At 41.6% G+C, this 72,089-nt stretch overlaps 1 protein-coding gene and 1 pseudogene across 1 annotated transcript; one reads left to right on the forward strand and one right to left on the reverse strand.

Annotated features, from left to right (window-relative positions):
- The first annotated feature begins 11,262 nt into the window (after positions 1-11,262).
- Positions 11,263-37,639, forward strand: GNL3L (G protein nucleolar 3 like). The gene is made up of 16 exons (XM_034989322.1): positions 11,263-11,358; positions 13,626-13,691; positions 19,431-19,471; positions 20,387-20,494; positions 21,264-21,380; positions 22,137-22,220; positions 22,387-22,522; positions 23,435-23,538; positions 25,257-25,401; positions 28,375-28,462; positions 28,994-29,168; positions 29,255-29,397; positions 29,717-29,853; positions 31,871-31,998; positions 35,275-35,494; positions 37,279-37,639. Exons 2-16 carry the CDS (start codon positions 13,673-13,675, stop codon positions 37,359-37,361), a joined length of 1,728 nt encoding a protein of 575 aa, XP_034845213.1. The 5' UTR covers positions 11,263-11,358; positions 13,626-13,672; the 3' UTR covers positions 37,362-37,639.
- Positions 37,640-62,057: 24,418 nt separating this feature from the next.
- Positions 62,058-63,298, reverse strand: LOC118027112 (annotated as a pseudogene).
- Between the last annotated feature and the right edge of the window lie 8,791 nt (positions 63,299-72,089).

Here is a 72,089-nt window from a genome sequence, read left to right on the forward strand (position 1 = left end):
AAACAAAAAACCCAGTAAGAATATAAAAAAACTAAATAACAAAATCAATATTAGGCCAAGAAGAAAATCTCAACAAATTCCAAAAATTAGAACTAATACAATGTTAATTGATCACACTGAATAAAACTGGAAATCACTGTAAAATGGATCTTCCATCTGAATATGTAATATCTCTCTGTCAAACAACTCTTGGGTCAGAAGGGAAACTCAAATCAAAACTGCTGAATTTCTAGACAATGATAATGAAAATACTAAAGTCAGAATCCATGGATACAGATAAAGCAAAGTTCATAGCCTTAAAATACTTGTTTTAAAAACAAGGGAAAAATTAAATGAATAAGCATCCAACTCAAAAAGTTAGAGGAAGAAAAAATAATAAAATTAAGAACAGAAGGGGAAAAATAACAGTAAAGTTCAAATAAAGAAGTTAGAAAACAGATAACAATAGAACTAATAGATAGATGAGCTGATTCTGTTAAATAGAAATATGTAAGCCATTAAACAGCACAATCAAGAAAAGGAGAAAGCTGGGGCCCCTGGGTGGCTCAGTTGGTTAAGCATCTGACTCTTGGTTTTGGCTCAGGTCATGATCTCCGGGTCATGAGATTGAGCCCTGCATTGGGCTCTGTGCTGGGCATGGATCCTGCTTAAGATTCTCTCTCTCCCTCTGCCCTTCTCCCTCTCCTCTAAAAAAAAAAAAAAAAAAAAGAAAGAAAAAGAATAAAAGGAGAAAGCACAAATATACAAGTTAGGAAATGGAAAGTTGGACATAACCATAGTAAGAGGACATTTTAAACATAAAAGACTTTCTTGTCCAACTCTATGCAAATTGTTTAAGTACCTGGAAGACATGGAAAACATCCTAGGAAAATATAATTTACTTTAATTTGACTCTAAAAGAGAAAAACCCATATAGGCCAATTTCCATGGAAGAAATAGAGAAAGGTATAAAGAGGTACTTTTCCCCAAAGGTACCAGACTATGATGCTTTCACAGGGGAAGTCTATTAACACTAAAAAGCAGGTAATTTGAATGCTATTTTTATTTTCCTGAGTCTAGATGAAGGAGGAACACATTCAAATTCTTTTTATAAAGTGAGTATAATATTGATACCAAGATCTGACAAAGATTCTACAAAAAAAAAGAAAAGAAAATGATATAGACCAATATTCACTTATAAATAGCAATGCAAAATTCTAAATAAAATATTAGCAAACAGAATCCATGGCTGTGTGGAGTTTATCCCAGGAAAGCAAGAATCATTCAATATTACAAAATCCATTAATATAATCTAACATATTATTAAATCTAAGGAGAAAAATCATATCATCATTTTCAGAGATGCCAGAGAGTCATTTGGCAAAATTCAATACCCATTCTTTATTTAAAAAAAACATTCAACAAGAGGAATATAAGGTTTCTTCCTTGATATGATTTAATTATGTGTGTGTGTTTGTGTGTGTGTATCTCCCCAAATACAGCAGTCCCGTATTTCACTTAACCAGGAAACACTAGCAGCATTTATATGCTAAAATCAGAAACCAGGCAAGGATGTCTACTCTCTCCACTATAATTTAACATTGTATTGGAGGTAGCAAGCATTGTAATTAAAAAAGAAAAAGAAATTAGAAGCATAAAATTGGAATTGAGGAGGTAAAGCTATCATTATTTATAGATAAGATTATACAGCCAGAAAATCAATATAAAAGCTACTATAAACAAGATAAGGTAGGAGGATATAAAATTAATATATAGAAATCATTTAGTTAGAAGATATATAGAAGAGGGGCATCTGACTGGCTCAGTTGGTAGAGCATGCAACTCTTGATCTCAGGGTTGTGAGTTTGGGCCCCATATTGGATGCAGAAATAAATAAAATCTTTTTTAAAAAAGAAGATATATGGAAGAGAAGGCTCCATTTATTATAGCAACAGAAAATGTGAAATACTGTCTTAGTCCATTGTGGCTGCTATAACAGAATACCATAGACTGGGTGGCTACAAACAACAGAAATGTATTTCTCACAGTTCTAGAGGCTGAAAAGCCCAAGATCAAGGCAGACAGATTCAATCTCTGTTGAGAGCTGCTTCCTGGTTCATAGACAGCCATCTTCTAGCTGTGTCCACTGGGGCGCTAATTTCACTCATGAGGGCTCCAACCTCAGGACTTAATCACTTTCCAAAAGCCCTACCTCCAAATACCATCACAGTGGGGATTAGGTTTCAACATCTGAATTTTGGAGGCACACAAACATTTAGTCTATAGCAAATACCTAGAAACAAACTTAATGAGAAATGTCCAAAACCTTTATGACAAAACATTTATAACACTCTGAAGGAACAAATGGAAAGGCATTCCATGTTATTAAATAAGAAGATTCCGAATTATAAAGATGTCAAATTAATTTATAAATTTAGTATAAACTCATTTAAAATACCATTTTTTCTCTTTTTCTGAAACTAGACAAGCTGAATTAAAGTTCAAATGGAGGGGTGCCTGGATGGCTCAGCCGGTTTAGCATCAGACTCTTGGTTTCAGCTCAGGTCACGATCTCAGCGTTGTTAGATCCAGCCCTGCTTCAAGCTCGGTGCTCAGCAGGAGTCTGCTTGAGATTCTCTCCCCGCCCCGCCCCCCCCCCCCCCCCCCCGCCCCTCCCGTGGCTCATGTGTGCAAACGCACATGCACACTCTCTCTTTCTCTCAAAAAAAAAAAATAAAAATAAAAATAAAAATAAATAAATAAAAATCTTGAAAAAAAGTTCAAATGGAAAAATAACGAGCAAGCTTAGCCAGGATATCTCCAAAAAGGAAGAGCACTGATATGGGACTATTGCCATAATAATGCTCTGTAAAAAGACAAAATGAATATTTATGTACCAAAACCTAGAGTCTGGGTCATTTGGGAGGGTCTACAATCTGGATCAGGCTCTGTTGATCTCAACTGGGCTAGCTCATGTGTTTGCACTAAGTTAATGGCTTCACTAGAGATTGGCCACTATAGGATGTCTTAACTGGGAGGACTAGGCTCATTTCTACATGTCTCTCACATCCTTCCAAGGTTAGCTTCGGTATGTTCTTGTGGCAGTGGCAGGGGTCCAAGAGAGGAAACAGAATGTGCAAGAGCTTTTTCAAGTCTCTTCTTTTTTTTTTTTTTTTTAAAGATTTATTTATTTATTTGAGAGAGCGAGAATGAGAGAGAGTACATGAGAGGGGGGAGGGTTAGAGGGAGAAGCAGGCTCCTCGCCGAGCAGGGAGCCCGATGCAGGACTCAATCCAGGGACTCCAGGATCATGACCTGAGCTGAAGGCAGTCGCTCAACCAATTGAGCCACTCAGGCGCCCTCAAGTCTCTTCTTAATATCAAGTTTGCAACTATCCTGTTGGTTAAAGCAAGTTATATGGCCACACTCAGAGTCAATAAAGCAGGGCACTATGAAAGGGTGTGGATACATAGACACATGAGAAATTGGGGTCATTAATGCAATCTATCACCACCAACAACTCAAAATCTAGAATCCATAAAAGAAAACATAGATACATTTGTTTACATAAAATAAAATAAAACTTGCCTGGAAAAAATCCATTAGCAAAGTCAAAAGGATAACAAACTGAGGAAAAACACTGACAAATCATGATTCACAAAGGTCTAATCTCTCTAATATATAACAACATTCTAGAAATCAAGGAAAGGCCAGTAATCCAACAGAAAAATACAGGATATATATAGACAATTCACAGAAAAAGACGTAAAATTGACCCTTAAACATATGAAAAGATGCTCAGCCTCACTCAAAATAAGAGAAATGTAAATTAAAACTACCATGAGATACTATTTCTTACCTATCACATTGTAAAAAATCTAAGTCTTTAACAATACACTTTGTTGGTGAGGCTGTAATAAAACAGATAAACTCATACATGGGTGGTAAGTGCGAAATGGTATACCTATGGAGGGAAATTTTGGCAATATCTACAAATATAATTATTGGAACGTATCTTACATAATTACAAATATAATTATTGGAATTTATCCTACATAATTATCTGCATATGTATGAAGTGTCTATTCATTATGGCACCATTTGTAATACCAAAGGACTAAAAACATCCCAAGCATCCACAATAGGGGACTGCAGTCATTAAAAAAAACCCTATTATATATCCACATAATGTAACACTTTGAATAAGTACTCTATATGCTTCCATACAGTGACTTTCTAGGTACAGGAAACTCTAATGCTCTGATATGGAAAGACCTCCAGGATGTATTATTAAGAGAAATAAGCAACATGTATAACAGAATATACACGCATAAGAAAGGGGGAGATGGAATAAGATACATTTATGTTTGTTTGTATCTGCATAAAGAAACACTGGAAGAATAAAAAATAAACTAATAAAACTGGTAACTTTGAATCAAAACAGTATGGTACTATCATAAAAAAAAAAACCAAACAGGCACATAGATCAGTGGAACAGAATAGAGAGTCCAGAAATAAACCCATGATTATATGGTCAATTAATCTATGACAAAGAAGGCAAGAATATATAATGGGTAAACACAGTCTCTTCAACAAATGGTGCTGGGAAAATTGGACGGCTATATACAAAAGAATAAAATTGGACCACTTTCTTAACACCATACAAAAAAATAAATTCAAAATGAATTAAAGACCTAAAATGTGAGACCTGAAACCATAAAACTCCTAGAAGAAAACATAGGCAGTAATTTCTTGGACACCAGCTGTAGAAACATTTTTCTAGATAAGGAAAACAAAAGTAAAAGTAAACTATTGGGACTATGCTGAAATAAAAAGCTTTTGCATGGCAAAGGAAACCATCAATAAAGTGAAAAGGCAACCTACTGAATGGTAGATGATATTTGCAAATATCATTTGCAAATGATATATCTGATAAGGGTCGATATCCAAAATATATAAAGAACTTATACAACTCAACACCAAGGAAAAAAACCAATACAATTAAAAAATGGGCAGAGGGCCTGAATAAGACATTTTTCCAAAGAAGACATACAGGTGGCCAACAGACCTATGAAAAGATGCTCAACATCACTAATCATCAGGAAATGCAAATCAAAACCACAGTGATGGGATGCCTGGGTAGCTCAGTCAGTTAAGTGTCTGCCTTTGGCTCAGGTCATGATCCCAAGGTCCTGGGATTGAGTCCCGCATCAGGCTCCTTGCTCAGCAGGGAGCCTGCTTCTCCCTCTGCCTGCCGCTCCCCCTGCTTGCTCAGTCTCTCTGACAAATAAATAAAATCTTAAAAAAAAAAACCCACAGTGAGATATCACCTCACACATGTCTGAATGGCTATTATCAAAAAGACAGGAAATAACAAGTGTTGGAGAGGATGTGGACAAAAAGGAATCCTCGAAAACTATTGGTGGGAATGCAAATTGGTGCAGCCACTGTGGAAAACAATATAGAGATTCCTCCAAAAACTAAAAATAGAATTATATGATCCAGTAATTCCACTACTGGGTATTTACCCAAGGAAAATGAAAACACTAATTTGAAAAGATACCTGTACCCCTATGTTTATTGCAGTATTATTTATAATAGCCAAATATGGAAGCAACCCAAGCATCCATCAATAGATGAATGGATGAAGAAGATGTGGTCTAGATCTATGTCTATATATCTTTATGAAATAATAGTACTGATATATATATATACATATATCAAACTTCTTATCAAATAGATCACTGGCTTTTGAACATAGGGATGTTTCAGTGATGTGATACTTTTTTTTTTTTAAAGATTTTTTTTTTTTTTTATTTGAGAGAGAGAGAATGAGAGACAGAGAACATGAGAGGCAGGAGGGTCAGAGGGAGAAGCAGACTCCCTGCTGAGCAGGGAGCCCGATGCGGGACTCGATCCCGGGACTCCAGGATCATGACCTGAGCTGAAGGCAGTCGCTTAACCAACTGAGCCACCCAGGCGCCCTGATGTGATACTTTTCAGTAGAATCTGGTTAACAGAACATTCTGAAGAGGGAGATTGACTGTAATGTACCTACATATCTCCATCATGTCTTTGTTAATTTTGTCTTTCCTTATTCTAGGGAAGTTGGCGTGTTCAGTTACTGGGTTTTCTATTTAATGCATTAAAGAAACAATATACAAAAATCAAAATTAAGGAGGCATTCTCTACTTCCTTCCTTTGTTCCCTCTACTTCCTTCCTTCCTTACAGTCTTTTCTGTCCCTTTTTTGATACAATTCTTATTTCATAATGTTCTTTGTTGAACTTAAAAGAAAGCAATTCTTAAGGTGAAAAGAAGCTTGAAGTCAGTATCTGTGTACCAAAATGACTGTACAAAGATACCAGATAGAGATCAGTGTGTATGTTTTGTTTTTTGTTTTTTATTTTTTTTATTTGACAGAAAGAGAGAGACAGCTAGAGAGGGAACACAAGCAGGGGGAGTGGGAGAGGGAGAAGCAGGCTCCCGGCTGAGCAAGGAGCCCAATGCGGGGCTCGATCCCAGGACCCCAGGATCACAACCTGAGCCAAAGGCAGACGCTTAACGACTGAGCCACCCAGGCGCCCCAGAATGTCTTGTTTTTTAAAAAGCATGTTAAAATATAGGGTTTTTTGAACCTCTTGTCATTCATAGAGTCTGTCTTGATTGTTGAAAGTAAACTTAAATACAAGAAAAAAATATTAAATATAAAATATTCTGTATATAACGGAATACTATGCAGCCATAAAAATAATGAGATCTTGCCATTTGCAACAACATGGATGGACCTAGATGGTATAATGTTAAGTGAAATAAGTCAGAGAAAGACAATACCATATGATTTCATTCACATGTGGAATTTAAGAAACAAAACAAATGAGCAAAGGAAAAAAAGAGACCCCCCCCCAAAAAAAACCAACAACATACCAGATTCTTAAATACAGAGACTGAATTGGAGGTTGCCAGAGGGGAGGTGGCCGGGGGGAAGGGTGAAATAGAGGGGATTAGGAGTACACTTATCTTGATGAACACTCAGTAATGTATAGAATTGTTGAATCATTAGACCTGAAACTAATATAACACCACATGTTAATTATAAATAAGAAATTAAAAAAAAAGTGGTAACTGCTGGGGGTGTGTATAGTGGCAATTGGGTAAAATGGACAAGAGTGACACTTTTCAAAGTATAATTTTTATTTTGTTTTGATATTCAAAATGTATGTGTATTATCTATTCAAAAAGAAATAACTATAAAATATTCACAATAGTAACAAATACTACAAAGCAACTAGGAATTAAATTAGTAAAAACACACAATTCCAAAGAGAAAAATCGACTCTTAATAAAGGACATAGATAGAAGGTGAATTCAACAAATGAGGAGATAGTCCATGTTCTTGGATGAGTTATTATTTTGATGATGTCAACTCTCTCAAATTAATCTGTAAATTTAGTGTGATCCTAATAAGAATTCCAGTCGGATTTCTGAAGAGCTTGATAAACTCTTTTTAAAATTTATGTGGAGATATAGCTAAGACAATACTAAAAGAAGACTAAAGCAGAGGTACTTGCCCTATCAAATCTTATATTACAAAATATCAAAAGCAAGGCAGTATTAATGCAAGAACTGAAACAGACTTGTGCATGTGTGTTTTATAATATGTGACAAAGGTGGCACAGCAAATCAATGAAAAAGTAAGGATTGTTTGGTATTTGATGGTGGGAAATGTGGCTCACTGTGTATAAAAAAATAAAATTGCATCCCTACCTATCACTACATATGAGAGTGGATTCTAGATGGATTAAAACCTAAAGGTGAAAGATAAAACTATAAAGTTAATAGAAAAAAATAAGAGAATATCTTTGTGACCTGGGAGGAGATAACTAGTTCCTAAATAAAACTCCCAAACCAGAAACCATAGAGCAAAAATTTGATGGATTTGATTGCATTAAAAACAACAATTTCTATTCAAAAAAGGCTAACATGGACAAAGTTAAAATAGGGACAGAATATTTGCAATGTCTGAAACTGACAGGGGACTAGTAGCTAGACTACATAAGGAACTCTAGCAAATCAATAGGAAAGATAGGAAACTCACTGGAAAAATGGGCCAACTATATAAGCAGGCAATTTACAAAAGAGGCATTTAACACACATATGAAGTGATGCTGAAAAATTCATTAGTAATCAGAGAAATGCAATATTAAGGGTATATGGGCTTTCACTGTACTATTCTTTCAAATTTTCTGAATTTTGAAAAAGTGAAAAATAAAAATTTTGAGGAAATAAATGCACCTAAAACAATAATACATATTTTGCAAGAACACATATAAGCAAAAAGATCTGCATAAAATACCATAGAATGGATGCCTATGAGGGAAATAAGAGTTTGAAGTAAAGATTAAGGTGAATTTAAAACAAACAACAAAAACCTCTCTGTAAAGTAATTCATATTCATTGACTATGTGGAAAACACGGAAAAGCACAATGAAGACAACAAAATTCACTGAGAATCTCATATTCTTTGCCAGTAGGTCTCAAAATATGGTACCTGGACTAGCAGCAGCCCCAGATGATTCTTCTCCCCCTCCCCCTTCTTCTCCATCATCATCATCATCATCATCATCATCATCATCATCATCATCGCTTGGAAACTTGTTAGAAATTCAAATTCTTGGGACGCCTGGGTGGCTCAGTCGGTTGAGCGTCTGCGTTCGGCTCAGGTCATGATCCCAGGGTCCTGGGATCGAGTCCTGCATCGGGCTCCCTGCTCCGCGGGGAGCCTGCTTCTCGCTCTGCCTCTGTCTCTCTCTGTCTCTCATGAATAAATAAATAAAATCTTTAAAAAAAAAAAAAAAAGAAATTCAAATTCTTGGGCCCTACCAGACTTACTGAAACACAACTCTGGGCATAGGGCCCAGCAATCAGTCTTCTGACAAGCCCTCCCACTGACTCTGATGCTGGCCAAAGTTTGAGAACCACTGATCTACATTTAACCATCATTAGTTTTTTTTATAGATCCTTGTAGTCTTTCTAAAAAAAAGTATGAAATATTTGCGGCATACAAATAAGTATAGAGAATAATATAACTCACATCCATGTACCTACTACCCAGATAAAGTATTAGACAAACAGTTGAAGTCCCCTGTGTATCTCTCATTCTGTTCCTTTGTTTTCTTCCCCAGAACTAATTACCATTCTGCATTTTCTATTTAATTCCCTGTTTTAAAAATACTGTTTATTTATTTATATAACCTGTAAGTAATTTAGTGCATTATTTTCTAGATTTAAAAAGTCTATATAGGGGCGCCTAGCTGGCAAAGCCAGTAGAGCACCTGACTCTTGATCTCGGGGTCATATGAGTTCAAGCCCTATCTTGGGTGTAGAGATTACTTAAAAATTTTTTAAAAATCTACCTAAATGTCTCATATTTCATATACCCTTCTATAACTTATATTTTATCTCAGCACTGTGTTTTTGAAATTTATCTGGGTTGATATATGCAACTCAATTTCATTTCTTCCGCTGCTGTATAGTATTCTGTTGTATGGCTGTACTGCTATTTATTCATTCTCCTGTTGGTGAACTTTTAGATTGTTCAGATTTTTTCTCTATTATAAACAGTCATGCAATGTTATATTCTTGCACATGCCTCCTTATGCATATATATAAGAATTTCTCTAGGACTTAAAAGTCTGGAGGTTATATACATCTTTACCAGTAGAACTGCGGGGTCCCAGGGCCCACCTTCAACTATTCTGGATAACTTCCTAATTGTTTTCCAAAGTAGAAACACCAATTTTCTTTCTTATCAAAGATTTCATTGCGTTTTTCCCTTATAGTTTGCGCATTTGGGCCTTTGTTGAAAAAATCTTTCCGCAGTTGTAGGTGACAAAGATACTCTCCACCATCTTATATGTAAATAAGTAGGGATCCAGTTTTATTTCTCTCCTTATGGTGAGCCAAATTTCCCAATGCTATCTACTAAATTGTCCATTTCCCATTGGAGTGAGTTTATAGGCCTGCACCACTGCATTGTGGTGCAGGCCTATAAACTCACACATTTCACATATATTGGCTGAAGCCTGATTTGTACCAGTCTTGTGCTGGGTCTTGTTGAGGTCTTCAAGATATATGGTCCCTAGTCTCAGGAGGTGAGACTGCATCTCCATTTATGTGGAGAGGCATCCACATAAATGATTACAGCATTAAGGGATAAGTGCAGAAAGGTGTTCTGAGTTTCTAACTCAGCTGGGAAAGTTCATAGAAGTGACAAAAGTTAGGTCTTAAAGAAACAGGAAGAATTTGCTAATGCAGGGGTAAGGGGGAAGGTGGTTAGGGCTGGTTTGGAGTCCCCAGGAGTTTTGTTTATCTCCAGGGTGAGAGGTTAGACCCCTTTCATCAATGTAGGGGCAGTGAGTAGTGTGTATGTAAGGGGTAGAAGTAGGCAGAGATTTCCGCTTGGATATTCTGGAAGTGGAGGAACATACCCTAGGGGTAGAGGGGCTGGGCCCTACCCCGAAGTTTAGGTTTGAAGAAGAGAAGGGGCTGGAATTAAATTATCATAAAGAAGACATTTTCAGACTAATATTTACTGTTTTTAAGGGGAGACCTCATTCTCCAACCATGTCAGGAGCTCCTCAAGATGGTTTCTAAAGAAATCCTTATTTGTTCCCACTTCAGAGGTATATATTCATTCCCTTCATTTGCCGCTCTGGAGCCAAAGAGAAGGAGGGAGGAGGAGGGGAAGAGGACAAAAGGGTGGGAGAGACTTCCAGTTGTTCAGCTCCTGGGCCTGACCATGGATTTGAACTTCTGCATAAAGAGCTGGGAGTACCTGCTTCAGGGTTTGTCTGGGGCCTTACAAGCCAGGAAGGTTGTTGGGAACAGCTAACCAAGTCACTTTTAGGTGGGGAGCACTCGGCAAGACATGTGACCCAGGCGGCCATTTTCCCACACCCTGCCCGTCGCCATCTTCCTTTGTAGACAAAGGGACTGAACCCCACCTGCGATCATGGTGATTGCTTGGTCACTATGATTCGGGAACACGCATATTCGGGTCCAGGTAGAGGCCGGCAGGCAAAATCTTGGCTTACAAGTAGGTATATGGCGACCCGCCGCTACCAACCTACCCCCTCTCGGCTTCTTCCTCACCTCACAGGGCAGCGGGGGAGGCGGGACCACTGCGCCTGCGGAGTAGGGATGGCGGGCGCGAGCCGTCAATCCGAGGCCCCGCCCCTCGGGGGGGGGACGTAAGGCGGGCCAACCAGGGCCGCAAGGCTGGGATCCGGAAGTCGGAGCCTAGCGGCGCGAGCGCAGTTTGCAGACCAACCCTATCGTAGTGCCATTCTCTTCTGTCTGATCCCCGCCGGAAGTGGAGGTAAGAGACGACTCTCCTCTTTTCTCGTTGTGAGCGCTCACCCAGCCAGCCGCGCGGTAAGGATCGTGTATTTGAGTTGGAAACTAGAGGTGTCCTCCACCCTGGAATGGAGAGAGAGAGAGAACCGGCTGTCATCCACGGTAGAAGGGCCCAGATGAGGAACAGGGATCGCTCCGCAAATGGGCACGTGCCTAAATGCACTCTCGCTGGGTAAAGGAGCACGGCCCCACCCCATCTAGGCAGGTGTAGACCTCTGGTCACAATATGTAGAAAGTCACAGACCCCACTTGTGTGGAGAAGCATCGAGTGCCCTCTTGCCTTCAGGATAGCAAGGCTCCATTCTGCACTCCTCCAGTATAGACAGGCGTCTCTGTGTGGCGACATCGAGCCCTTGGTTATAGAGACATACCGCCCTCCCCGTCCCCCACTCCCCCGGCTGAGCGGCGCGGACCTTTACTGGTGCGGAGGCACACAGATCCGCCTCGGCGCATCTCTTCTCTTTGGACAGAGGCTTTGATGTATTACCTCCTCCACAGACATACAATACCGCCTACTCCGGCCGGACCGCCAGTACTGAGGAGCTTAGAAACGTTTAATATACAGAGACGGAAGAGCTGGAGACTTCCTTGCCTCGCCCCCGTGTTACTAATTGTGGAAGCCCCGCCCCCGCTACTGCAGAGATGTTAGATCACCCCTCTTCCAAGTGGTTGGCACCTGCCTCAGCCCATAGAGAACCACGCAGATTTTCCTCCTCTTGCCTAGAGTGAGTCCCCGTTGTGGAAAATCAGACCTGACTCCTCACCCCACCCCATAAGAAGGCACTGGTTTACTGAATTTGTAAAGGCCCGGCTCCAAAAATGCCCTGCAGCAAAGAGAAACAGACCGTAACCTGGGAATATTGTCAGATCTGCCCCTAATTGGGCAGCTGCGGTAGAGGGACTCAGGTTTGTTCTCCTTTTGAGGTAAACAGAGATCATCCCTCCCCTCCTCCTTCCCCAAAGATTTGGAATCACCAAATGTAGCAAAAGAGAGACACCCCCACCCGTAATCAAGGGAGCAGAGAGGTGCAGCTCCCTCTCCCTGCAGTGTTGAGAGACAGTGACATCACTGATCACCCTACATTTTGTGCATGTGGGCTCCCCCCTTACCCAAGGTAGAAGAGCTCAAATCTCTTTCTCTCCATTCAGGATAACTGCCCCCCTCCCTGCAAAGTGTAAGGGCTGATCCACTGAATTTATAGTTGTGTATCTACCCCCCACCCCATGTGGAGAACCAGAGGTCCTATTCCCTTCAGTGTTAGCACACTGCTGACTTCAACCCATATAAAAGAAAAACAGATTGTTCCCCATCCCACCCCCGTGGAAGGGTCCAGAATAGCCCACAACAGGCAAGGTGCAGACCCCATTCATGCAAGACTGCATATACCCTCCCCCCCCCACTTTGTTAGTGTGTCAACTAATACCACCTTGTAGTGGAGACCGGCATATCATCTTCCCCTCACCCCAGCCCTCCCCAGGGTACAGAGACCCAGGATTCCTCCTCGCCAACTTAGAGATGTACAGACCTGCGCTTCTCTCCCATGTGGCAGAGATGCACACAGCCACTGTGCTGGTTTTCCCAGTCCCTCTACACCCCAGAGTAGAGCAACAGAAGGCATCTCCTTACCCGGGTTCACCAAGGAACAGACCCCAATCACACATGCAGGCATACATTCCCCCCACCCCTGCCCCAGCAAGATTTTGCACTGACTCCTAGCCTCAGTTTAGTAAACACAGTTAAAAGCGTTGTTCTGAGATCCCTTTTCCCTAGGGTAGACTCCTGGTATCTGTCTTTTCCCCTACTTCCAGGGTAGATCCGATGTAGAACCCCCTACTTGGGAAAAGAGGTACTATTAATATGTAGAAACAGGCCATCCTTGTATACCCCATTCCCTCAGCCTAGAGAGGTTTAGTACTAGGGTATATAACACTACAGGGTGGAGGATTGAGGACCAAGGGCTTCATCTGACGCATTGAGGCACTGACTCCACCCAGGAAGAGAGGTTTAGACTTGGCTTCCTTTTGGGTAGCGTGATGCTGCTTTCCCTGTGTAGATAGCTACACCAGGCCCCAACTCCATTATAGCCTCTTCTCCTAGTTCCTCCAATTGTTAGGGCTTCCTTATCAAGTTCTTTGCACATTTCATTTTGCCTGTAGGGGGCTTGGAAGGGGGCTTCTGGCATTGTGGTTCCCCCCTCTGTCTTCACATTGGTTCTTCCATTCTGACAGGAAGGAAGACTGCAGATTTGAACCTACCTGCTTTCAAGCTAGTCATCATGATGAAACACAGACACAGTGAGTTTCTTTTACCACCCCTCCCAATGCTAAGCTTTAATGACTATTTGTAGTAGTTCATGGCAACTTTTTAAAAATTATTTCTTTATTAAAAATTTTTAATTCCAATGTAGTTAACATACAATGTTATATTAGTTTTAGGTGTACAGTATAGTGATTCAGCACTTCCATACATCACCCAGTGCTCATTACAAGTGCACTCCTTAATCCCCATCACCTATTCCCCCATCCCCCCCACCTCCCCTCTGGTAACCATCAGTTTGTTCTCTATAGTTAAGAGTCTGTTTCTTGGTTTGGCTCTCTCTCTCTCTTTTTTAACTTTGCTTATTTGTTTTGTTTCTTAAAATTCCACATATGAATGAAATCATATGGTATTTGTTTCTCTGACTTATTTTGCTTAGTGTTAAACTCTCTAGCTCCATCCGTGTCATTGCAAATGGCAACATTTCATTCTTTTTTGTGGTTGAGTAATATTCTGTTGGATATATACACCACATCTTTATCCATCCCTCAGTCGATGGGGGAGGTGGGGGAGGTGCCTCGTGGTGCAGCTAGCTACCTGAGCTTGGGCTGTTTCCATAATGTGGTTATTGTAGATAGTGCTGCTATAAATATTGGGGTGCATGTATCCCTTTGAATTTGTGTTTTTGTATTTTTTGGGGTAAATACCCAGTAGTGTGATCACAGGATCATAGGGTAGTTCTATTTTTAAAAATTGCTCAGTATGGCATGAGGGGATGGGGCAAAATGGGTGAAGGGGAGTGAGATACAGGCTTTCAGTTATGGAATGAATAAGTCTTGGGATTAAAATATACAGTATAGGAAATAGAGTCAGTGGTATTGTAGCATTGTATGGTGACAGATGGTAGCTATGCTTATGGTGAGCAGAGCATCATGCATAGACTTAGGCTTGTCTTGTGGAATCACTATATTGTACACCTGAAACTAGTGTAACATTGTGTCAACTATACTAAAATAATAATAAAAAAAAACCCCTCAAAAAATTGCTCAATAGGTACCAGATCATTTAGTCTGTCTTCTACGTATGGTATCGTTGTCTTCCCAACTTCCTTGGAGGTGATATTCCCCTTATCCCCCATTCCCATTTTACAGTTGAGGAAACTGAGACTCAGCAAAGTTAAATGACTTGATCTGAGGTGAATAGCAGTAAATACCAGACAATGGGGACAAATTGCTCTTCTTTTTGCCTTCGAGATGCTTTTCTTCCCTTCTCCCTCATTCTTCAACTGGATAACTCTTGCTCATTTTTCAGATTTCAATTTACACATTACTTCCTCTCGGAATCTCTCCCATTAAGCTTCTCCCTTGGTTTCCATGGTCTGTACCCCTAAGAACTGGGGCTGTTGATACTGTATGACTGGGTCTGTCTCCTCCACTGCAGTTAACTTCTCACCCACATCTGGTTTATCTTTTTGTCCCAAGGGCCCAGCATAACTGGGCATAGCTATTTGGTACTTACTGTGTGCCGGGCACTAGAATGTCTCAGTTTTCCTAACTCAATTCCTCCTCCTCTTTCCACTATGCTTACAGCCTAGAGAGAGAAGACAAATGTGATACATGACTCTCCCATATAAGAGGGAAGGCAAGGGCATTAGGGCTGGTCTGGTTCTGTGCTTCCTGCCTTTATCTTGCTATAGTCCACATAGAAAATGACATCATAGGCTAGACAAGACTTGTGCAACCCAGTGACCCCATACTCTCTGTGAATGGTGGCCCTGCCTATGTGGGCTTGGTGAAAAAAAGTTCAATACACATACTTTATATAACCATAAAAAAATCAACAAGAATCAGACTTTGGTTATGTGAATACCAAAAGCAAATAATCATTTTTTTCAAGTAACACAAAAAAATGAACAAAATTAGTTATTTCCTATTTAAGAACATCAAATACCAGATGATAAAATATTGATCGTGATGAAAAAGACAATAATGAGCTGGTTGAATGAAGTAGAGTATATGCATACAAAAGAACATTGGCAGTTTATAAAGATTTTATTTATTTGACAGAGAGAGAGAGAGCGAGCACAAGCAGGGGGAGTGGCAGGCCAAGGGAGAGGGAGAAGCAGACTCCCCGCTGAGCAGAGAGCCCGATGTGGGGCTCGATCCCAGGACCCTGGGATCATGACCCGAGCCGAAGGTAGATGCTTAACTGACTGAGCCACCCAGGCGCCCAAGAACCCTGGCAGTTTAAAATAAATGAGGAAGTATTGTATGGAAAGATTATATAGAAAGACTATTATATGGAAGAAGTATTAGATGGAAAGATCTCTAGGATTTGTTAAGTGAAAAAAGCAAGTTGTCAACGGGAGGACGTACTATGTTATCTTTAATGGAGAAAATGGGGGAAATAAGATTACATATATTTGCGTTTGCACTAATAAGTGGTTTCTTGTTGCAGTGAGGAGAGTGCAGTGGCTAGGGACAAGTGTGGAAGACCTCTCAAAATACACCTTATTTTGGAACCATATGACCATTACCTATTAAAGAACAATCATATACATCTGCATGAGTGGGAAAAATGGTGACTATTAAACAAAAACTTAACGTGCTCATAAAACACAGACTATGATTGGTAAATTGCAACTAAGTAATGATCAGACTAAGTGGAATGACTGCAGTGGAAGATGGGAGAGGTGCCTCATGGTGCAGCTATTTGAGCTCTCAGCAATACCTTGGACCCAAATGGTAACGATAATGGTTAAATCTGGGGAGGTTATTGAGGAGCCCTGCAAGGAGTGTTTTCTCCTTACTAAATGATTTATTTTGTTTTTATTGTGTGTCTGTATCCGGCACAGGCCCTCAGTTTCCAGGGAAATTAGGCAGATAGAAATTGTTGAGTAAAATGGCCAGTCCTGGTTCATTCCCAACCTCACATTCTTTTCATTACAACATGAGTACTTTGGAAGAAAAGGAGACTTGAGGTCTGTTTTTTGTTGTTGTTGTTACAGGAAAATTTGATCCATTCATATTCATATATTTGGTCTAATTTCTGCCATTTTATTTTATATTTTTTGTTTGTTTCTTCTTAGTCTCTTATTTATTTACTTTTCAAGTTCAAAAAAAATCCACCAGTGATTATAAAGTTTTTTTTAAAGGTTTTATTTATTTATTTGTCAGAGAGAGAGAGAGCATGAGTGAGAGGCAGGCAGAGGGAGAAGCAGGCTCCCTGCTGAGCAAGGAGCCCGATGCAGGACTCCATCCCAGGACCCTGGGATCATGACCTGAGCCGAAGGCAGACGCTTAACTGACTGAGCCACCCAGGTGTCCCCCAGTGATTATAAAGTTATGTTAGTAGTTGCATTCATGTTTATATCAAACATAATTAAACTTGAATTTCTGTCACTTTACCGAAGTTAAGTAATAACTGTTTTTATCCTATCCTTCCAAAGTAAGATCATGCTTTCATGACTTTACTTTTCCATCCCCTATTGCTTGATTCTAGGATTTTGTTGAAATAATTTGGTATTTTGGTACTGAGCTATTTCCTATAATATGCTTCCTGGTTCTTAAAAATCTTTTCTAAATATGTATTATAGTTCTTAGCTACATTAGTAGCATTTTGAAGATTTAATGGTAAGTTGTTTTTTTAATTTAATGGTAAGTTTTAATCGATTTCCTGCCCATCATTATTTGTTTCCTTTAGCTTGAGATCTTTATTCTGAATTAATTTTTATTTTTGCTGGTATACTTCCTTAGTACAATTGACCCTTGAACAACATGGGGCTTAGGGGCCTCAAGCCCCTGTGCAGTCAAGAATCCACATAGAAGTTTTGACTCCCCAAAAACTTCACTACTAATAGCCTACTACTGACAGGAAGCCTTACCAGTAACATAAACAGTCTATTAACACATATTTTGTTAGGTGTGCTATGTACCGTATTCTTCCAGTAAAGGAAACTAGAGGAAATGAATGTTATTAAGAAAATCGTAAGGAAGAGAAAACACATTTACAGTACTACACGTATTTATCAAAAAAAAATCTGTGTATAAGTGAATCTATGGAGTTCAAACTCAAGTTGTTCAAGGGTCAACTGTAGTTTTACCAGAACACAGGTGGTAATCTTTGCACATCTGAAAATGCCTTTTAACTTTGTGTAAGAGTAATCTGTTGGTTAAGTATAGGAATTTAGCTTGGTACACAGTTCTTTGTTTCAGAACTTTGTAATTGTACGGGGCGCCTGGGTGGCGAAGTCAGTTAAGAGTCTGGCTCTTGGTTTTGGCTCAGGTCGTGATCTCAGGGTTGTAAGATTGAACCCTGCGTCCGGCTCCGTGCTCAGTGCAGAGTCTGCTTCGAATTCTCTCTCCTTCTTCCTCTGCCCCTCCCACTCGTGCTTGCTCTCTCTCTCTCAAATAAATCTTTTTAAAAAAGAACTTTGTAATGGTTATTCTGTCTTAAATGTTAAGAGTTGTAGATTTGAGAAGGCTGTCTGCTTCTCTTGCCTTTGTTGGAAACTCCTGTTTGGAAGTTTATAAGATTTTCTTTTTATCCTTAAAGTTCAGAGTTTTCATCAGGGTATGCCTATGGTATGTCTTGTTTTGTTAATCTTGGTGTTCCATGAGCCTTTCTAATCTGAACCCTCAAGCCTGTTTTCAATTTAAGGAACTTTAATCTATTATTTTAACAAAATAATTGCTTCTCCATTTGTACCTTTTTCTCTTTCAGGAACTCCTGTTATTTAGGTATCAGCTCTCCTGGACCCATTCTCCATTTTTTATTTTTACTCATAATTTCCATTTCTTTAGATTTTTGTTTTAAGCAAGCTCTTCTCTTGATTTTCCAGCTTATTAGTTTGGTTGTTAATGGTGTCTGTGTTGTTTTTCACTACATCTATTGAATTTTTATCCAATACCAAGTTTTGGGAATTTTTTTTTTTTTCTCACACAGTTCCTTTGAATCTCCTTAAGTATTTGCAATAGTATCTAAATTCTGTTTCCTATATTAACTCTGCTTTGGTGTGAACCACCTTATGTGATTGGGGAGCCTGTTCTCTGGTAATTCCAAGCTGCTCCTATATTTGTTTGTATATATCCTGACCTTCCAGAACCTCCCCCTCTAGGAATTTCTTTAGCCCCCTTGCAGGTAGTAAGCATTAAGACAACCATTCTTCCCCAAGGGCCAGCTGTGAAGGGGATGACAGATGGGACTTCTCATGAAGAGGGTGAGGCCTCTTAAGTTCTTGGGCTCTGTTTGGATGTGATTGAAGAAGATGAGCTCTCTCTTCCTTGTATCCAAGGGAGGCCACAGTTTGGCTAGATAGGACAAGTTCCTTTGGAGTTAATGGCCTGAGCAGGGTCAGCAGAAAGGAGCAGTTCTCTCCCCATGTGCTGAGGGCATCTGCCCTGGCTTAACCACCTGGGACTCCTTAGATCACCTTCCCATGCCAGCAGCCCCCAACTTGAGCTTGGTGCAGCAATTGTTGAGTTGCCCCCAGCCAGAAGTTAGGGGAGAGAGAGGAGTTAAAAACACGCATTCAGGTAGCCCTCTTCACAGGGTTCACATAAGCATTGTTTCAGTCCGCATTGAAATAATGTCTCAAACATTTTCTCCAGTACTTCCTCTGACCCTGTTGCTGTCATCTCCATGTCTTTGTTGTTCTGGGCCTGGACAGACATGGTAGCTCAGTCCTCCTTAGGTTCCCAGTGTGGCCTGGCTTTGATTAAGGTATAAACAGATGTTGGGTAGGTGGATAATAGCTTTTTTTTTTTTTTTTTTTGTAGAAAATAAAAAAACAGGTAAAGGTTCCAAAGGCTGCAAGAAGGTAAGTTGACTTGACCCCCAGGTAAGGTATACCCATTGTTGGTAAGGTCAAGAACAGGTTCCCTGCCCTAGAAGAGGTCTACAAACCCCAGTAGATGTTGGGTCATTCCAGATAGAGCAGCAAATTGGAGTCAGAGGATCTGGCTTTCCCTCTCTCTCTGGTTGGCTGCGGTAGAGAATCAGCAGCATTTATTAATTTTCCCCCATGAGCCATGTGCTGCTTTGTGCTTGAGTTACTTTGGTGTAGGGATCGCTCCATTTTTAAGATGAAGAAACTGAGCCTCAGTGAGAAAGTTCCTGCATTCAGGGTAGCACGGCTGGGACTTGGGTCTGTTTGGTTCCCAAGTCCCTATTGCTCTTGTTGAGGAGGGAGGCCAAAACAATCTTTGGCTCCAGCTCCTGGTCCTGCTAGGAAAGGTGGAGACAGGTAAGATGGGCCAGAGCAGTGGTTCTCAAATTTTAACGTGGTTAAAGTTTTCAAACCTTAACCAGCCCTCCAGGTAATTACCCAGAATTACCTGGAGGGCTGGTTAAGACACAGATTGCTGGGCCTCACCCTTGAGTTTCTGATTCAGTAGGTCTGTTGTGGCATCCCATAATTTATATTTCTAACCAGTTTCCATGGTGCTGCTCTGGTCCACGAACCACACTTTGAGAGCTACATTAGCATTTCCCTTGGCCTTTACTTGGGAAACTTTTCCATTTGCCCTGGGGTTCTTCAGTCAGTCCCTGCCTAGGAGAGGGAGGGTCTCTTCTCTAGCCAGATGGGGAGACCTCTGAGGACAGAGCCCTTCTTTTTGCTTATTCCTCTCTTTTCCCTACAACTATACTTTTGAGCAGCTTTAACCCTCCAGGAAGGGTGATTTCCATGGGTTCATTTGCTCTGTTTGATTGTTTCCTTTTGTGTGGTAACCAGCCTGCAAAGCAGAATGGAAAGAAAGCAGCTTCCAAAGTGGCTTCTGCTCCCCAGTTTGTTCACTCCAATGATCATGCCAGTCGGGAGGCTGAATTAAAGAAGAAGAGGGTAAGCCCTTGACCTTGGGGGAGGGAGAGGGCCTGGCCTGGCTGCCAGGTCCACAGAAGTGGTGACTGGAAGGGCAGAGACCAAAGTTGTTAGGGTTGTTGAGGCTGTTTGTGGAAGAAGGAAGAGAAGGGAGTCACTTTGATACTTGATTTAGTGTCTCCGTTTGCTTATCTCCCCCTCACCTCCCTGTCCCTTGCTGTCCTGCTGTGTTCCCACTGCCACACTGAAAACTCTCCTGTCAGGCTCACCAGTTTGTTCTGTGACATCACACTCAGGGATGGTCTCCTTCCATCGTCTCATCCGAATTGTCAGAATTTGAGACCATGCTTTCTTTGAAGCACTCTCACTTTGACTTTCTTGTCATCTCACTCTCCTGGATGTCGTCCTTCCTCTTTCCCAGTCTCTTTGGCTGTTCCTTCCTTTTCCTGCTCTTTAGATGATGGAGCATCCCAGGACCTTGTCCTCTTTCTCCCTCTGGTCTTAATTGATTCCCTTTGCCTAGAACACATTCTCTCTCCGTTTCACATGCCCTCTTTTTATTGTTCTCTGCCACACTTTCCCTTCCTTCATCTTTTGTTTCCTTTCTCTTAAACCCTGTATCTCCTGCTATCGTATCTGCTCTCTCCCTGCATCCCTGCCCGTCCTACCTCTGCCACATCAACACTGTTTCTTCCCTCTGTCACGTGCTCTCTGTTACTGTAGGTCTCCCACCCCTCCCTTAGGTTACAGACCTAGTCAGCTATAGTCCTGCTGTGTGTTCCCTTGTTAGGTTGAGGAGATGAGGGAGAAGCAGCAGGCTGCCCGGGAGCAAGAGAGACACAGACGCAGGACTATCGAGAGCTACTGTCAGGATGTCCTGCAACGCCAGGAGGAATTTGAGCATAAGGTAAGAGGACAGCCTTTGCTTCTGGTTCAGACGCGTTCGGGTTTGCTGAAAAGCATCTATTGCCATTGCTCTGTGAAAGAGAAAGAAGAAAGATGGGAGATTGTTGCGGGGGGACGGAGGAAATAGGTGCAGAGAAGATGAGAAACAGTGGGGATGGAGGGAGGGAGGTATGAGAGGGAAGCAGAGAGCCATTTTGAGCCTTATCTGTGACTGGACAACCCTGGATAGGCCCCAAAGACAGGGTTGGGAGTAGAGGAAGGGAGACCTAGGACCAGGGGACAGGGGGAGAGGGAATAAGTGGGAGGGAAGGGTTGACAGAGGAGGGTATGTGAGGGGGATGCCAGCTTCCTTCTTGGACTTACTGCCCTTCTGGCATATGTTCTCACTTCACAGAATATGCACTTCCCTGCTCAAAGTTCCTTTCCTAAGGTAAAGTGCATATTTTGCCTCCCCCATCCCATGTTCCCACATGGGTTGTTTTTCTCACTTAATACTTCCCTCTCACATTCCTTCCTTACACACACAGGTGCACACTCAGGTCCCTAGCTAGTGCTTGAACACATACTTAAACATAGGCACACACATGCATTATGTGGTTCCATCCATTCTTCCAGTTCCCAGCTTTATTGGCTGGTCAAAGTTACTCTTCGGTGGGCTGGGACTCCCATGGCTCCCCCAGCCTGTCATGGTTTCCGAAGCCCTGACTTTCACTCCCTCTTTCCTCTCTAGACCATTCTTTTTTTTTTTTTCCTTTAGGAGGAAGTTCTGCAGGAATTAAATATGTTTCCTCAGTTGGATGATGAGGCGACAAGGAAGGCTTATTACAAGGAGTTCCGTAAGGTATGGAGACCCATTTCTTAAGGCTTTTTAGGGAGGGCGCCAATCCCATCCTACCGCCCCTCCATTTCTGCTTTTCCTGACTGAGATAGAGACTTTTCTTTTATGGGCCTGTGTGATTCACACCCAATCCTTGCCCTGCCTTCATCCCCTGTCCTTTCCCCTGCAGGTGGTGGAATACTCTGATGTGATTTTGGAAGTCCTGGATGCCAGGGACCCATTGGGCTGCCGCTGCTTCCAAATGGAAGAGGCTGTCCTGCAGGCAGAAGGCAACAAGAAGCTGGTCCTGGTCTTGAACAAGATTGGTGGGTGTTGGGGCAGAATTGGGTAAGGCAGGACAGGGGCCAGACCTTCTTGAAAGACTAGCTCAGACCAGACCCTGAGACTCAGCAACTCAGTGGTAGTTATAACAGTTGTGTGAGGTAGGAATTTGTTTTCAGTTATTTAAAGCCAGGAATCTGAGAGGTGAAATCACTTGTTTAAAGACACACACACACACACACACACACACACACACGGTATAGCAGAAGTTGGGGATGGGGTCCAAGCCTGTTTGCCTTCAGTCCCTTGTTCTTGCCATTTTGAGCCTTATTGGCCAACCCCGGAGAATTCCTGTCTGCCCCGAACTGGAACCCAAAGACTAGGGCAGAAGAGTACATGGACTCAGGAGTCACTGAGGTCTGGGTCTTATCCCAGTTGTACTGTCAATTTTCTCTAGGGTCTTGGACAAGTCGTGTCACCTGAGAGCTTCCGTTTCTCCAGCTGTAAAATGGGCTGTGATTGTCCCAATCTCACAGGGTTGTTGTGAGAATTAATGATAAAGTGCTTGGTGTATGCATGGTTAGTACCCCACAAATGGTAGCCATATTCTTGTCAGAGTTATTCTTGACATTTGGCCCAACCTAGAAGGATCTACAAAGAGAGTGGGAAACAATCTTTAGGAAGCCTGGCTTGGAAGGAAGGCATCTGGGACCAAACAGCTAATTTGCCCATTTTCCCCAAGGGACAGAGGTCCCCTCAGAGAGGGCCAACTAGTCTCCTAGACTAGACTTTGCTTTCTAATTTTAACCTGGGAGCTGGACAGGTACTGATAGGGCCAGGGAGACATCTGTTGGCAGGAGGTGGGCCTAGCCTTGGGTGTGGGTGGGTATATCTTTAGAGTGAGCCATTGAAGTGATGTTCTCCTTATTAGTCCTACCTATTTCTATTTTCCCCAGACCTGGTCCCCAAAGAGATTGTAGAGAAGTGGCTGGATTACCTTCGGAATGAGCTGCCGACCGTGGCTTTCAAGGCCAGCACACAGCATCAGGTCAAAAACCTGGTAAGCTGGGGCCAGGGTTGGAGGATCATGACTTGGACTGGGGCCTCCAGCCCTTTGGCCTTCAACTTTGAGCTTTTTGCCTTACTAGATGACCTTTTAATATTTGTTTCACTTTACTTCTTCCTATATTTTAGCTTTTTGGGAAGGTTTTTTTTTTTTTTTCTTAGATGTAAGGGTAATACATACTGTCCATAGAAAATTTGGAAAATATAGTTAACTATTTGTTAGCTTTTAAAAACATATGTCTTCATTTTTCTCCTTAACACAAATCACACTGTTTTCTAATTGTTTCATTAACACAAATACATTTTAGTTGTAAAATATTAAAGTGCTACAGAAACATTGGTTGCTTCTGAGGAGAGAAACTGCGTTCTGGGGGATATTTTTTCAACTTTGCACTAGGTGTAGAACTTATTATTTATGAAAAAATAAAGTAGAAAAAAATAAAAGCAATTACAGACAGCTTAAATACCCTTTACCAGTACCCTTAATTCTAGGCTCCTTTATCCATACCCAGATGTAACCACCATTGTTAGCTTGGTGTGTGTCCTTTCAGATATTTTTCTGTGCTTTATATATATGCAGATATATATATAGAGAGAGAAGGAAGTGTTTGGGAGCGTCCTATGTGTCATCCCGGGGCTTGCTTTTTTTTCCCGTGGCAATTTTTTTTTTTAGAGATGTACTTTTTTGATGCTAAATAAAATTAGTTTCCAATTTTTAATCATTATAAGCAGTACTTTAGCACATACCCTTGCATATGTTATCTTGACTGGTGGGCGAGTGTTTATATAGGTTGGATACTGAGGGGTGGAGAGGGTATGTATTTTACATTTTCTTAGACACTGACAAATTGCCTCCCTTCCAGTGGCTGTACCAATTTATCTTCCTACCCCTGGGGTAGATGAATGTGTGAGAGGGCTTATTTCCCTACACCTTTTCCAACACTTGCTATCATTAAACATTTTAATCTTTACTCATTTGGGGAAACCTGATACCTCATTTATATAATTTTTGGCCTTCTCGATGGCAAAAATGTGGTGAGCATCCTTTTCTAACAGCTCTCTTTCATTTGTATTCCACTTTAAGGATGTATTTCTTTAACCTGTTTCTTACTGATGGAGATTTAGCTTAATTCCTAATTTGTGGTGCTGTGGTGGGTAAGTAAGGAGAGAGGAAGAGGTGGAAGGTCATTCTGGGCTGAGGAGGTGGCATCATGAGTAAGGAGATGGAAGCTGGAGTGGCCTTGTCTTGTGTGAGGAATTAAGGGAAGGTAGGCTATGGGCCAGGCACTGTCTTCCCACCACAGGCAGGGAGGGCAGTGTCCCCATTTTGTGGATGAGGGCACTGACACCCAGAGAAGGGAAGCAGGATTTGATGCCCACACACCTGTGAGAGGCAGAGCTGGAACTCAAACTTGGCCTGACTAGAGGCCGGGGTGCCATCCTTTCCCTGCCGAGGGAGGCAAGAGATACGTGTGTCTAGAGAGAGGCAGGGACAGAGAAGACTGAAGACGCAATGACAGTAGAAAAACAGGCCTTGTGCAAGCAGGGAAATGGCAGGTATTCAGGGCCTGCATGAGAAGCCCTCTGCTTCAGCCTTGGGGAGCTCAGTGATCACAGGGAGGTGGCCCTGAAAGTTTCACTGAAAGTTGGAAATCTGGACTCAGACTGCATTTCCCACCTGATGCCTCTTCTGTAATACCCCTTGGTTTCCAGAATCGTTGCACTGTACCAGTGGATCAGGCCTCCGAGTCACTGCTGAAAAGCAAAGCCTCCTTTGGAGCTGAAAACCTCATGAGGGTTTTGGGGAACTATTGCCGCCTTGGCGAAGTGCGCACCCATATCCGTGTGGGTGTTGTGGGTAAGACCTGTGGGGAGGTCATGGGGCCCAGGCTCATTCCTTGGGCAGGGGTTTCACTGGGCAAAGGATTCTGGGAGCTTTGTGTTACCCCTCTGAGGAAGAGAGGAGCAGTTCAGGAACGGTTTTGTGACTTGTGGTACATATTGGTTGACATAGGAAGGCATACTGGGAATCACCACCATGCATTGAGTATTAGAACCGTGGATCAAATACACAGGGTTGTGCTTGGATTTGGTGCCATCTCATCCTACCAGAGCTGTGGGTGGTTGGGGGGAGGAGCGAACATATCTCTGACAGATAAGGACACTGAGACCCAGAGAAGTGAAAGGGACTTGTGGGGATCAGCCCTGTGTGAGACAAGGTAGAGCTGATACTCAAACCTGGGCCAGTCTGGAACCCAGGGCACTGAGGGAAGGATGATAGGGGAGAGAAGAGGGAAATTGAGAGAAGCAGAGATAGACTGTCAGGGAGAGGAAGTGAAGCCAAAAGAGAAAGACATTGGGAGAGATCTGGACACTGAGAAAAAGATAGAGATATATAGACCTGAATAGACATAGAAAAAGAACTGGGAAATGATGGGATTGGTGGGGAGTGGAAAGGAAGGGTGGATTTAAATGACAGGCATGCCGAGAGAGGGAGATAATGATCAGAAAAAGATATCAGAAGGACTATAGAAGACTTGCAGAGAGAGACATAAGAGAGCTAGATACTTTATGCATGTAGAGAGGCAGACATGCATACCAAAGAAACAATGAGAAAGGGACACCTGGGGGCTCATGCGGTCGAGTGTCTGCCTCGGCTCAGGTCGTGATCCTAGGGTCTCTGGAAGGGCCCCGCATTGGGCTCCTTGCTCAGCAGGGAGCCTGCTTCTTCCTCTGCCTGCTGCTCCCCCTGCTTGTGCTTGCGTCTCTCGCGCTTTCTCTTGTGCGCTCTCTCTGACAAATAAAATCTTAAAAAAACAAACAAACAAACAATGAGAGAGACAGGCAGACACAGATAGAGAGACAGATTCAGAGAGGTACATATGGAAGGAACCGGGAACAAAGAGTTAGACATAGAGGAACACACACACACAGTCCTGGAATACATGCAGATCCACAAATACATGTACAGATCCACACTTGTGCAGACATGTCCACACCCAGAGGCAACACACGTGTAGACCCAGGTCCTTCCCACATACTCGCCCCAACTCTGCTCACAAGCGAATAGAGGCACAGAGAGACATGTGTGCCCAGATACACTGGACCCTTGGACCCAGTCATATCCCCAGAGTCACAGAGGGAGACAAATACACAAACATGTCTATGATGAGATAGATACATGTTCATAGAGAAATGGAGTCAGAAGGAGGGCTAGGGATATACAGACAGAGACAGAAGGAAGCACAGTGAAACATGTACAGAGACGCATACAGAGACAAGCGCATGGAGAGAGGAAACACCGAAAGAGACTGAGAGAAGTTGGCGTCGAGGGAATTAAAAAAAGGGGCAGAATAAAAAAAAAATGAAATCTTGCCATTTGCAACAACGTGGATAGAACTAGAGGGTATTATACTAAGTGAAATAAGTCAATCAGAGAAAGACAAGTATCATATGATCTCACTGATATGAGGAATTTGAGAAACAAGACAGAGGATCATAGGGGAAGAAAGGAAAAAAATGAACCGAAGAAATCAGGGAGAAAAACCGTAAGAGACTCTTAATCATAGGAAACAAACTGAGGGCTGCTGGAGGGGAGGGGTGTGGGGGGATGCAGTAACTGGTGATGGACATTAAGGAGGGCACAGGATATAATGAGCACTGGGTATTACATAACACTGATGAATCACTGACCTCCACCTCTGAAACTAGTAATACATTATATGCTAATTAATTGAATTTAAACTTAAAAAAGCAAAAAATAAAAAAAGAGGGGCAGAATTGGTGGGGTGGGGAGAATCAGAGATGACAGTGGCCAGAATGAGCGACAAAGAGACAAACCAGCAGAGTAAGGTGCTTAGATAGAGCTACACAGAGAAAGAATATGATAGAGAAAAAGACTGAGCGGGAGAAAGTAAACATGGAAAAAAGAGTAATATTTAGAATGAGAACAACCAAGAGATAATGGACGTGCACACGTGTACACACATACACACACACACACACACACTGATGTACAGAGACTTCCACACATGAGGGGTACACACAGATAGGTACATCCATAAGAGAGGTGTCTGGGGGCGCCTGGGTGGCTCAGTGGGTTAAACGTCTGCATTCAGCTCAGGTCATGATCCCAGTGGGATCGAGCCCCACCTCGGGCTCCCTGCTCAGTGGGGAGTCTGCCTCTCCCTCTGCCCCTCCCCCTCCCACTAGTGTTCTCTCTTGTTCTCTCTCTCAAATAAATAAATAAAATCTTAAAAAAAAAATGAGAGAGCGGTCTGTGCATAAACTCTGGCCCACAGAGAAGGAGAATGATGAGGAGAAGAGACCTGGTGAGGGGGTGGCACACAAAGACATCCACAGGCCTAGAGGTGCTCACAGATGCTTGAACACAAAACATGCACCACAGGCAGACAGCTGCTTAGAGAGACTGGCATCTAGAGAGGGCTCTCCCAACCCCCACCAGGTGAATTTTACATCAGGACAGATGGTTCTCTGTTTCACAGACATTTCCTGATGTCTGCCCTCTGTTGGATCGTGTTACAGAGGACTTGCATTGAGCACCTTTCCCAGGCTGGTTGTAGGTGGGAGGTGAGTGTCCTATCTAGAGAGAGGGACATGTCTACCCAGTATGCTCACAAATGGAGGAAAGGGGTAGGTAGGCCATGTTGGGGCTTGGTCAGGGCCTGGGATGGGAAGGCAGGAGGCCAGGCTCTGTTTTTGGCTTCCCCATAGCTTGGTCATTGTCCCCTCCTGGGCCACCCACATACAGGCCAGCCCAAATGTTCGTGAGGGCCCTTCCTGCCCTGAGCCATCTGCCACCCCTTTGTAGGTCTTCCTAATGTTGGGAAGAGCAGCCTGATCAATAGCCTGAAGCGCAGCCGTGCATGCAGTGTGGGAGCCGTTCCTGGCGTCACCAAGTAAGCACCTGCCTGCTTCCCCACTCCACAGTTCCTTGACCCTCCCATTCCCCCATCTCTCATGACTTCAGCCCCTGCCCTTTTCCTTATCTTGGCCCAGCCTCTGATTCTTCCCTGGGCACTCTCACTAACAGCTCTCATTTACTTGGTACGCCATAGGTGCGGGCCAGGCACTGAGCTGGGTGGTTTCCCCCTTAGCTTCTTCAGGTCTCTTAGCAGCCGTGCAAGATTGGGCTACAGATAAGCAACTCCACTTTGTAGATGAAGCAATGGAGGCTCAGAGAATCAGAAGCTTGCCCACAGCCCTGCAGCTCAGTCCCCAGTGGCAGAATTAGACTAGTATTAGTAGACTAGAATTAGTCCCAGGTCTGTAGGCCCCAGAACCCCCAGCCCCACATCTCTCCCATCTTCATCTGTATGCTCTCTGTCCCTCACCCCTCTCCCAGCTGTATGCCTGGGGCCTGGGGGATACTAGATACATCCCAGCTCATCAGTGTCCTGCATTCTCTCTTATCTCCTTTCCTGTCCTAGGTTCATGCAGGAGGTCTATCTGGACAAGTTCATCAGGCTGCTGGATGCCCCAGGCATTGTCCCAGGACCGAACTCAGAGGTGGGCACCATCCTGCGCAACTGCGTCCACGTGCAGAAGTTGGCAGACCCTGTGACCCCAGTAGAGACCATCCTGCAACGCTGTAACCTGGAGGAGGTACAGAAGGCTCTTGCTCGTGCCCTGCCCCACTCCAAGGGTCCTTCATTTTTCCTCATAATTTCTTTTCTTTCTCTCTTCACCAGATTTCCAACTATTATGGCATCTCTGGGTTCCAGACCACTGAGCACTTTCTGACTGCGGTGGCTCACCGCTTGGGGAAGAAGAAGAAAGGAGGCATATACAGTCAGGAGCAGGCAGCCAAAGCTGTTCTGGCTGACTGGGTGAGGTGAGGAGAGGGCTAGGGGTGAGGGTGCACCTGCCGAGAGTCAGGCTCCACAAAGGGGGGTGCATCTGTGTTTATTGCAGCGGTGGGGCAACCTGGCAGCCTGTTTCCTAGGGTAGGGGAAGGCCAAGGCACCAGGTCATGTCCCCATCAGGAATTTGTGGCCAATGACTATCCGGCAACTCAACTTCTTGTTGTTCGGAAGCTACTGTGGGTTTTCTTGTTGTTCCTCATTGTTTCTGACTTGGGAACTCATTCTCTCTTCGATTGGTCATTTGTTCTCTTAATGACATCACCAGTTTCCTCCCATCTCCCAATGCAGTGGGAAGATCAGCTTCTATACACTCCCACCTGCCACCCACACTCTGCCTGCCCATCTCAGTGCTGAGATCATTAAGGAGATGACCGAAGTCTTTGACATTGAGGATACCGAGCAGGCCAATGAAGACACCATGGAATGTAAGTAGGGGCAAATGGACTGGCCTGCCTGGTACTTTGTCTTGCCCTGGGTGGGAGCCAGACCCAACAACAAATCCCATGTTTGGGGTGCCTGGGTGGCTCAGTCATTAAGCGTCTGCCTTCGGCTTGGGTCATGATCCCGGGGTCCTGGGATCGAGCCCCATGTCGGGCTCCCTGCTCTGCGGGAAGCCTGCTTCTCCCTCTCCCACTCCCCCTGCTTGTGTTCCTTTTCACGCTCTCTTTCTGTCAGATAAATGAATAAAATCTTAAAAAAAAAATCCCATGTTTGATCTTCCTCTGCTGTGGCCCTACTCTGGCTTTGGGAAAATTATTTAACCAGCTCTAAGCTTAATGTTTTCTCCCACAAGGCGGAAAATTCTAATCTGGGCCTTGGGGGTGGTTGTGGGCTCTTGGTAGATAGGAAAAAAGTCAGCAAAGTACTGTGTACACAGTGAGTTACTCAGAAAATATGAGGGTCCTTTCCCCATCTCTTGGGACCTGGAGTGGACTAAGACACTCCTCTCCAAAACCCCTTCCCTCGTGTTGCCCTAGGCTTTGCCTCAGCTACTGCATGTCTGTTCCTAGATTTTTGTTCTCACCCCCACTGGCGGGGAGGCATCTGAGTCACAGAAAGCTGCTATTTCCTGAACGATGCATGGTCAGTGGCAGGCAGAGGTGGCATTTAAAGCAATTCTTCTGCCCTCTAGTCTAAGACTGTCCCAGCTTGGAGTAGCTAAGTGGTTAAAAGAATGGACTGCCTGGAGTCAAATTCAAGTTTTGTTTCTTGTTAGCTGTGATTAAGTTACTTCATTTCTCCATGTCTCAATGGCATCCTCTGTAAAATGGGGACAGTAGCACTCACCCAATAAGATGGTCACGAAGACTTATTTAATATGTAAAAACACTCACAGCAGTGCTGGCTTAGAGTACGTGCTTGGTGAATATTAATTGTTACTAAGATGATCATTTGCTGGAGTACAGAGGTGTGGCTTTGAGAAATTCCTGTGGGAAATTTGTTCTCTTCAGATACTACAATCTGCAACCTTGGCTTATGGCTCCTCCTTCCTTCTCTACCCCACCTCGGAGAGGTGCCTGGTGCTCTCTGGGCCTGTCTGTGGACACTCGGGCAGTGGAAAAAGCCCTGGCTGGCCTGGCTTCTGGTTTCTCTGTTTCTCTTGAGGGCCACTAGCTTTCCTTCTCTGGGCCTTTTAGTGTCCTTAGATTATAGATGAGGACAAGAGGACTTGCCTGCTTCAGAGTTTATTCCCAAGGTGGCTTCTGGCAAGTCAGTTCTCTTTCTGAACTTTACCTCCCTCTTCTACCAAGTGGGTAGTTGGGAGGAATTCGAGCTCACGTTCCTATGATGATGCTTGACCCTGGCTGCATGTGAGGGCAAGAGGGGCTCCATCACTGAGAATGGGCCTTGGCAAAAGATTGAGGTCTGGGAAATTGAGGAGAGGGAGAGGTTAATGCTGAGAATTTCCTAGGGAAGTTGGCCCTAGTGTTGTATCTTGAAGAGTGAGTAGGAATTAGAGGAAGGGGATGGTAGCAAGGTTTAGAAGTAGGTGGGAGGATAGCATGGGCCCAGGGCAATGGGTGCATTAATGGTTCGCAGTGGAGGCCAACTCCAGGCAAGGGGCCAGAAGGAAGGGGAGAGAGGCCTGGTCCCAGGGAAGGAAACCCAGTGGCTGCCATTTACTGAGCAGTATCTCAGGCCAGTGCATTTCAGGTGTCCTCTGCTGTGATAGCAGCCCCATGTCATAGGCTTGTGGTATTCTCATTTTCTAGATGAGGAAGCTAAGGCTCCAAGACCAGCTCCCAGCAGGCGAATGCCCTACTGCAAAACCCATGCCTTTAATCCTTTGTCATGTGGTCTCCCATCAGGAATGAAAGAGCCTTCCCTCCCCAACTCCCTTGGGCAGCGTCCACATACCCTTTCCACCGAGGCCTGAATGGGTGAGGGGGTTGGCAGCAGGGAGGAACTAGGGCCCTGACAGTGGTGTTGGTTGTGTTAAAGGTTTAGCCACCGGAGAAGCAGATGAACTGTTGGGTGACATGGACCCGCTTGAAATGGAGATCAAGTGGCTCCATTCTCCGATGATGAAAATAGCAGATGCCATGGAAAATAAAACCACTGTGTACAAGGTACCCATCCCCTTTCTTCATGGTAACCCTCTCCTCTACCCAGGGCTCTGGGGAGTGGTTGGTCCCTTCTCTCTGGCTCCCACAAGGTCTGCCTATAATGGTGGGTAGATGTAGGTCATTCATTCACTCCCCGTGGGCCCCCTGGGCATCAGGTGGTGTGCATCCTTTACCAGGCAATGGCAGGTCCAAGGAGGAGGCATGCTGTCTCAAGCAGCTTTTCCAGCCTGGGTCCAGCCTAGAAAGCAGGTATCCCCTTTCAGCCATTCAGTTGTTCAAGTTGCAAACCTGGGTACCCCTGACTCTTCCCTCCAACTAGCTTCCAGTATCCCAGTCAGTCAGTCAGCAAGTCCTGTGGCTTTTCCTTCCTAAGTCTCTTGAGAAGCTATTAGCTTCTTTCGATCCCTACCATTTCTATAACTCTAGTTTAAGCTTCTAACCCTTTCTCACCTGGACATATGTCCCGTGGTTTCTTTTTTTTTTTTTTTAAAGATTTTATTTATTTATCTGAGACAGAGAGAATGAGAGACAGAGAGCATGAGAGGGAGGAGGGTCAGAGGGAGAAGCAGGCTCCCCGCTGAGCAGGGAGCCCTATGCGGGACTCGATCCCGGGACTCTAGGATCATGACCTGAGCCGAAGGCAGTCGCTTAACCAACTGAGCCACCCAGGCGCCCTGTCCCGTGGTTTCTAATGGCACAATCTGACCATGTCACCTCCCCTGTCATGGCTCCCCAGTACCTACGTGATCAAGTCAATATGCCATGCTTATGATTCCTGGAGGCTTTTTCAGCTTCTACTGCCAGTGTCCCTATCTCTGCCCTTCAGGAGGTCACAGTTTAGTGGGTTTCACATATAGACCTCTGCACTGTTATGGGAGACACACAGACTAGGGGTGGGGGCAGAGTTTGGGAACGCATGGATCTGAGGGCCCTAACCTATACTACTTGTGGGTCAGGGAAGTCTTCCTGAAGGCCTTGATCCTGGTGCCCCTTCTTGGAGGCTGAGGAATTCTCTGTACGAGGCGGGCAGCAGCCCGTGGCTAGGAGCTCAGACAGTGCTTATGCCGAGGCCCAAAGAGGAGAGAGTGGTGTTTTAGGGGGAAACGTTAGTGATGTGGGGTGGTTGGAATGAGAGTGGAGGCAAGGAAAGATGAATCTGGAATCAGATCACAGCAGTCCTTTAGACCTTATACCATGGATATTAGGAAAACATTGAAAGTCGGTTATTTTTTTCTGTCAAAGGGTTTTCTATTTTTCCCCATTTTGTTTATTTAAAATATTTTTTATATTTTATATTTTTTATAAAAAAGATACCTTTTATTTATTTTTTTGACTAGGTAATATGTGTACGTGGTATAAAATTTAAAAGGTACTAAAGGGTATACAGTGAAAAGTAAGTTTCTCTCCTGAAGCTGTCTCCTAGCCACCTTGTCCCCTCTTTGGAGGCAGTCATTAGCACACTTGAATGTCCTTTTCATAGCTATCCCATCTTTATGCACATGCATACATACATATACGCAGATAGATCCATTTTAATTCAAATAATAGCATGCTATTTGTATTCTGTATTTTGCTTATTTCACTTAAAAATTCATCTTGTGATTGTTCCACATCATTACTTAAAGAGCTGTCCTTTATTTTTGATGGCTCCATGATATCTGGAAGGGTTTCTTAAGCAAGGAAATGACACGGTTAGGTTTGTGTATTAGAACTGTCACTCTGGGGACACCTGGGTGGCTCAGTGGATTAAGCATCTGCCTTTTGCTCAGGTCATGATCCTGGGGTCCTGGGATCAAGTCCCATATCGGGCTCCCTGCTCAGCAGGGAGCCTGCTTCTCCCTCTCCCTCTGTCCTTCTCCCCCTCCCCATGGACTCGTGCTTGCTCTCTCTCTGTCTCTCAAATAAATAAATAAATACAATCTTAAATAAAAAAAATGAACTGTCACTCTGGCAGCCAGAGTAAAAATCAGGTTAGAAAGAAAGGGACCGGGGTGGAGGCAGGGGGCCTAGGAAGGAAACTGTCACTTATATCCTATAAGAGATGATGAGGCCTACCATGTGGTAGTGACAGGAATTATGCCATTCTCATTCTCACATAGTTTTAAAGATTCCCCTCGTGCTTACAGGAAAACCAGTGTAAAGTTGTGTGCTTAAGGCCATCTGGTAGTATTTCTCAATGAGCCCATAAGCCCCAGAACATACCATTTTTCCTTAGGGACCTACAGTAGTTCCCTGCTCTATGCTGCAAGTTCCAGACTCAGGTTCAGGGAACCTGAGCAGGGCCACTTCATTGTACAACTCTGGGAGATACCATTTATGTGTGCCGTATTGTGAATGGTGCCCCCTGCTGCAACCCCAGAGATGTATAGTTTGGTAGCCTTGCCTTTTCCCCACCATAGTGTAACGGGTAGTCATACATACATATAAGCCTTGCTGCTAGGGTTCTTATTCCATTCTTTACTAGCTGTATGACCTTAGGTGCTTTGTTTGTCATAGCATTGTTGCAAGGATAATATGAGTTAACATGTGCACGTGCGCATGTGTGTACATATATATGTATACACACATGTATTTGTGTGTGCTTAGAATGGTACCTGGCACAGAGTGAGCTTTCTGTCAGTGTTAGCTTTTACTACCCACATGTACCCACGTGTACTCCAGCCAAACAGATACCCTTTTGGGTGCCCAGCTATGTTCTGTGCTTTTCCATTGTTCACGGTCAGGAATGACCTTCCCATCAGTAGAAGCATATTGACCACCACCTTCCCCACAACCTCTGCTACTTACGCTCTGTCTTTCTGGTGGGCACTTAACACACTCTGACTTGGCTTGTGGTATGGGTTGGTTGTATCCTCTTTAGACCAGTTGCTTCTCAAAGATGGGACTGCATCTGACTAATTTTTCCAGCATTTCCCCACATAGAGCTGGGCACAGAATAGACCTCCGAAAATACTTGTTAAATTGAGTAAGACTTTGTAGTGTCACTTGAAAAAAGAATCATAATACCAATTGTCATTGATCAAGTAACTCTGCTTTTTTATTTTATTCTTGTAAAAGGCATGCGAGCTACCCATTGTCTACCCCATTTGACAGATGAGCCAACTACAGCTGAGAAATTAACTAAGCACCTTCTAGTTTGTGATGGAGCCAGACTTGGAGCTTAGTTCTGTGAGGCTCTAGGCTTCCTGTTCTTAACCAAACCTGTTCCTGTCTCTTCTGCAGAAGTCTTTGGCGGTACTCTGGGGGCCCAGACCTCACTGTTGTCCTTTCTGTCTCCAGATTGGAGATCTCACTGGGTATTGCACCAATCCGAACCGACATCAGATGGGGTGGGCTAAACGCAACGTGGACCACCGCCCCAGGAACAGTAGCATGGTGGATGTCTGCCCTGTGGACCGCCGCCCAGTGCTGCAGAGGATCATGGAGACCGACCCCCTGCAGCAGGGCCAGGCTCTTGCATCTGCCCTGAAGAATAAGAAGAAGATGCAGAAGCGTACCGGTGGGGGCACCTGACCATACCCCTCTTCCCCATGCTCCGAAAAGCACCCACTTGGGCCCTGATTAGGAGCTCCTGAATGAGCATTTACATATGTCCAGCACCAGGCTAACCCTGGTTAAGGGGCAGGGATGGGTTAGGCTCACCTACTAGCACAGTGGTTCTCGAACTTAAGCTTGTTAGAATTGCCTGGAAGGCTTGTTAAAACACAGATTTCTGGGACTCACCCCCAGAGTTTCTGATTGAGTATGTTGGCCATAGGGCCCGAGAATTTGTGTTACTAACTAGTTCCTGGTTGATGCTGATGTTGCTCTTCTGGGAACCACACTTGGAGAACCATTGGCCTAGTCTATGTGTCAAATAGCCACCATTTATTTCTTAGCTGCTTTCTATGTGTTTGGAAGCTTATAGGTTATATGTAATGTTTACTTTATCCATAGGCAATATATTCAAAATTCAAAAGGTACAAAGGGATATACAGTGAAATGTTTTTCTCCTTCCAGTCTCCCACTCATCTAGGCCTCCTCACAGAGTGACCAGTTAATTTCTTCTATCTCATTCCTGAGATAGGTACACAGGCAAATATTTATATATTTTTTGTTCTCTGTTTCTTTTTTCTTTTTTTTTTTAAAGATTTTATTTATTTATTTGAGACAGAGAGAATGAGAGAGACAGAGAGCACATGAGAAGGGGGAGGGTCAGAGGGAGAAGCAGGCTCCCTGCCGAGCAGGGAGCCCGATGTGGGACTCGATCCCAGGACTCCAGGATCATGACCTGAGCCGAAGGCAGTCGCTTAACCAACTGAGCCACCCGGGCGCCCTGTTCTCTGTTTCTATGCAAACACTAGTCACCTGAACATAATTTTGCCACATCATGTTTCCATTTAATGGCCGTTCACAAAAGAATTTCCTCCTTCATTTTAATGGTGGTCTGTTGTGTGGTTGGCTGATTTAGGTCTTCATGCTATACTAATCTTTACTAACTCATTGCAAGTCTTATCCCCATTTGGTAAGTGAGGACACTGAGGCCCAGAGACATTAAATGACACACTCAAGGTAAAACAACTAGTATTTAATGGATCCAAAATGTAAACCTAGGATTGATTGACCCCATAAGCCCAATTCTTTGCTCTTGGCCTGGTTTCACTCTGAGTGCTGGGAATCCAGAGATGAATTACCCTTGAACTCCTGGTCCTATTAAAAGGGAGTGAGGAGGAAATAAGAAAACAGACATTGGCAACACAGAGTATTCACAGACACAGAAAGCAGAGTGAGGAAACCTAACTCAGCCTGGTGAACCTAACCCGGATGGTGGTGGGGTAGGGGTGATCAGAGAAGGCTTCCTGGAAGAGATGATGTCTGAGGGGAATCCTGAAGAACAGCAGGGAGGATGGGAGGTGAGCATTCAGGCTTAAAGCCCCTACATCCATGCTGCCCTTTTGCTGTGAGAGCTTTGAGGGTAATGGCAGAGTGCTAAGCTCAACACAGTAAAAGAAAATTGCTGTTTGGTTACTAGGAAGGGATAAAAATACCTGGAGCCCAGTGAGTCTGACACTCTGAGATAGAAGCTATATTGGGGTGATCATTTCACAGGTAGACAAATGGTTCTACCTGTGAGATTGCACACTGGCTGCCAACACCCCCCACCCAGTTGTTTTGTTTAGTGTTGGGGGTAAGTGAGGCAGTTTGGGAGTTTGATGTAGACCAAGGTAGATCTAGGCCAGCTCCTACAGGCGTCCTGTTGGCGAGCCAGCCACCAAGTGACTGCCTGTATTTCTCCATCTGCAGATAAACTCGCCAGCAAGTTGTCTGATTCCATGATGTCTGTCCTCGACCTCTCTGGCAACGCTGATGACAGTGCTGGTGACTGATCGACTAATCTCACCTTCTCCCCACCGCCCCCCCCCCAAATCCCTCCAAGCACCAGTTCCAGTGGGATGGGAGAATACAGATGAAATGGTGTGCTTCTCCCTGAAGTACCAGCATATTAAAAGAACTCTTCACCTATCATGCCCCTTTTCAGTCTCCCCTCCATTCTTCCAAAAAAGAGTCCCAAGTTGCCAAGGAACTAGCAAACCCCATACCCTTTATTTAACCTCAACTCTGTTTTACAAGAGAAATAAAATTACTGTCAGATTCCTGATGCTAACAATTTATCCCTCATCCTATAGGTTGGTCTGGTTGGAGGAGTAACTCTCAAAAAACTCTTGAACAGCTAAAGGTACAAGGCGAGGCTGCTGGTAGACCTGGGGGTCCCTGGCAGGGTGATGATTTCTTTATCAGTCTGCAACAGATCTCAGTGGTAAGACATTCCTGTGATGGGCTGTAGGCTATGCATCTTCCACCAAGTCTGCAGATCCTCACCTGGGTGGCAGTGATGGTAGGGGGAGCAGTGATGAACCTTGTCTATGGAGGGGTCTGGGGCTGGGATAGAGGGAAGAAGAGAACATAAGCCTGGCTGGGTGCTGAAGTGTGGTAAGTGCCACCTTGTTTGCATGAAAGGAAAACAAGGTGCCTGTTGGTAGGGTGGCTAGATGTGTTAGGGGCAAACCATACCTTGGGGCATTTCTAGGCACACTGGGTTGGAGGATCCCTTGAACTGAGGCACTCTGGCTGGGCCCCACCCTTCCATGACCACTTCCCATCCAGCACCAGTGTTTGAATTCCGTGATTCAAAAGGGTTATGGTACCATTTATTCACAGCCTGCATCCTCAAGGGAGCTGCTATATTGGAGGTGCATTGGCTGATGTCATTATACTCCATTAAAATATAGTTAGCCACCCTGGGTGGGGGGCTACCCCATCAGACAAAGATAGTGTCAAGGGGCCCTCAGGAAGGGACTGGAGTAGATGGCAGCAGGAACACAATCTTCTTACTTTACCCAGGTTTGTTTGGGTTGTGCACATGACCTCTGTCCCAGCAATCTACCTGAAACTGAACATATTTGAAGGGAGTGGCTGTTAGATCACTTCAGTCTTTTCCCCCTACCTCAAACTTCCACATCATCTTTGGACCCATAGCTGCATCTTAGCCTTGCCTCATGCTGTCATCCCCTAATTTACCTCTTCAAATTCTAAGAGCAGAACTACATGATGGACTGGAGCAGTTGGCTGCAGGCTGATTGGCAGGGAAGTGCAGCCCACTCCTGCATTCTGGGGCAGCCAAAGAAGAGAATTAAGTACTACTTGAGCACAAATTATACCAAACCCTGAAAACCTGTTAGCTCCATTAACCCTCAATACAGCTCTGCCAGTAAGGGATTAGTCTCCCCATATGAAAGATAAACAGGTTCAGGAAGCTGTTAGGACATACCCAAAACATATTAAATGTTGGTACCAGGATTGAAACCCAGATGTGATAAAAGCTGTGTGCAGGTTCTTTCCTCTGCATTGTACTGTCTCCTTAACATTGATTAAGCACCTACTCTGTGCCAGCCTCTACTATCAAGCCCTTTAAATACATTCTGTTTTTAGTTTTTAAAAAAACAGGGTCTTGCTAAAATTCCACTTCAAGTTCCTTTAGATGGGGTCCAACTTATTTCACACTATCTTATCAAACTCTCCTGGTAGGTAAATGATGTTATAATGAAAAATTGGATACTAAGATAGCTAAGTCCATTTTACAGCTTATATGGCATTTCATAGTTGAACATCTAAAATGTTTTCTAGTGCTCCTAAGAGATACTGGTGAACTACTAGACATAAGAGGTATCTTGAGTAAGAAAGAGTATGGGAGGGGAGCCTGCCTGGCTCAGTAGAATATGCAGCTTGTTCTCTTGGTGAGTTCAAGCCCCATGTTGGGCATGGAACTTAATGTAAAGCATGGGAACATAATTTGGCTTAAACAGAAGAACTGAAGTAGTCATGTCAAGATAAGAATGTGGGACTCCAGATTCTCTACAACATATCACAACATTTTATTATTTTTTTTTAAAGATTTATTTTAGATGAGCCAGGGGGAGGGGCAGAGGGAGAGGGAGCGGGAGAGAATTTTAAGCAGACTCCCCAATGAGTGTGGCACCTGACTATGGGGCTCCATCTCATGACCCCAGGATCATGACCCAAGCTGAAACCAAGAGTGGGGCACCTGACCGACTGAGCCACCCAGGCGTCCCATCACAACTTTTTTAAAAAGGTGTTTCTTGAGTCTTTCCCCCTTTTAAAAGAGATTTATTTATTTATTTCAGAGAGACAGCACGTGAGTGGGGGGTGGGGGAAGGGACAGAAGGAGAGGGAGGGAGAGCTTAAGCAGACTCTGCGCTGAGCATGGAGCCCAACAGGGGTTTCGATCTCAGGGTCATGAGATTGAGAGATCGCAACCTGAGCTGAAACCAAGAGTTGGACACTCAAAACTACTGCACCACCCAGGAGCCACACCCTCATTTAAAAATGTTTTTAATTTAAATTCAATTTAATCAACATATACTGTATTATTAGTTTCAGAGGTAGAATTCACTGATTCATCAGTTGCATATAACACCCAGTGCTCATTACTTCAAGTGCCGTTTTTAATGCCCATCACCCAATTACCCCATCCCCCCCCCATCCATCAACCCTGTTTGTTTCTTGTAGTTAAGAGTTTCTTATGGTTTGCCTCCCTCTTTGTTTTCATCTTTTATTTTACCTTCCCTTCCTCTATGTTGATTTGTTTGGTTTCTTAAATTCCACATATAAAAGTGAAACCATATGGTATTTGTCTTTCTCTGACTGACTTATTTCACTTAGCATAATACCCTCTAGTTCCGTCCATGTTGTTGCAAATGGCAAGATTTCATTTTTCTGATGGCTGAGGAGTATTCCATCATATACACACACACACACACACACACACACCACGTCTTTATCCATTCATCTGTTGATGGACACCTGGGCTCTTCCCATAATTTGGCTATTGTGGACATTGCTGCTATAAACATTGGGGCAGGTGCCCCTTCAGATCATTACATTTGTATCTTTGCAGTATAAGTATAAATACTTATATTTATATAAGTATAAATACTTATACTGCAATTGCTGGGTCATAGGGTAGCTCTATTTTCAACTTTTTGAGGAACCTCCACACTGTTTTCCAGAGTGGCTGCACCAGCTTGCATTCCCACCAACAGTGTAAGAGGGTTCCCCTTTCTCTGCATCCTTACCAACATCTGTTGTTTCCTGACTTGTTCATTTTAGCCATCTGACTGGTGTGAGGTGGTATCTCATTGTAGTTTTGATTAGTATTTCCCTGGTGCTGAGTGATGGTGAGCGTTTTTTTCATGTGTCTGTTGGCCATTTGTATGTCTTTGTGGGTAATGTCTGTTAATGTTCATATTTCTCTATGCCCTTGTGCCCTTGACTTGAATGCCTGTTTCCTTCCCCAGATTATGGAAGTTCTCAGCTATAATTTGTTCAGATAAATCTTCTGCCCCTTTCTCCTGCTCCTCATCTTCTGGGATCCCTATTATCTGGGTATTATTTCACTTAATGGAATCACTGAGTTCTCGAAGTCTCCTTTCATGATCTAATAGTTTTCTTTCTCTTTTCAATTTCCTTATTTTCCATCATTTTGTCTTCTATATCACTGATTCTTCTGTTTTGTTCATCACTTTTATGGGATCCACTTGGGACTGCATCTCAGTAATAGCATTTTTAATTTCAGCTTGACTAGATTTTATTTCTTTTATCTTTACAGTAAGGGATTGTCTGGTATCTTCTATGCTTTTTTCAAGCGCAGCTAGTATCTTTATAATCGTGGTTTTAAATTCTAGTTCAGATATCTTAATTATATCCTTAAATCCCAGGCGGTAAGTACTGCCTCCTGTTCTTTCTTTTGGGGTGAATTTCTCCATCTTGTCATTTTGTCCAGAAAAGAAAGGAAGAAAGAAGAAGAAGAAAAACAATGAAAATAATAACAAGATCAGCAACAAAAACTTCAGAAGTGTTTCTGGTGTATGTTTTGTACAGTCTGCTGTGTTTTGACTGCTCTTTCCCACTGGCCCGTCCTCTACAGAGTTCCTCCTTGTTTGTAGTGGGGAGTGTTTGGATCTTTAACTAGTTGTGCTTTGATTTTTTTGTCAAGGTAAGAATGTAGAGTAAAAAAAAAGGGGGGCACCTGGGTGGCTCAGTCGTTAAGCGTCTGCCTTCGGCTCAGGTCCTGATCCCAGGGTCCTGAGATCGAGCCCCACATTGGGCTCCCTGCTCAGGGGGGAGTCTGCTTCTCCCTCTCTCACTCCCCCTGCTTGTATTCCCTCTCTCGCTGTCTCTCTCTGTCAAATAAATAAAAATCTTAAAAAAAAAATAAGAAGAAAAATAAAGCCTGATCCAAGACAAGAGAAAGGGAAAAGGAACAAAAATGCAAACAAGAAACTATAAGCCTGACTCCAACGAATAAGAAAGAAAAAGAAGAAAGAATAAGGAAAGAAGAAAGAAAAAAATAAGCCTGATTCGAAAAATAAGGAAACCAACAAATGAACAAAAAATTATAAGCCTCATACCAAAAAAAGATAAAGCAAAAATAATAAAAAAGGAAAAAATATAAAAGATAAAAATAAGAAATAGAAAAGTAAAAAAGTAAAAAAATTAAAAAAGAAAGCAAATCTGGTCCTATTTTCATCAGAAGCTGATGTTTTAGAGCATTCTTTCATCAGTAGACTTGATACATGCAGGGGCCTATGTTGGTCTTTTGAGGGAGCATCCTGCTGGGCTGGCCCACAACCTGGCTTGCCCCTGTAAAGATGCCCCTGCCGGGTGCAGGAGAGTGGGGTTTAGTGTAGGGGACTCCGGTCTCCACTAGATGCGCTTGTTTCTCGCTGAAGTTGGACTGTTCTGGTGGGTGGTGGGGAGGGAGGGGTGGTGGAGGAGGATGAATATGGCCCTCGTTCCTGGGGAGGGGAACTCCCGGCTACTGTTGTTCAGGAGGCCCTCTCAGAAAAGCCAACAATCTCCTGTGTCCTGGGCTTTCATCAGTTCCATGAACCTTAACCTGTCTGTTCCTGGCCATTGGTGAACCTGGCAGTACAGATCTCCAGTATTTTATCTCTGGCGGGTGGCTGGGACTCAAAACTCCAAGTTTTAAAGGGCCTGGTAATGTGCGGGCCCACTCCCCTCCCTCGGAGGAGAGTCTTGAGGTGTGCCCAGCACCATTCTGTCCCTGAAAAGCAGTCATACAGTGCGAGAGCAGAGGCTAGAGTTGATTTTAGCACTCAGTAAACAGCCGGAACCAGGTTACTGGCAACTGTGTGACTCTGTCCCCTACTCTGTTCTGTCAGAGAAAAGCAGTCATACAGAGGCTTGAATCTATTGTGGCAGACAGGGAAGAGCAGTGGCCAGGTTATCTGCAGTCTGCCTGTCTCTGCTCTCTGTTCAGTTCTGCTGCACACAAGCAGCCGCTCTGTGCACACAGGTTTAAGCCTATTGTGGCTCACAGCAAAAAGTTGTTAGGAGGTTTTCTGCCCTCTGTGCACACCTCTGACCCTGCTGTTGAGCACTGCTCAATGGCTCCTGTCTGTCCCTTTGTCCTTGCAGAAGTAAAATACCCTTTTCCAAATGCACTCCAGGAAGGGGAGCGATCTCTCCCAGTGAGACCCAGGGGAGCTCCTCACCACAACTTAATGTACAATCCCTACCCGCTGTGCTCTCTTCCACTTTCTCCCTCTCCCTGACTTTGCTCCATGAAAAGGGTTCCCTCCCTGTTGTGGCACGGCTTTCCTCTCCCCCAATTCAGGGCTCTGGACCTCTCATCTGCCATGTTCTCTCCCTCCAACAGTGCAGATTGTTTTCTTAATCCTCAGATTGTATTCCTAGTTGTTCAAAATGGTTGGATGTTGATCTAGCTGTGTTCAAAGGACAAGGCAAACTCCAGGTCCCCCTACTACTCTGCCATCTTAACTCCATACTCATTTTTTAAAAATTAAGTTTAATGTACATACAATAAAGTTCATCCTTTATAGTGTAAGTTCTGTCACTTTTGACAAATATATACAGTAGTAAACTATTAAAATCAAGATATGGAATAGTTATTTCACCCCCAAAACACTAGGGCCCCTTTGTAGTCAACCCTTACCCCCACCTTCAGATTCTGGAAACCACTGATCTGTTTTCTGTCCCTATAAGTTTTGCTTTAGTGTGAATGTGATATGAAAAGAATCATACAACATGTAGGCTTATTTTATACCTATAGGTTTTTAAATTTTATTCAAAATTTACATAGAATCAAATTCCTTTTGGTGTACACTTCTATAAGCTTTGATAAGTGCAGAGTTGTGTAAACAACACAATCAAGGTACACAACAGTTCCATTATTCCCTGCACTCCACCACCAAATTTATTCCTGCTAGCTTATTTTTATTTATTTTTTTGAAGATTTATTTATTTATTTTAGGGAGAGAAAGCATCAGCTGGGGGAGAGGAAGAGGGAGAGGGAGAGAAGCAGACTCCTCATTGAGCGTGGGGCTTGATACTGGGTTCGATCCCACAACTCCGAGATCAGGACCTGAGCCAAAATCAAGAGTTGGATGTTCAACTGACTGAGCCAGCCAGGTGTCCATTCCTGTTACTTTATAGTAAAAACCTCCCTACACCTAACTCCTGGAAACCCTGATTTATTATTCGTCCCTATAGTTTTATCCTTTGGAGAATGTCAGGTAAGTGGAATTGTATAGTATTTAGCCTTTTGAGACTGGCTTCCTTCACTAAGCATAATACATCTGAGATTCATTCATGTTGTTGGGTTTATCAATAGTTCCTTATTTCTGAGTCATAATCCATTGTATGGATATACCACCATTTGGTTTATCCATCCCCCAGTTGAAGGGACATTGATTAGGTTACTTCCAGTTTTGGGTGATTACAAATAAAGCTGCCATAAACATTTGTATGCATTTTTTTGTGTTTTCATTTCTTGAGAGTAAATACTTACAGTCGGATTGCTGGCATATGTGGTAAGTATGTGTTTAACATTCTCAAAAACTGCTATACTGTTTCTCAAAGTAGCTCTACCATTTGGCATTCCCATCAGTGTCTGAAAGTTTAGGTTGCTCTACATCCTTTCCAGCACTTGGCATTGTTGGTTTTGTGACATTAGCTATTCTAGTAGGATGTAGTGGTATTTCGTGATTTTGATTTGCATTTCCTTACTGACTAGTGAGTTGAACATATTTTCATGTGCTTATTTGTCATCCATATATGTTCTTTGGCAAAGTGTTTAAATCTCTTCCACATTTGGTATTGGGTTGTTTTATTGTTGAGTTTTGATAATTATATATTCACTGGATACAAGTTCTTTGTCAGATATATGCTTTGTAACATTTTTACCCAGTTCCTGGTTTGCCTTTTCATTCTCTAAAAAGTGTCTTTATTTTCCATTCCAAAGAACTCTTTAAAATTTTTTTTTAAATTTAAATTCAATTAACATATAATGTATTATTAGTTTCAGAGGTAGAGGTCAGTGATTCATCAGTCCTATATAATACCCAATGCTCATTACATCAGGTGCCCTCCTTAATGTCCATCACCCAGCTGCCCCATCCCCCCACCGCCTCCCCTCCAGCAACCCTCAGTTTGTTTCCTATGATTAAGAGTCTCTTATGGTTTGTCTCTCTCGGATTTCGTCTTGTTTTTTTTCCCCTCTCTTCCCCTATGATCCTCTGTTTTGATTCTTAAATTCCACATATGAGTGAGATCATATGATCATTGTCTTTCTCTGATTGACTTATTTCACTTAGCATAATACCCTCTAGTTCCATCCACGTCATTGCAAATGGCAAGATTTCATTTTTTTGATGGCTGAGTAGTATTCCATTGTGTGTGTGTGTTGTTATATATATATATCCATATATATCCATTCAGTCCATTCATCTGTTGATGGACACCTGGGCTCTTTCCATAATTTGGCTATTGTGGACATTGCTGCTATAAACATTGGGGTGCAGGTACCCCTTCAGATCACTACATTTATATCTTTGGGGTAAATACTTATACTACAATTGCTGGGTCATAGGGTAGCTCTATTTTCAGCTTTTTGAGGAACCTCCATACTGTTTTCCAGAGTGGCTGCACCAGCTTGCATTCCCACCAACAGTGTAAGAGGGTTCCCCTTTCTCTGCATCCTCACCAACATCTGTTGTTTCCTGACTTGTTCATTTTAGCCATTCTGACTGGTGTGAGGTGGTATCTCATTGTAGTTTTGATTTGTATTTTCCTAGCCGAGTGAGGGTGAGCGTTTTCTCATGTGTCTGTTGGTCATTTGTATGTCTTATTTGTGGGTAATGTATGTTCATGTCTTCTGCCCATTTCTTGACTGGATTATTTGTTCTTGGGTGTTGAGTTTGGTAAGTTCTTTATAGATTTTGGATACTAGTCCTTATTCTGATGTGTCATTTGCGAATATCTTCTCCCATTCTGTCATTTGTCTTTTGGTTTTGTTGACTATTTCCTTTGCTGTGCATAAAATATTTTATCTTGATGAAGTCCCAGTCGTTCAGTTTTGCCTTTGTTTCCTTTACCTCTGGAGACATGTCTAGCAAAAAGTTGCTGTGACTGAAGTCAAGGAGGTTGCTGCCTATGTTCTCCTCTAGAATATTGATGGGTTCCTGTCTCACATTAGGTCTTTCATTCATTTTGAGTCTATTTTTGTGTATGGTGTAAGGAAATGGCCCAGTTTCATTCTTCTGCATGTGGCTGTCCAATTTTCCCAACACCGTTTGTTGAAGAGACTGTCCTTTTTCCATTGGATATTCTTTCCTGCTTTGTCGAAGATTAGTTGACCATAGAGTTGAGGGTCCATTTCTGGGTTCTCTATTGTGTTCCATTGATCTATGTGTCTGTTTTTGTGCCAGTACCATGCTGTCTTGATGATTATAGCTTTGTAATAGAGCGTGAAGTTCGGAATTGTGATGCCACCAGCTTTGGTTTTCTTTTTCAACATTCCTTTGGCTATTCAGGGTCTTTTATGGTTCCATACAAATTTTAGGATTATTTGTTCCAGCTTTGTGAAAAAAGTTGATGGTATTTTGATAGTGATTGCATTGAATGTGTAAATTGCTCTAGATAGCATAGACATTTAAACAATATTTGTTCTTCCAATCCATGAGCATGGAACATTTTACCATTTCTTTGTATCTTCCTCAATTTCTTTCATGAGTGTTCTATAGTTTTCAGAGTACAGATCCTTTGCCTCTTTGGTTAGGTTTATCCTTAGGTATCTTATGGTTTTCGGTGCCATTGTAAATGAGATTGCTCCTTAATTTCTCTTTCTTCAGTCTCATTTTTAGTGTATAGAAATGCAACAGTTTTCTGTGGATTGATTTTATATCCTGCCACTTTTCTGAACTCCTGTATGAGTTGTAGCAATTTTTGTGTGGAGTTTTTTTTGGGTTTTCCACATTGTTATCATGTCATCTGTGAAGAGTGAGTTTGACTTCTTTGCCAATTTGGATGCCTTTTATTTCTTTTGGTTATCTGATGGCTGAGGCTAGGACTTCTTTTTAAATTTTTAAAAAATTTATTTGAGAGAGAGAATGAGTGAGAGAGCACAAGCAGGGGGAGCAGCAGAGGGAGAGGGAGAAGCAGGCTTCCCACTGAGCAGGGAGCCAGAGGTGAAGCTCTATCCTAGGACCCTGGGATCATGACCTGAGCTGAAGGCAGATGCTTAACCAACTGAGCCACTCAGGTGCTCCTAGGCTAGGACTTCTAGTACTATGTTGAACAGCAGTGGTGATAGTGCACATCCTTGCCGTGTTCCTGACTTTAGGGGAAAAGCTCAGTTTTTCCCCATTGAGAATGACATTCGCTGTGGGCTTTTTGTAGATGGCTTTTATGATATTGAGGTATTATCCTTCCACCCCTACACTGTGAAGAATTTTAATCAGGAAAGGATGCTGTACTTTGTCAAATGCTTTTTCTGCATCTATTGAGAGGATCATATGTTTCTTGACCTTTCATTAATGTGGTGTATCACATTGTTTGATTTGGGGATGTTGAACCAAACTTGCAGCCCAGGAATAAATCCCCCTTGGTCGTAGTGAATAATCCTTTTAATGTACTGTTGGATCCTATTGGCTAGTATTTTGGTGAGAAGTTTTGCATCTATGTTCATCAAGGATATTGGTCTGTAATTCTCCTTTTTGGTAGGGTCTTTGATTTTGGGATCAAAGTAATGCTGGCCTCATAGAACAAGTTTGGACATCTTCCTTCCATTTTGATTTTTTGAAACAGCTTCAGAAGAATAGGTATTAATTCTTCTTTAAATGTTTGATAGAATTCCCCTGGGAAGCCATCTGGCCCTGGATTCATGTTTTTTGGGAGATTTTTGATGACTGCTTCAATTTTCCTGCTGATTATGGGCCTGTTCAAGTTTTCTATTTCTTCCTATTTCACTTTTGGTAGTTTATATGTCTCTAAGAATGCATCCGTTTCTTTGAGATTGCATAATTTGTTGGGATATAATTGCTCATAATATGTTCTTATAATTGTTTGTATTTCCTTGGTGTTGGTTGTGATCTCTCCTCTTTCATTCATGATTTTATTTATTTGTATCCTTCCTATTTTCTTTTTGATAAGTCTGGTTAGGGGTTTATCAATCTTATTAAGTCTTTCAAAGAAGCAGCTCCTAGTTTCATTGATCTGTTCTACTGTTCTTCTCATTTCTAGTTCATTGATTTCTGCTCTAATCTATTAATTCTCTTCTCCTGCTGGGTTTAGGCTTTATTTGCTCTTCTTTCTCCAGCTCCTTTAGGTGTAAGGTTAGGTTGTGTATTTGAGACCTTTCTTGTTTCTTGAGAAAGCTTGTATTTCTATATACTTACCTCTTAGGACCGCCTTTGCTGCATCCCAAAGGTTCTGAACTGTCATGTTTTCATTTTCATTTGTTTCCATGAATTTTTTTTAATTATTCTTTAATTTCTTGGTTGAACCATTCATTCTTTAGTAGGACTCTCTTTAGTCTCCATTTATTTGAGTTCTTATCAAATTTCTTCTTGTTTATTTTATTATGTGATGTTAGTCACCATACATCATTAGTTTTTGATGTAGTGATCCATGATTCATTGTTTTCCTATAACACCCAGTGCTCCATGCAGTATGTGCCCTCCTTAATACTCATCACCAGGCTAACCCATCCCCCACCACCCTCCCCTCTAAAACCCTCAGTTTGTTTCTCAGAGTCCATAGTCTCTCATGGTTCATCTCTCCCTCTGATTTCCCCACCTTCCTTTTTCCCTTCCTTCTCCTAATGTCCTCCATGCTATTCCTTATGTTCCACAAATAAGTGAAACCATATGATAATAGACTTTCTCTGCTCGACTTACTTCACTTAGCATAATCTCCTCCAGTCCCATCCATGTTGCTGTAAAAGTTGGGTGTTCATCCTTTCTGATGGCTGAGTAATATTCCATTGTATATATGGACCACATCTTCTTGATCCATTCATCTGTTGAAGGGCATCTTGGCTCTTTCCACAGCTTGGCTCTTGCGGACATTGCTGCTATGAACATTGGGGTGTATATGGCCCTTCTTTTCACTACATCTGTGTCTTTGGGGTAAATACCCAGGAGTGCAATTGCTGGGTCATAGGGTAGCTCTATTTTTAAATTTTTGAGGCACCTCCACACTGTTTTCCAAAGTGGCTGTACCAACTTGCATTCCCACCAACAGTGTAAGAAGGTCCCCCTTTCTCCACAACCTTTCCAACATTTGTTGTTTCTTGCCTTGTCAATTTTTGCCGTTCTAACTGGTGTAAGGTTGTGTCTCAGAGTGGTTTTGATTTGAATTTCTCTGATGGCTAGTGATGATGAACATTTTTGCATGTGTCTGTTAGCCATTTGTATGTCTTCTTTGGAGAAGTGTCTGTTCATGTCTTCTGCCCATTTTTTGACTTGATTATTTGTTTCTTGGGTGTTGAGTTTGACAAGTTCTTTATAGATCTTGGATACCAGCCTTTTATCTGTAGGGTCATTTGCAAATATCTTCTCCTATTCTGTGGGTTGCCTCTTTGTTTTGTTGACTGTTTCCTTTGTTGTGCAGAAGGTTTTATCTTGATGAAGTTCCAAAAGTTCAATGCCATCCTGATCAAAATTCCAATGACATTTTTCAAAGTGCTGGAACAAACAATCCTAAAATTTGTATGGAATCTGAAAAGACCCCGAATTGCCAAGGAAATGTTGAAAAAGAAAAACAAAGCTGGGGCATCATGTTGCCTGATTTCCAACTATATTACAAAGCAATGATCACCAAGACAGCATGGTACTGGCACAAAAACAGACATATAGACCAATGGAACAGAATGGAGAACCCAGATATGGACCCTCAACTCTATGGTCAAATAATCTTTGACAAAGCAGGAAAAAATATGGAATGGAAAAAAGACAGTCTCTTCAATAAATGGTGCTGGGAAAATTGGACAGCTATATACAGAAGAATGAAACTGGACCATTCTCTTACACCATACACAAAGATAAACTCAAAATAGATCAAATTCCTCTTGTGATTGCATTCCATTTTCAAAGGATTGTGGTCTGGAAATATGCAGGGAATGATCTCAATCTTTTGGTACTATATGAGACCTGATTTGTGACCCAGCATATGATCTGTTCTGGACATTGTTCCATGTGTACTTAAGAAGAATGTGTATTCTGTTGCTTTAGGGTGGAATGCTCTGAATATATCTGTGAAGTCCATCTGGTCCAGTGTGTCACTCAAAGCCCTTGTTTCCTTGTTGATCTTCTGCTTAGCTGATCTGTCCATTGCAGTGAGGGGGTGTGTGTTAACATCCCCTACTATTATTGTATTATTATCAATTTGTTTCTTTGATTTTGTTATGGTTGATATAATTGGATGCTCCCATGTTAAGGGCATAAATACTTATAATTGTTAGATCTTGTTGGTTAGACCCTTTATGTATAATGTAGTGTCCTTCCTCCTCTCTTATTACAGTCTTTGGTTTAAAATCTAATTTGTCTGATATAAGGATTGCCACCCCAGCTTTCTTCTGATGTCCAGTAGCATGATAAAGTGATTTTCCACCCCCTTACTTTAAATCTGGAGATGTCTTTGGATCTAAAATGCGTCTCTTGCAGACAGCATATTGATGGGTCTTGCTTTTTTATCCAATCTGATACCCTGTGTCTTTTGATTGGGACATTTAGCCCATTTACATTCAGGGTAACTATTGAAAGATATGAATTTAGTGCCATTGTATTACCAGTACAGCCACTGTTTCTGTATATTGTCTTTGTTCCTTTCTTTTTTTTTTTTTTTTAAAGATTTTATTTATTTGACAGAGAGACACAGCGAGAGAGGGAACACAAGCAGGGGGAGTGGGAGAGGGAGAAGCAGGCTTCCCACGGAGCAGGGAGCCTGATGCGGGGCTCGATCCCAGGACCCTGGGATCATGACATGATCCGAAGGCAGACGCTTAACGACTGAGCCACCCAGGTGCCCCTCTTTGTTCCTTTCTGATCTATGTTACTTTTGGGCTCTCTCTTTGCTTAAAGGATTCATTTTAGTATTTCTTTTAAGGGCTAGTTTAGTGATCACAAATTTTTAGTTTCTGTTTGTCCTGGAAGCTTTTTATCTCTCCTTCTACTTTGAATGACATCCTAGCTGGTTAAAGTATTCTTGGCTGCCTATTTTTCTCATTTAGCACTCCAAATATATCATGCCAGTGTTTTCTGGCCTGCCAGGTCTCTGTGGATAGAGCTGCTGCCAGTCTAATATTTCTACTGTTGTAGATTATGGACCTCTTGTCCTGAGCTGCTTTCTGGATATTCTCTTTTCCCTGAGATTTGCAAATTTCACTATTATATGTCAGGTTGTTGATCTATTTTTATTGATTTTGAGGGGGGTTCTCTGTGTCTCCTAGATTGAATGCCTGTTTCGTTCCCCAGATTAGGGAAGTTCTCTGCTATAATTTGTTCCAATATACCTTCTGCCCCCCTCTCTCTTTCCTCTTCTTCTGTACTTATCTCTTTCTGGGATCCCACTTATTCTAAAATTGTTTCTCTTTATGGCATCACTTATCTCTTGAATTGTCCCCTCATGGCCCAGTAGTTGTTTGTCTCTCTTTTTCTCAGCTTCTTTATTCTTCTATCATTTTGTCTTCTATATCACTAATTCTCTCTTCTGCCTCATTTATCCTAGTAGTTAGAGTTTCCATTTTTTTATTTTACATTTTTTTATTTTATTATGTTATGTTAGTCACCATACATTACATCATTAGTTTTTGATGTAGTGTTCCATGATTGTTTGCATATAACACCCAGTGCTCCATTCAGTACGTGCCCTCTTTAATACCCAACACCAGGCTAACCCATCCCCCCATCCCCCTCCCCTCTAGAACCCTCAGTTTGTTTCTCAGAGTCCATAGTCTCTTATGGTTCATCTCCACCTCCACAACATGGATGGAACTGGAGGGTATTATGCTGAGCGAAATAAGTCAATCAGAGAAAGACATGTATCATATGATCTCACTGATATGAGGAATTCTTAATCTCAGGAAACAAACAGGGTTGCTGGAGTGGTGGGGCAGTGGGAAGGATGGTGTAGCTGGGTGATAGACATTGGGGTGGGTATGTGCTATGGTGAGCGCTGTGAATTGTGTAAGACTGTTGAATCACAGACCTGTACCTCTGAAACAAATAATACATTATATGTTAAAAAAAAAAAGAAGATAGTAGGAAGGGAAAAATGAATAGAGTTTCCATTTTTTGATTGCATCTCCTTAATAGCCTTTTTGATTTCAACTTTATTAGAGTTTAGTTCTTTTATTTCTCCAGAAAGGGATTCTCTATTGTCTCCTATGCTTTTTCCAAGCCCAGCTTGTATCTTTATAATCATTATTCTGAACTCTAGTTCTGACATCTTACTAATGTCCATATTGGTTAGGTCCCTGGCAGTCATTACACCTCTTGTTCTCTTTTTTGAGGTCAGTTTTTCCATTTTGTCATTCTTGCAGAAAGTGGTCACTTTTCTATTTGTAGAGTTGCAGCTATTCTCTTCTTAGTTCTCCAGTTGAGTTCACATGTGTTCAGAATGATTTGATAGCTATCTAGCTGAATCTGTGGGACTAGATGAAACTAAAGTCTCTTCTGCCATCTTGGACTCAGACCACTTTTAACAGATTTTTTTTTATTTTTAAAAATTATGGTAAAAGTTCTTTTAACAGATTTTTTTAATTTTTAAAAATTGTGGTAAAATACATATAACATAAAATTTACTATCTTAACCACTTTTTCCCAAGGAAATAAATGTTTGCTGTATTTCAAAGCAGTAACTTTATGTTGTAGCACTGGCCAAAATTCAATACTGATACAAATATAAACTTCTCAGGAGGTCAAGATATGTATGTCAGGCAATTTTTCTGAATTTCTTTTAAAGGCAGAATTTTTAAGCCATATGAAACAGTTAGAAACAATGTACGTAAACAACATGTGTAAAGCCATGTTCAAATTTATGCTGAATAACCATACCATGTAAACTACTTCAACTAATATTTGCTAATATTTAGAATATTGCACATAATTTCAATAACTTAACTGAATGTCTATTTCTCTTCTCATCTCCCATTCCCCCCAGGAAGTACAACTTTTCTTCTTTCCTTACTAGATTTAATAAATCCAAATATTTACTCAGGAGATTCTGGCATTAACTATAGCTGAATTTAACAGAAATATGTAAAAGTACAAGGATTTATCAAGTATTCACAAATGATTACTTACAACTATTCCTTAGAAGCCCTTGATGAAAAAGGCCCATGGGCACCTGGGTGGCTCAGTTGGTTAAGCGACTGCCTTTGGCTCAGGTCATGATCCTGGAGTCCCTGGATCGAGTCCCGCATCGGGCTCCCTGCTCAGCAAGGAACCTGCTTCTCCCTCTGACCCTCCCCCATCTCATGTGCTCTCTCTCTCTCAAATAAATAAATTAAAAAAAGAAAAGAAAAGAAAAGAAAAAGGCCTTTATCCACTTTTTAATAGCACCCAAGGCTTGCTGCATAATATAATTCAACAGAACAGTATTCTGACCAATGATAAACAACTTATAGGAAATTCTTTTGCCTATTCAATGTTTCATTATAAGGCTAATACATTTGACCAATATTAAAAACTTAAAAACTCCGTTATGCTGACATTTCCACAAGTCTTATCAACAAGTCATCCTTATGATGCCATTTATTAAACAAAGAAAAAGAAGATGGTACATTTTGGTATTCACTATTTAGAGATTTAATGAAATAATTTGATTTGTCACTATTTGAAAACTACAACTACATTTTCTTTATCAGTACTGGTTGGCACTGAGGTGGAAGCAACTTTCATGTCCTTGACTTCCCTTTAAAGGAAAACATTTTGGAATTTTTTTTTTTTGGTAGTTTTTAATTTTATTATGTTATGTTAGTCACCATACAATACATCATTAGTTTTTGATGTACTGATCCACGATCCATTGTTTTCGTATAACACCCAGTGCTCCATGCAGTACATGCCCTCCTTAATACCCATCACCAGGCTAACCCATCCCCCCTTCCCCCTCCCCTCTAAAACCCTGTTTGTTTCTCAGGTCCATAGTCTCTCATGGTTCATCTCTCCCTCCAATTCCCCCCGCCCATTTTTCCCTTCCTTCTCCTAATGTCCTCCATGTTATTCCTTATGTTCCACAAATAAGTGAAACCATATGATAATTGACCTTCTCTGCTTGACTTATATCACTTAGCATAATCTCCTCCAGTCCCATCCATGTTGATGTAAAAGTTGGGTATTCATCTTTTCTGATGGCTGAGTAATATTCCATTGGCTATATGGACCACTTCTTCTTCTTCTTTTTTTTTTTTTGAGGCATTAAATTGAGTTTATTGTATAAGTCAAACTGTAACACATTAATGTTCAGTTAATATATTCCATTTCCCCCACTAATCCATTCTCTGTCCCTCCTTTCCTTTTTTCCCTTTCCTTCCTTAGGTCCATATATTTGCTAAATATCTACAGTGTTTTATTCAGAGTTGAGTAGATATCCCCTTGTTTCCAAGGAGCTCCCAATTGTGGGGCAGCTGATGATCTCCCCTTTGAAAATCTAACCTATTTTATGACTATGAACTCCCTTGATAGAGACATGTTATCTATTATCCATTTGTATACAGTTTTCTTCCATTGTTTTCCACCACATTGCAAGCTATTTTTTGTGACTTATTTGATGTTAATTGCTTCAATCACTTCTTTAAAAGATACAATTACATTTGTTTTCTTTCAGTTCCCTAGCAACATCTCAGTTCTTCAAGACCTCACAAAAATAATTCAGGCTCTGGTGAATTCATTAACAAATTCCCTTTGTAATTGAGGATTCTTGTCAGACCTGCCAATGTGTGCAGAGCATATTAGAAATGAGCATCTTCCCTAACCTGCTTATAAAACAAAAACAAATAACAACTCCTATTCTTTTTTTTTTTTTAAATCTCAAACATTTTGCTAAGTATCTTTTTTTTTGTAGTTTTTAATTTTATTATGTTATGTTAGTCACCATACAATACATCATTAGTTTTTGATGTACTGACCCACGATCCATTGTTTTCATATAACACCCAGTGCTCCATGCAGTACATGCCCTCCTTAATACCCATCACCGGGCTAACCAATCCCCCCTCCCCCTTCCCCTCTAAAACCCTGTTTGTTTCTCAGAGTCCATAGTCTCTCATGGTTCATCTCTCCCTCCAATTCCCCCCGCCCATTTTTCCCTTCCTTCTCCTAATGTCCTCCATGTTATTCCTTATGTTCCACAAATAAGTGAAACCATATGATAATTGACTTTCTCTGCTTGACTTATATCACTTAGCATAATCTCCTCCAGTCCCATCCATGTTGATGTAAAAGTTGGGTATTCATCTTTTCTGATGGCTGAGTAACATTCCATTGTATATATGGACCACATCTTCTTGATCCATTCATCTGTTGAAGGGCATCTTGGCTCTTTCCACAGCTTGGCTATTGCGGACATTGCTGCTATGAACATTGGGGTGCATATGGCCCTTCTTTTCACTACATCTGTGTCTTTGGGGTAAATACCCAGAAGTGCAATTGCTGGGTCATAGGGTAGCTCTATTTTTAAATTTTTGAGGCACCTCCACACTGTTTTCCAAAGTGGCTGTACCAACTTGCATTCCCACCAACAGTGTAAGAGGGTTCCCCTTTCTCCACAACCTCTCCAACATTTGTTGTTTCTTTCCCGTCCATTTTTGCCACTCTAACTGGTGTAAGGTGGTATCTCAGTGTGGTTTTGATTTGGATTTCCCTGATGGCTAGTGATGATGAACATTTTTGTATGTGTCTGTTAGCCATTTGTATGTCTTCTTCAGAGAAGTGTCTGTTCATCTCTTCCGCCCACTATTTGACTTGATTATTTGTTTTTTTGGTGTTGAGTTTGAGAAGTTCTTTATAGATTTTGGATACCAGCCCTTTATCTGTATTGTCATTTGCAAATATCTTCTCCCATTCTGTGGGTTGCCTCTTTGTTTTGTTGACTGTTTCCTTTGCTGTGCAGAAGCTTTTGATCTTGATGAAGTCCCAAAAGTTCATTTTTGCTTTTGTTTCACTAGCTTTTGGAGATGTATCTTTTTTTTTTAAGATTTTATTTATTTATTCATGAGAGAGAGAGAGAGAGGCAGAGCGAGAAGCAGGCTCCCAAGGAGCAGGGAGCCCGATGCGGGACTTGATCCCAGGACCCTGAGATCATAACCTGAGCCGAAGGCAGACGCTTAACCATCTGAGCCACCCAGGCGCCCGGAGATGTATCTTGAAAGAAGTTGCTGTGGCCGATGTCAAAGAGGTTACTGCCTATGTTCTCCTCTAGGATTTTGATGGATTCCTGTCTCACATTGAGTTCTTTCATCCACTTTGAGTTTATCTTTGTGAATGGTGTTAGAGAATGGTCGAGTTTCATTCTTCTGCATGTGGCTGTCCAATTTTCCCAGCACCATTTATTGAAGAGACTGTCTTTTTTCCATTGCATGTTTTTTCCTGCTTTGTCAAAGATTAATTGACCATAGAGTTGAGGGTCCATATCTGGGTTCTCCATTCTGTTCCATTGGTCTGTATGTCTGTTTTTGTGCCAATACCATGCTGTCTTGGTGATCACTGCTTTGTAATATAGCTTGAAATCGGGCAACGTGATGCCCCCAGCTTTGTTTTTCTTTTTCAACCTTTCCTTGGCAATTCGGGGTCTTTTCTGATTCCATACAAATTTTAGGATTGTTTGTTCCAGCACTTTGAAAAATGTCATTGGAATTTTGATCAGGATGGCATTGAAGGTATAGATTGCTCTGGGTAGCATAGACATTTTAGCAATGTTTATTCTTCTGATCCATGAGCATGGAATAGTTTTCCATCTTTTTGTGTCTTCTTCAATTTCTTTCATGAGTGTTTTGTAGTTCCCAGAGTATAGATCCTTTACCTCTTTGGTTAGGTTTATTCCGAGGTATCTTATGGTTTTTGGTGCTATTGTAAATGGAATCGTTTCTTTAATTTCTCTTTCTACAGTTGTGTTGTTAGTGTATAAGAAAGCAACTGATTTCTGAGCATTGATTTTGTATCCTGCCACATTACTGAATTGCTGGATGAGTTCTAGTAATTTGGGGGTGGAGTCTTTTGGGTTTTCCACATAAAGTATCATGTCGTCTGTGAAAAGAGAGAGTTTGACTTCCTCTTTGCCAATTTGAATACCTTTTATTTCTTTTTGTTGTCTGATTGCTGTTGCTAGGACTTCTAGTACTATGTTGAACAACAGTGGTGAGAGTGGGCACCCTTGACGTGTTCCTGATCTTAAGGGAAAGGCTCTCAGCTTTTCCCCATTGAGAATGATATTTGCTGTGGGTTTTTCATAGATGGATTTTATGAGCTTGAGGAATGTTCCCTCTATCCCTATACTCTGGAGAGTTTTAATCAGGAAAGGATGTTGTATTTTGTCAGATGCTTTTTCTGCATCAATTGAGAGGACCATATGGTTCTTCTCCCTCCTGTTATTAATGTGTTCTATCACATTGATTGATTTGCGAATGTTGAACCACCCTTGCATCCGGGGATAAATCCCACTTGGTCGTGGTGGATGATCCTTGTAATGTATTGTTGGATCCTGTTAGCTAGGATTTTGTTGAGGATTTTGGAATCCATATTCATCATGGATATCGGTCTGAAATTCTCCTTTTTGATGGGGTCTTTGCCTGGTTTGGGGATTAAGGTAATGCTGGCCTCATAGAATGAGTTTGGAAATTTTCCTTCTGTTTCCTGTTTCTATTTTTTGAAACAGCTTCAGTAGAATAGGTATTATTTCTTCTTTGAATGTTTGGTAGATTTCCCCAGGGAATCAATCAGGCCCTGGACTCTTGTTTTTTGGGAGGTTTTTGATCACTGCCTCAATGTCGTTACTGGTTATTGGCCTCTCCAGGTTGTCAATTTCTTCCTGTTTCAGTCTTGGCAGCTTATAGGTTTCCAGGAAGGCCTCCATTTCATCCAGATTGCTCAGTTTATTGGCATAGAGTTGTTGATAATATTTCTAATAATTGTTTCTATTTCCTTGGTGTTAGTCATGATCTCTCCCCTTTCATTCATAATTTTATTAATTTGGGTCCTTTCTCTCTTCTTTTGGATAAGTCTGGCCAGTGGTTTATCAATCTTATTAATTCTTTCAAAGAACCAGCTTCTAGTTTCATTGATCTGATCTACTGTGTTTCTGGTTTCTAATTCATTGATTTCTGCTCTAATCTTAATTATTTCTCTTCTAATGCATGGCTTAGGAGTCGCTTGTTGCTTTTTCTTTAGTTCTTTAAGGTGTAGAGTTAGTTGGTGAATTCAGGATTTTTCTATTTTTTTGAGTGAGGCTTGGATGGCCATGTATTTCCCCCTTAGGACCGCCTTTGCAGTATCCCATAGGTTTTGGACCGATGTGTTTTCGTTCTCATTGATCTCCATGAATTGTTTAAGTTCTTCTTTGATTTCTTGGTTGACCCAAACATTCTTGAGCAGAGTGGTCTTTAGCTTCCAAGTGTTTGAATATCTGCCAAATTTTTTCTTGTGATTGAGTTCCAGTTTTAGAGCATTGTGGTCTGAGAATATGCAGGGAATAATCTCAATCTTTTGGTATCGGTTAGACCTGATTTGTGACCCAGTAGATGGTCTATTCTGGAGAAAGTTCCATGTGCGCTTGAGAAGAATGAGTATTCTGTTGTTTTAGGGTGGAATGTTCTGTAAATATCTGTGAGGTCCATCTGGTCCAATGTATCATTCAAAGCTCTTGATTCCTTGTTGATTTTCTGCTTAGATGATCTGTCCATTGCTGAGAGTGGAGTATTGAGGTCTCCTACAATTAACGTATTGTTATCAATATGACTCTTTATTTTGGTTAACAGTTGGCTTATGTATATGGCTGCTCCCATGTTGGGGGCATAGATATTTACAACTGTTAGATCTTCTTGTTGGATAGACCCTTTAAGAATGATATCATGTCCTTCTGTGTCTCTAACTACAGTGTTTAGCTTAAAATCTAATTTGTCTGATATAGGAATTGCTACCCCAGCTTTCTTTTGAGGTCCGCTGGCATGGAAGATAGATCTCCATTCCTTCACTTTCAGTCTGGATGTATCTTTAGGTTCAAAATGAGTCTCTTGTAGACAGCATATGGATGGGTCCTGTCTTTTTATCCAATCTGTGACCCTGTGCTGTTTTATGGGAGCGTTTAGGCCATTCACATTGAGAGTGATTATTGAAAGATATGAATTAATTGTCATCATGTTGCCTGTGAAGACGTTGTTTTTATAGATTGTCCCTGTCAATTTCTGTTGTAGATCACTCTTGGGGTCTTTCTCCTCTTATAGAACTCCCCTTAATATTTCTTGCAGGGCCGGCTTAGTGGTCACATATTCTTTCAACTTCTGCCGGTCATGTAAGCTCTGCATCTCTCCATCCTTTCTAAATGAAAGCCTTGCCGGATAAAGTATTCTTGGCTGCATGTTCTTCTCATTTAGTACCCTGAATATGTCTTGCCAGGCCTTTCTGGCTTGCCAGGTCTCTGTGGATAGGTCTGACGTTATTCTGATGTTCCTCCCTCTGTAGGTAAGGAATCTCTTTCCCCTAACTGCCCTTAAGATGGTTTCCTTGGTTCTAAGATTTGCAAGTTTTACTATTACATGCCGGGGTGTTGGCCTGTTTTTGTTGATCTTAGAGGGGTCCCCTCTGCCTCTAGGACTCGAATGTTTGTTTCATTCCCCAGATTTAGGGAAGTTCTCAGCTACGATTTGTTCAAATACATCTTCTAGCCCTCTCTCTCTCTCCACTCCCTCCGGGATTCCAATTATTCTGACATTGGAACACCTCATGGTGTCACTTATTTCTCTGATTCTATTTTCATAGATTCTGAGTTGTTTTTCCCTGGCCTCCTCTTTTCCCTTTTTATCTATTATACTGTCTTCCAGATCGCTTATTCTCTCTTCTGTCTCAGTTACCCTAGCTGTTAGATTATCTAGATTGGATTGGATCTCATTGATAGCATTTTTAAGTTCTGCCAGTTCACCTTTTATTTCTGCCCTTAGAGACTCTATGTTGCCATTAATTGATTTCTCCATTCTAGCCATTGTCTTCACAATTGCTAGCCTGAATTCCATCTCTGACATCTTGGTTATATCTGCATCCATTTGTAAATCTGTGGCATAAGTCATAATCTCTGAGTCTTTTCTGTTTTGGGGGCTCCTCCTCCTAGTCATTCTGTGGATGGGTGTTTGAGGGAATGTATAGAGTCAAAATTATTGACCAGAACCCAGGCAAGATGCACCTGTTTTCTTGGGACCTTAGGGTTGCTGGCCTCTTGTTTTCCCAGCCTGCCTTCTGTGGGAGGGGCCTGCCGCGCTGTTACTCAGGCAACCCTGTTTGCGGGGAGTTGCCCTGCACCCCTGTGGCGGGGGATGGGCTCAGTGGGAATCAGTCTTTGGGGTTTTGTTCTCTGGCGCCTTTTCCTGGCGGCTTTCCACGTCTCTTCCGCAAGTCAGAGCAGAAGAGACCATTTCCAACCCTCTGCCTCAGAGCAGAGAGTCCTCAGTCTGTTCTTCAGTGGGCTCTCCAGACCACACTATCTCCGTTTCTGTCTGTGCTGCTATGAACTGCAGCGTCCTGGGTTGTGCATCCCTCCGCAGTGCTCCCAGTCCTGCCTCCAGGTCGGGGCACGTCTCTGGCCTTTTTCTTCTAAAACCACCAGCCGCTCCCAGTTCTCGCGCGCGAGTCTGCCGCTTGGGGTTTCCACCCCGGGGGTTGCAGTTCACCAGCGCGACCGGGCGCACCGGGTTTCCGTCTCGGAGGCTGCAGTTCGCGTGCGCGCGACAGTCCCTCCGGTTTCTGTCGGGGGGGGGGGGGGGGGCTGCGGTTCACGTGCGCGTGACCCCGCCTGTCTGGTTTTCCACCCCGGGGGCTGCACTAAAGTTCTTTTCCGACGTTACTTGTCTGTGAGTCTGTGCCCGTCCGCAGCGCGTGAGCCTGTCACTCACCGGCGGTGTAGGATCCCCATGTCCAAGCACCCTCCCGCCACCGTTTATCGTTCGATATCTGCCCACAGAATCACTGCTCCCCCCTTCGTACCTTGAAACCAGCCGCCCACGATATTCTGTTTGTAGAGATCCAGATCTTCTTACATCTCAGGCTGGTTTTGTGGGTGCTCAGAGTGGTCTGGTAGATATCCAGCTCAATTCCGGGGACCAGTTGAAATAGGGTCCCCTACTACTCCGCCATCTTTCCCCCCTCCAACATTTTGGAATTTTTCAGCAGTGAACATTATCTTGTTCCTATTCAAACCCCACCTTTAAAAAAATATGGAAAGAATGTAAGGTAAAAGTCCTGTTCAAGGGGTGCCTGGGTGGCTCAGTCATTAAGCATCTGCCTTCAGCTCAGTTCATGATCCCAGGGTCCTGGGATGGAGCCCCACATCGGGCTCCCTGCCCGGTGGGAAGCCTGCTTCTCCCTCTCCCACTCCCCCTGCTTGTGTTCCCTCTCTCGCTGTGTCTATCTCTGTCAAATAAATAAATAAAATCTTAAAAAAAAAAAGTCCTGTTCAACGTAAGAAAACTCCAATCTCAAATATTTTACTCCAACAACCTGGGTTATACCAGCTGTCCATCATTGAATAGTAAATGATAACTGAAAACTAATAATTTTTTTTTTGAAAACTAATAATGTTAACCGTACCCTCAAATGCCATCATTGCTAAATTTTACGTAGACTGTTTTATACGCAAATATATGCATATAAAACATTTGCACAGATAAATTAGTGTTAAGAATTAAAAACTCACATCTAGAAATATCCTTTCTTCTGAAATCCATCTAATCGTTTTCAAGACTGGAAACCTAAATATCCTGGCTACACATGAAAAATATGTCAGAATACACATATGTTATGAAAAACTTTAGAACTGACCATCTCATAAAAGCAAACATAAAAGCAAACTTAGAGTGCTTTTGTTGTTGCTTAATCCTCTAAATTTAAAAGGAGACCTCTGACTACTACAATCAGGTATGTACTAAATAGTGTTGTTTTCTACTAGCAAACAGCTGAACAAGGATAGTTTTCCTCAGGTCATTGTCTATTAGAAGTTAAAACATTTTCAATTAAAACATTCATTTTTTTTTGTAGAGTTCAGCATGTGTGGCCCAAACAAAACTGTTTCTGAGGTGGCCTCTCATTCATACTTTGGAATTCCTTTTTCAACTTCACCTTGGCTATCACTTTGATACTGATAAGGAAGTTTCTTTTTCAGAGTCTCTGCTATGATGGCAGCAGTGTCAGTAACATCCACCAGTTTGGGCTTTATATGTTGTTTTGACCTTTTTTATTGACCAAAGTTTTACACTGTTCATATATTTTTTAAAAAGATTTTATTTATTTATTTGACAGAGAGAGACATAGCGAGAGAGGGAACACAAGCAGGGGGAGTGGGAGAGGGAGAAGCAGGCTTCCCGCCGAGCAGGGAGCCTAATGTGGGGCTGGATCCCAGAACCCTGGGATCATGACGTGAGCTGAAGGCAGATGCTTAATGACTGAGCCACCCAGGCACCCCACGCTGTTCATATCTTTAAGGATCTTTAGCATATTTGGTATATCAGGTTTCTTTGGGCTATTCTTAATGGAAGTGTTTCCAACATAGGTTTTTTTTTTTTTTTTTTTTTGTCTCTTCACTCTTTAATTAGATCAATAGCAGATACATTTTGGTGGAGCCCTGATGGAGGGATGGGCAGGGGAAGTGGCAGAGGGGAAGGTGGCGGGACAGAGAGTGATGTGGTAACAGATATGGTAGAATCTAAATCACCTGCAATGAGCTTTTGCTGTTCATGCCAGGGTCACAATTTTGGTAATCTGAGCTGAGAGCTGCAGTTTTATTTTTAAGGGCACAGGTCTTCTGCAGTGGTTCCTCATTTGCCAGTGTTGTATTCTTTAGTTGAGGCTCTTCTGGAGACAAGTTTGGTGAGGAAAGCTGCCTGCTTGGGGGCTTCTCAACGAGTGGAAGGTCATCCTGAAGGGGTTGCCTTGACCTGACCTCTGTCCATTGTCTTGTTGAATACTCTCCTTCTTTGGCTACCCATCCAACATCAGCAAAAGACACCACTCCATCCTCTCCTGGGTGGCTGGCACTCCATTCTGCTGTAGGGGTGGTAAGCTGAAACTGATCTCTTGGACACTGGATCAGAGACATATTAGTACCAATTTTCCTTACAATACTTTGAGATGAACCGTATAGTTTCCCAGACCAAAGTAATGGTTGCATGCTTATTCCAACCTGTTGAAAAAGACATCCTAATTAGGCACTTAATCCAGCCATGAATTTAGATGGCAAAGTCTCTCCAAATTTGCATTTCTAGTACTTCAGGCATACATAGCAGCACATGGTCCATTAAGCACACACAGCTGTGTAGCAGCCAGGTGTCTTCTTCAGCTCCTCAGGCTTCCAGCTTAGCTGTTCCTGGGTGTTATTCCATTATAACCAATTTTTTAAAAAAATTATTTACTGAGAGAGAGAGAGAGGAGAACAGGGAGGGGCAGAGGGAGATGGAGAGAGAATCCCAAGCAGACTCTGTGCTGAGCACAGAGCCCAATGAGGGGCTTGATCTCATCACCCTGAGATCATGACCTGAGCTGAAATCAAGAGTCAGATGCTTAACTGACTGAGCCACCCAGGAGCCCCTCCATCATAACCATTTTTAAGTGTACAGTTCAGTGGCATTAAATACATTCGCATTGTTTTGCAACCATCACCACAATCCATCTTGAGATCTCATTTCATCTTGTCTAACTGAATCTATACCTTCTAAAAACTAATTCCCCTCTTCCCCTAGCCTCTGGCAACTCCCATTCTACATTCTCTCTCTGAATTTGACTACTCTTGGTATCTCATACAAGCAGAATCATACAGTATTTGTCCTTTTGTGATTTGTTTATTTTACTTAACATAATGTCTTTGAGGTTCATTCATGTTGTAGCTTATGTCGAAATTTCCTTCCTTTTAAAGGTTGAATAATAATCCATTGTAGTATACACCATATTTTGTTTATCCATTCATCTGTTGATGGACACTTGGGTTGCTTCCATCTTATAGCTATTGTGAATAATGCTGCTTTGTGCATGAATGTATAAATATCTCTGAATCCCTCCTTTCAGTAGTTTTGAGTATCTTTTCAAATTAGCATTTTCATTTCCCTTGGGTAAATATCCAGTAGTAGAATTACTAGATCATACAGTAATTCTATTTTTGATTTTTTTTGGGGGGGGGGAATGCCAAATGTTTTTTGTAGCAGCTGCACCATTTTACATTCCCACCAACAGTGCATTAGAATTTCAGTTTCTCCACATCCTTGCCGACACTTGTTCTTTTCTTTTTCCTTTTCCCCCCACAAGTAAAGAGGTTTATTCTTTTCTCTTTTGTTCAAAATAACAAAACTATACATCATATTCTCCCTTTTGTCCCTGTTCTAGATTCACTATAGTACTCAGTCTCATCCCAGGCACCCTGATTAGCTTCCCAGTTGCCATAGTTAATTTTAAAAAGAGTTTTTATCTGAACACACAGATTGTACTTAATGCTTTGCAACCACTCCATTGATCTCATTCTTTCTTCTCTGTGTTGTTGTTATTTTAAGTTTTTATTTTAATTTTGTATAGTTAATGTACAGTGTTGTATTAGTTTCAGGTGTAGAATTTAGTGATTCAACATTTCCATACATCCCCCAGTGCTCATCACAAGTGCCCTCCTTACTACCCTCACCTATTTCACCCCCCCACCCCCCCTCCAGTAACCACCAATTTGTTCTCTATAGTTGAGAATCTGTTTCTTGGTTTCTCTTTCTCTCTTTCTTTTTTTCCCTTTGCTTGTTTTATTTCTTAAATTGCACATAGGAGTGAAATCACATGGTATTTGTATATCTCTGACTGAATTATTTCCCTTAGCAGTATTTATACTCTCTAGCTTCATCCATATTATTGCATCTTTTTTTTTTTGATAGTAGTTATCCTAATGGGTATGAAGTGATATCTAATTGTGGTTTTGATTTGCACTTCCTTAATGATTAGTGATGTTGAGCATCTTTTCACGTATTTACTGGTCATTAGTATATCTTCTTTGAGTAATGTCTTCTTTGCTTATTTTTTAATTGGGTTGGTTTTTTTATTGTTGTTGAGTTGTGGAGATTCTTTATATATTCTACATACTAAACCCTAATCAGATATATGATTTGCAAATATTTTCTCCCATTACATGGATTACCTTTTCATTGTATTGTCTGTGTCCTTTAATGGCACAGTTTTTAATTTTGGTGTAGTCCAATTTTTTTTTTCTTTTGTTTCCTATGCTTTTGATGTTATATCCAAGAAATCATTGCCAAATCCAATGTCATAATCTTATGTTGTCTTCCAAGAATTTTATAGTTCTAATTCTTATTTTTGATCTATTTTGAGTTAATTTTTGTATATCGTGTAAGGTAAGGGTCCTACTTCATTCTTTTGCATGTGAATATCTAGTTTTCCCAATACTATTTTTTGATCTAAACAGTGTCTTTTGAGGAAAAGAAATTTTTAATTTTGATGATTTTTATCATTTTGTTCTTTTTTGGATCATGCTTTTCACATCATATCTAAAGAATTTTTTTTTAAAGATTTTATTTTTAAGTAATCTCTACACCCAACATGGGGCTCGAACTTAAACCCCGAGGTTGAGTCACGTGCCCCACCCACTGAGCCAGCCAGGTGCCCCTAAAAAATCTTTGCCTAACATAAGAATATAAAGATTTTCTCTTATGTTTCCCTTTACTAGTTTTATAGTTTCAGGTTTTATATTTAGGTCTATGGCCCATTTTAGGTTAATTTTGTATATGGTACAATGTATGGATCCACAATCTTTTTTTTTTCACATATAGTTATCCAGTTGTTCTAGCAGTATGTGTTGAGAAGGCTATCCTCTCTCCATTGTATTACCTTTGTGCTTTTGTCAGATGACAGTTGTCTATGTGTGTATGTGTGTGTGTGTGTGTGTGTGTGTAGGTTTATTTCTGGACCTTCTGTTCCACTGTTGTATTTGTCGATCTTTAGGCAAAATAACACTGTTTGATTACAGTAGCTTTATGCTAATTTTTGAAATCAGATATTCTTAGTCCCTCAAACTTTGTTCTTTTTTCAGAGTTGTTTGGCTCTTTCAGGGTCTTTTGCATTTCCATATGAATTTTAAAATTAGCTTGTCTATTTCTACAAAAGAGACTGTTGGGATTGCATCAAATATGTAGATCCTTGTGACATCTTAATATTGAGTCTTTGGCTCATGAGCAAGATATTATCCTCCTTTTATTTAGGTCTTCAACTTTTCTCAACAATATTTTGTAATTTTCAATGTACAGGTCTTTCACATTTTTTTCCAGATTTCTTCCTAAATATTTCATATATTTGTTCACTCTTTACAAAAAATTTTTATTGTAGTTGAAGCACAATGTTACATTAGTTTCAGGTATACAACATAGTGATTCAAACTCTACATGTTATGCTATATTCACCACAAGTGCAGCTACCATCTCTCAGCATATAATGCTATTATAATATCATTGACTATATTCCCTATGCTGTGCTTTTCATCCCCATGGCTTATTCATTCCACAACTGGAAGCTTGTACCTCCCACTCCACCCATTTTTCCCATTCCCCCACCCTTCTCCCCTCTGGTAACCTCCAGTTTTTTTCTGTATTTATGGATCTGTTTCTGGATTTTTTTGGTTTAAAAACATTTTTTTTTTTTTTTAGATTTCACATATAAGTGGAATCATATGGTATTTGTCTTTGTCTGACTTATTTCACTTAGCATAATAGTCTCTAGGTCCATCCATGTTGTTGCAAATGGCACGATCTCATTCTCTTTTATGGCTGAGTAATATTCCATTATATAATATACCACATCTTCTTTATCCATTCATCTATTGATGGACACCTAGCTTACTTCCATATCTTGGCTATTATAAATAATGCTGCAATAAACATAGGGGTGCAGGTATCTTTTCAAATTAGTTTTTTCATTTTCTTTGGATAAATATCTAGTAGTGGAATTATTAGATAATATGGTATTTCTATTTTTAATTTTTGAGGAACCTCCATATTGTTTTCCACAGTGGTTGCACCAATTTCCAATCCCACCAACAGTGTATGAGGGTTTCCTAATCTCCACATTCTTGCCAACACTTGTTATTTCTTGTCTTTTTGATACTAGCCATTCTGACAGGTGTGAGATGTGATATCTCACTGTGATTTTGATTTGCATTTTCCTAATGATTAGTGATGTTAAGCATCTTTTCATGTGATTGTTGGTCATCTGTATATCTTCTCTGGAAAAATGTTTATTCAGATATTCTGTCAAAGTTTTAATCAAATTTTCTGGGTGTTGAGTATATTTCATATGTTTTTTTAAAGATTTTATTTATTTATTTTAGAGAGAGGGGGAGGGAGAAAGAGAGAGAGAGAATGGGGGGAGGAGCAGAGGGGGAGGAGAGAGGGGGGAAAGAATCTCCAGCAGACTCCAGTCTGAGTGCAGAGCTGGCACAGGGCTCGATCTCATGACCCCAAGATCATGACCTGAGCTGAAACCAAGGGTTGGACGCTTAACCAACTGAGCCACCCAGGTGTCCCGACTATATTTCATATATTTGAAGGCTATTATAAATGGTATTTTAAAAATATTTTATTTATTTGAGAGTAGAGCAAGAGAGAGAGAGAGCATGAGTGGGGGCCGGGGTGGGGGTAGGGGTGGAGGGAGAGGGAGCAGCAGGCTTCCCTGCTGAGCAGGGAGTCTGATGTGGAGCTCGATCCCAGGACACTTGACTTGAGCCAAAGGCAGATGCTTAGCCAACTGAGACACCCAGGAGCCCCATAATGGTATTTTTAAAAATTCAATTTCAGCCATTTACTGCTAGTGTATATAGATACAATACTTTCTGTATATAGATATTAAATCTTGAAACTTTGCTAAACTTACTTAGTTCTAGTAGCTTTTTGAAAATTGAATGGAGAGGCACTTGGGTGGCTCAGTTGTTAAGCGTCTGCCTTCGGCTCAGGTCATGATCCCAGGGTTCTGGGATCCAGCCCCGCATCTGGCTCCCTGCTCCGCGGGAAGCCTACTTCTCCCTCTCCCACTTCCCCTGCTTGTGTTCCCTCTCTCGCTGTGTCTCTCTCTGTCAAATAAATAAAATCTTTAAAAAAAAAAAAAAGGAAAGAAATCATCAGTGATGCCATCTGGTCTTGGAGTTTTCTTTGTAGGAGGGTTTAAGAATACAATTTCAAATTTTAAAAATAGATATAAGGCTATTCAGGTTTTATTTATTCTTACATGAATTTTAAAAATAGATATAAGGCTATTCAGGTTATATTTATTCTTACATGAAGATTGAGTTGTTTTCAAGGAATTTATTCATTTCATGTAATTTGTCAAATTTATTTTCATAAACTGGTTCATAACAGTTTCTTATTATCCTGTTTTGTATAAATTGTTAAGCTGATTCCAAAATTCATACAGAAATGCAAAGGACTTGGAATATTGCCAAAGCAACTCCAAAAAAAAAAAAAAAAGAACAAAGTTGAACGACTAACACAATATGATGTCACGTTTCTCACCTCTGATATTGGTAATTTGTATCTCTTTTTTTCTGGATCAGGCTGGCTAAAAGTTTATCAATTTTATTGATCATCTCAAAGAACCACATTTTGGCTTAATTGATTTTCTCTATTGTTTTACTGTTTTCTAGTTTATTGATTTCTGCTTTAATAGTTACTATTTCTTTTGGTTACTTTGGACTAAATTTGCTCTTCATTTTCTAATTTATTAAGGAGGAAGCTGAGGTTAATGATTTGAGACATTTATTATTTTCTAATGTAGGCATTTAGTGCTATAAATTTTCTTCTAAGTACTTTTTTAGCAGAGTCCCACAAATTCTGATATGTTCTGTTTTCATCAGTTTCAAAATACTTTCTAATTTCCCTTTTGATTTCTTCTATGATTTGTGCGTTATTTAGAAGCATGTTATTTAGCTTCCAAAGATTTGGACATGTTCCAGAGATCTTTCTGTTCTCGATTTCAACTTATTCCATTGTGATAAGGAAACATACTTTCTTTTTTTCCCATGTTCTTTTTTTTTATTATGTTAAGTTAGCCACCATACAGTGCATCTTAGTTTTTGATGAAGTGTTCAATGATTCATTAGTTGCATTTAACACTCAGTGCTCATTACAACACGGACCCTCCTTAATACCCATCACCCAGCCACCCCATCGCCCTACCCCCCTCCCCTCTGAAACTCTCAGTTTGTTTCATGGAGTCCATAGTCTCATGGTTTGTCTCCCTCTCTGATTTCCCCCCACTTCAGCTTTCTCTTCCTTTCCCTATTGTCCTCCATGCTATACCTTATGTTCCACATATGAGTGATACCATGTGATAATTGTCTTTCTCTGCTTGTCTTATTTCACTTAGCAAAATCCCCTCCAGTCCCATCCATGTTGATGCAAATGGTGGGTATTCATTTTTTCTGATGGTTGAGTAATATTCCATTGTATACATGAATCACATCTTCTTTATCCATTCATCTATTGAAGGACATCTCAGCTCCTTCCACAGTATGGCTATTGACTTTGCGGCTATGAACACTGGGGTGCAGGTGGCCCTTCTTTTCACAACATCTGTATCTTTGGAGTAAATACCTAGTAGTGCAATTGCTGGATCATAGAGTAGTTCTATTTTTAACGTCTTGAGGAACCTCCATACTGTTTTCCAGAGTGGCTGTACCAACTTGCATTCCCACCAACAGTGTAAGAGGGTTTCCCTTTCTCAACATCCTCACCAACATTTGTTGTTTCTTGCCTTGTCAATTTTTGCCATTCTAACTGGTATAATGTGGTATCTCATTGTGGTTTTCATTTGTATTTCCCTGATGGCTAATGATGTTGAACATTTTTGCATGTGTCTGTTAGCCATTTGTATGTCTTCTTTGGAGAAGTGTCTGTTCATGTCTTCTGCCCATTTTTTGACTTATTTTTTTTTTTTTTTTGAGTGTTGAGTTTGAGAAGTTCTTTATAGATCTTGGATACCAGCCCTTTATCTGTAATGTCATTTGCAAATATCTTCTCCCATTCCGTGGGTTGCCTCTTAGTTTTGTGGACCGTTTCCTTTGCTGTGCAGAAGCTTTTGATCTTGATGAAGTCCCAAAAGTTCATTTTGTTTTTGTTTCCCTTGCCTTTTAGAGATGTGTCTAGCAAGAAGTTGCTGTGGCCAGTGTCAAAGAGGTTACTGTCTATGTTCTCCTCTATGATTTTGATGGATTCCTGCCTCACATTGAGGTCTTTCATCCATTTTGAGTTTATCTTTGTGTATGGTGTAAGAGAATGGTCCAGTTTCATTCTTCTGTATATAGCCGTCCAATTTTCCCAGCACCATTTATTGAAGAGACTGTCTATTTTCCATTGCATATTTTTTCCTGCTTTGTCAAAGATTAATTGACCATAGAGTTGAGGGTCCATTTCTGGAGACTCCATTCTGTTCCACTGATCTATGTGTCTGTTTTTGTGCCAATACAATGCTGTCCTTATGATCACAGCTTTGTAACATAGCTTGAAGCCAGGCAACATGATGCTGCCAGCTTTGTTTTTCTTTTTCAACATTCCTTTGGCAATTCAGGGTCTTTTCTGGTTCCATACAAATTTTAGGATTGTTTGTTCCTTACACCTAAAGGAGCTGGAGAAAGAACAGCAAATAAAACCTAAACCAAGCAGAAGAAGAGAAATAATAAAGATTAGAGCAGAGGTCAAAGGAATAGAAACCAGAAAATCAGTAGAACAGATCAACAAAACTAAAAGCTGGTTCTTTGAAAGAATTAATAAGATTGATAAGCCTCTGGCCAGACTAATCCAAAAGAAAATGGAAAGGACCCAAATTAATAAAATCATGAATCAGGACTAACACCAGGAAGGGGAGAGATCAGGACTAACACCAAGGAAATAGAAATAATTATTAGAAATTATTATCGGCAACTATATGCCAACAAATTAAGCTACCTGGAAGAAATGGATGCTTTCCTGGAAACTTAGAAACTACCAAGACTGAAACAGGAAGAAATTAACAATCTGAATAGATAAACAACCAGTAATGAAACGGAAGGAGTAATCAAAAGCCTCCAGAAAACAAGAGTCTAGGGCCAGATGGCTTCCCAGGGGAATTCTACCAAACATTTAAAGAAGAAAGAAGAAATAATACCTATTCATCTGAAGCTGTTTCTAAAAACAGAAATGGAAGGAAAACTTCCAAACTCATTCTATGAGGCCAGTATTACCCTGATACCCAAACCAGGCAAAGACCCATCAAAAAGGAGAAATACAGACCAATATCCCTGATGAACATGGATGCCAAAATACTCAACAAGATACTAGCCAATAGGATCCAACAGTACATTAAAAGGATTATCCATCATGACCAGGTGGGATTTATTCCTGGGATGCAAGGACAGTTCAACATTTCCAAATCAATCAACATGATAGAGTACATTAATAAAAGAAAAGAAAAGAACCATATGATCCTCTCAATTGATGCAGAGAAAGCATTTGACAAAATACAGCATCCTTTCCTGATTATAACTCTTCACAGTGTAGGGATAGAGAGAACATACCTCAATATCATAAAAGCCATCTATGAAAAGCCCACAGCAAATATCGTTCTCAATGGGTAAAAGCTGAGAGCTTTTCCCTTAAGGTCAGAAACTCAACAGGGATGCCCACTCTCACCACTATTGTTCAACATAGTACTAGAAGTCCTAGCCTCAGAAATCAGACAACAAAAAGAAATGAAAGGCATTCAAATTGGCAAAGAAGAAGGAAACATACTTTCTATGGCTTGAATACTATAAACTTTGCCATAAGTTTTTATGACCCAGAATGTGGTCTATATATCTAAAATGTTTCATGTACACTTAAGAAGAGTATGTATTTTTCTGCTGTTGGATGAAGTGTTCTATAACTATCAGTCATGTCAAACTGGTTGATAGTGTTGCTCATGTCTACTATATCCATGCTGATTTTATGCCTACTCGTTCTATCAGTTATTAAGAGA

The sequence above is a fragment of the Mirounga leonina genome, unplaced genomic scaffold (genome assembly GCF_011800145.1).
Source record: "Mirounga leonina isolate KUSES-001 unplaced genomic scaffold, KU_Mleo_1.0 Mir_101529, whole genome shotgun sequence".
Classification (NCBI taxonomy): Eukaryota; Metazoa; Chordata; class Mammalia; order Carnivora; family Phocidae; genus Mirounga; species Mirounga leonina.

Excerpts from the sequence above, each read along its gene's own strand:
- GNL3L (XM_034989322.1), top strand. Across the intron at positions 23,539-25,256 it reads AGCATCAGGTCAAAAACCTG|AATCGTTGCACTGTACCAGT; the intron begins GTAAGCTGGGGC and ends CTTGGTTTCCAG. Across the intron at positions 29,169-29,254 it reads AACGCTGTAACCTGGAGGAG|ATTTCCAACTATTATGGCAT; the intron begins GTACAGAAGGCT and ends TCTCTTCACCAG.